This window comes from Pleurodeles waltl, chromosome 6, assembly GCF_031143425.1.
Source record: "Pleurodeles waltl isolate 20211129_DDA chromosome 6, aPleWal1.hap1.20221129, whole genome shotgun sequence".
In the NCBI taxonomy this organism is placed as follows: domain Eukaryota; kingdom Metazoa; phylum Chordata; class Amphibia; order Caudata; family Salamandridae; genus Pleurodeles; species Pleurodeles waltl.
This window is the reverse complement of record NC_090445.1, coordinates 128,310,181-128,382,269: the sequence shown is the minus strand read 5'-3', so window position 1 is coordinate 128,382,269 and position 72,089 is coordinate 128,310,181.

The following is a 72,089-nucleotide window of genomic DNA, read 5'->3' as shown; positions in this document are numbered from 1 at the left end:
AAGGAAGAGGTGGAATGACCTACAGGGGAAGGTACATTCAACAGCAGCAAGGCACCAGCTTACTATCCAGTGGACTGGCAGTGGACCCACACCGCCTTCCTCACAGCTGACAGCATGGAAAGAGCAAGTCTTGGCAATCCTGCATCCTGAGGGACTCACTGGAGTTGCCAGAGGACTGGACACTGGTGAGTCAACATTTACTACCTATCACCCCCCCATACCTGCATGCCATCTCGACCCCCACACTGACTTCCATCACTCCACTCAATCCCACACAGTGCACCACTACAATCAACAAACCTAAATGCCATGCCCTGCATGCCATACCCACTGCATGCACATCCCTTACAGCCCTGCAAGTACACCCACCACCAATGCATGCACAGCATGGAGGACTAAGAATCCCACAATTCATCACCATACATAAACAAGGTGGCAGGGCAACAGCAATAATATAGGGGAAGCTAGGGATGCAGAATATGTCACAGACATGTAGCATAATACACCACTTACACCCCACAGGTGTCCCAGCCAATCCCAGCGGCGAGTGGGGGCCACGGCTACCCAGTCCCCCACCAGAAGATGCCCCCAGTGATGACAGCAGCTCTGGAGTTCTGGATCTGGATGAACTCCCTGGCCCATAAGGGATCACTGGTAAGTCGGCTACCCCAGCCCACACCCAGTCCACTACAGAGCCTCCCCCCTCAGTATCCAGCACCACAGCAGCCACCCAACTTTCCCAGACCTCTGAAACCCAGGACATTTCATTCAGCAGTGTGCCCACCTGTACAGGGACCCCGGTCCACACCTCACAGGCAAGACAATGAGGGTCCAGGGGTCAGTAGGCACACCGTTCAGGGAAACAGGCACAGGAGGCCAGGGACTGTTGTAGGACAGCTGTGCGCCAGGGGGAGGACAGGTACAGGGAACCGAGTGCCCAGGAGGCACTCACTAATGTCCTGGGTGCATATCAACAATCCCAGGACAAGATGGGTCAGGTGATAAACATCATGCAGGAGAACAAGCTGCTGCAGGGGGAACACCACCAGGAGATCAAGTAAGAATTGCAGGCCCTGAACCCACCATGATCTCTATTGCAGGGGTGCTGGGTGACATGGCCATCATCATGAGGGACTACACAGCACACCAGCGGGCCCCTTCCACTAGCCAGTGTACTGACCAGCCCTCCACATCTGCTGCAGCCTGTTGACAGGAGGCCTTCCCACAGGACCCACAGGCCACCAGCACCCCTCCCTCTGCAGAAGGTGAACCACCCCACAAACGGTCCCTGCGATCTAGACAGACACCAGAGACACTTGCCATGACAAAGACCACCACCAGTAAATGAGGCCCTCCTGAATGTCCCCCTTGTGTTCCACCGTGTCATCTTGTCCACTTTGAACTGCCACTGCTCCCCTTCCTATGGCCCCTTGGATACTGGACCTGTGTGACAAACAGACTGGCCCACTACACTGGACTATTCCCAACCATCACCCCACTCTATTACACTTCCCATTGTATACCAATTTTCAATAAACACCCTTGGACACAACTTGAATAATAGTGCTTTATCTACAGGTAATGTACAATGTATAGAACTGTAATGAACTGCATGATCCTGTGTAAATGTCCAGTAACGCGTTGACCCATCCTACAAATGTGTCTCAGCAGTCTGTACACATCACAGCTGTACACTGTTGGAACAACACCAACATCTGCAATAAGGGAAGGCATAGGTGACAGTCAGGTGGGATGCAAAGGTAATGACTTGCATTATGCTACAGTCACACAGCACTAAAATGTAGAAATGTTTAGTTCAACAGTCTTACCTGAGTGTCATTGGAAGTACTGCAGGATCATATGTGATCTGTTGTCCACATCTTCCTCCTCCTCACTGTCCTCAGTGCCTACTGCTACCACAGTTGCATTGTCATCCCCCTCTTACTGCAGATAGGACACATGCCACCTGAGGGTCAAATTGTGCAACATGCAGCACACAACAACAATTCTGCAGACCTTCTCACGGGAGTAGCACAGGGATCCACCTGTCAGATGGAGGCGCCTGAACCTAGCCTTCAGGAGCCCGAAGATCCTTTCAACAATCCTTCTGGTACGCCCATGAGCATCATTGTACCTATTCTCAGCCCCTGTTCTCAGATTCCTAACATGGGTCAGAAGCCAGGACAGGTTTGGGTAGCCGTAATCACCTGCAAGAAGTAAGGGACACACATTAGCCCTGCACAATGGCATGGGCAATAACTCCTGAAGGCACACACTGACATACATTGGATGGGGACTCAGGCTCACCTATTAGCCACACTCTGTACCTCTGTAGTTGTGCCATCAGCTGTGGGACACTGCTATTCCTCAGGACAAAGGCATCATGCACCAACCCAGGATACTTGGCAGTGACATGGGAAACGTACTGGTCAGCAAGGCACACCATCTGGATACTGAGTGAGTGGAAACTCTTCCAATTCCTGTACACTTCTTCATTGGCCCTGGGGGAGACTAAGGCAATATGGGTCCCGTCAATGGCCCCAATTACATGTGGTATATGTCCCATTTCAAAGAATCCAGCCTTCACAGCAGGTAAATCATCTACCTGGGGGAATGCGATGTAGCTGCACTTGTTTGCGCAAGGCAGACAAAACCCTTGAATGCACAATAGAGAACATTGGGTGTGACATTCCTGCAGCCAAGCCCACTGTCACCAGGAAAGAGCCAGTTGCCAGGAAATGGAGCACAGAGAGTACCTGCATAAGAGGGGGTATTGCTGTGGTGCAACAGATAGCAGGTAGCAGATCAGGCTCCAATTGTGCGCACAGCTCTGTGACTGTGGCCCCGTCCAGACGATGGGTGAGTATGATGTGCCTGTCCTCCAGTGTAGCAAAGTCCACAAGGGGTCTGTACACGGATGCTTGCCTCCTCCTTCTATTCCTCTGCAGTGGTTGGTACCTAAGGGACCCAAAAGTAAGAATGGAGTGACTACAGGAACCATGAACACACTACAGCAGTGTACACAGAGCATGTTTGTATGTTGGACACTGGAACTGTATAGGTGAGAACATTCTACTAAAATGGCGCTCTTATCAATCTGTACATGTGTACCAGCATTAGAAAATGGCACCCCTCTGTCCTATATCCATGGTCAGGTGGAAGTGACCTAACTCCGCTGGCATTCGCATCATAGCGGGAGGCAGCCTGCAATGCCATGCAATTCCTTATTGGCTAACATAGCTCTCTATGGAGCATGGGAACCAATGATGATCAACACTGACGGTGACGGTGTTCACCGCCGCAGACGAGACCGCCATTTTATTTCTATCACTTCACTTGATTCCTGACTTTCCACAGGACGACATCTCCACTGCGTGTGCTGCTGTGACATGTGTCTGGAACCTGCCATGGCTTGTGCAACAGGGGAAAGGCCCCCAGCCTTCACGTCGGAGGAGTTGGAGAGGCTCGTGGATGTGGTCCTACCCCTGTATGAGGAGTTGGATGGGCCTCCAGACCGACATGTGAGTACACCATAGGTATGTGCATGCGACATGGCTGCATGGAGATGTGTGTGTGTGTGCTGGCAGTGGGTTATGGCTGGTGGCAGCACTAATGCAGGGATACAGGTCATGTGTGTGCCTGATGAGGGGATAATGCATTTTGTAGGCCATGTGTGTGACAGGATGGATTGTCTGGTTAATGTTGTCCCACTATTTGTGTTACCTCTGTAGGTCAGCGCCCATCAGAAGTAGGGGTTGTGATGTGTCATCACCAAGGACGTGCAGTCCCTGGTGGTCTATAGCAGGCGGAGCACCCACCGCAGGAAACAGTGGGAGGACCTGAGACACTGGGCCTGAAACACCGTGGAGGCCTAGCAGGGGGCAGCCTCCCAACGAGGGAGGCGTGCCTGTCGGAACTTGACCCTCCTCATGGCCCGCAATCTGGTGGTGGCCTACTTAGAGCTGGATGGGCACTTGAGGGCATCACAGCAGCCACAAGGGGGTAAGTACAGTGTGTTTGGCAATCATTCCTGTTGCCTGGTATGGGATTTAGGGGCAGGTTACTAGTCAGTGGATGCCCTAATATGCCAGTTTAGATATTGCTGCGTGGTAAAGCTTAGGTAAATAATGCATGTTTTTGGTAGCTAGGTAGCTAGCTTCCCATGTCAGACAGGGCTTAGCTGGTCCCAGTTGGTGCGTAGCTGGGAGTGTTTGACTCTTACCTGCTGTGGTACTTAGCCAATGGTATGCCAGTGTGGTCCATACTGCACATTCTCAGTATCAGTGTGTGACAGTGTTGTGTATGCCATTCGTGCTCTTGGTGCTGTGATTGACCCTGTGCTCCCTTTCTTTCTCCCCCCTCTCCTTTTGTCATCCTGTCCATGTGTGCTTTAGCATCATCTGGCGAAGGAGCAAAGGCACCAGTGAATGAGGGAGCTGCAGCCCACGGGACCCAGCAGGCAGAGTCCACCGACGCCAAGGGGACCAGTGGGATGGAGGGCGGGGAGAGCACCATGGTGGAGACAGGAGGTGATACCACTGACTCTGATTCCTCCTGCGATGGGAGCTCCCTGGTGGTGGCGTACCCCACGGGGACCACCCCAGCTACAGGTTCTACTGCTACCCCCGTACCAGCACTGCCCTCCTAATAGCACCCAACCGAGTTGCCTGTGCCCACTCACCCAGGAAGGTGGGCCTCTCATTCGCCTCAGGCACCTCAGGCCCTGCCCCAGTCAGCCCTGCTGCCCTCAGTGAGGAGGCTATTGACCTCCTGAGATCCATCTGTGTAGGGCAGTCAACAACAGTGAATGCATCCCAGATGCAGCAATGCAATGCCTTCCTGGAGAGAATTCACAGTGGATTGGCGGCCCAGCAGAGATCGTTTCAGGCTCTGGCCTCTTCACTGACGGCAGTCAGTGTCCCTGTTTCATCTGTCGCCCCTCCAACTACCAGTTACCAGACCCAGTCCCAGTCTCCTCACCCCAGCCCATCCCACACACAGATTCTAACAAGCAAACAACACACAAGACTCGCACAGACAAACACAGGCAGCACACTTCAGTCCACAGGCACTCACACAGCCAACACACAGATGCACACACAACATCATCCACAGACTTCACTGTCTTGCCCTCCTCCCTCACAGTCACATCCTCATTCACACCTGCATGGACTGTATCAACAGTCCCTGAACCTGCCACCTGCACAGTCTATCCCCACAGTCACCACAACAGCAGACCTGCAGACATGCACCCCACACACCACATGCGCAGTCACCACCACCACCACCATCACCACCTCATGCAGCACACCCACTTCACTTGCAGACACCACCACAACATAGATCCACACGTCATGTTTATCCTCCCCCACCCAGTATGAATCCCCCTCCACAGACACACAAACACTCACACTCAGTCCCCCAACAGCCATCCACCTTACAACCACACACACACCGTTCATTCACCTGCACCTAAGTCCAGCACACCTCCTCCTCCTACAACCACTCCCTCTACCTCCACTCCCATCCCTCTTCCCACATCCCACCCCACTGGCCCTTAGAAGCTTTTCCTTGCCCGTCTTGACCTCTTCCCTCCCTCCCTCCTGCCCGTAAGAGGAAGGTCCCATCCCAGTACCTCGAGCACCCTGTCTGACACTGCTCCCCCCTCAAAGTCCCCAGCTGCCACTAAGGGGCACATGAGTGCGACGCTGGCCCCCCACACCAAGGACACTCCTTCCCCCCAAAACGGAGTGCTAAAGTGTTGCCCCCTCCCAAACAGACTACCAAGGCCATGGAGCCACCTCCAAAACCTAGGGTCAAGGAGGCCCCACTCAGATCCAAAGTCAAGGAGGCCCCACCCAAATCCAAGGCCAAGGAGGCCCAACCCAGACCCAAGGCCAAGGAGACCCCACCCAGATCCAAAGCCAAGGAGCCCCACCCCCAAATCCAAGGCCAAGGCCAAGGAGGCCACACCCAAAACCAAGAACAAGGAGGCCCCAGCCAAAACTGAGACCAAAGAAGTCCCAGCCAAAACTGAACCCAAGGAGGCCCCACCCAAAACCCAGGACAAGGAGGCCCCAGCCAAAACTGAGCCCAAGGAGGTCCAACCCGAACCAGAGGCCAAGGAGCCCCCTCAGTAACCAGTGGGCAAGGAGCCCCCCCAGAACCAGTGGACAAGGAGCCCCCTCAGTGACCAGTGGGCAAGGAGACCCCTCCAGAACCAGTGGGTAAGGAGCCCCCCTCAGTAACTGGTGGACAAGGAGCCCCCTCCAGAACCAGTAGGCAAGGGGTACCCTCCAGAACCAGTGAGCAAGGAGCCCCCTGAGGTGCCTGCCCATTTCCAACATGATGCCCCTGAACGGTGGAGTCCTGATGTTGTCAGGAGTCAAGTTGGGGCTTGGGCTTTGCCCTGTGGGCATTTGTGAGTTTGGACTGGCCTTTGGTCCTGCATGTATGTATGTATGCAGTTGTGTATGTTTCTGCATTTTGAATATTCATCCAACAGGAATACAGTGGTTGGAACAGTGTATGTGTCCTGGCTTCCTTTGCTCCTGGGTTCTGTTACTGTTATTTTACTCTGCAGCTGGTTCTGGGTGTGTGGTGTGTGTGTATGCTATGTGTTGTGCATGTGTGTGTCACCCTCCCCACCCTCTCTCCCTCCCTCCCATGTGTGCTAGGCGTCTATACTCACTGTCGTCGTCTTCGTCAGCGTTGGTGTTCCAGGATGGCCATGGCGTGGTACAGCATCAGGAAGACTTGCAGTTTGGGTTCCATGGTGGCCGCCGACTCATGTGTGTCCCTGGAAGTGAGTGTCTCCTTTTATATGATACATTTCCGCCAGGCTTTTGGTGTTGTTGCTACCGCCCCAGAAATCCGGGTGGTTTGCTGTCATAATATGGTGGGCGGATCCTTGTCTTCTGCCTGCCTGTAGGTGGCTACCGCTGTGTTCAGTGTTTGTATTGCGCTGGCGGTTGGTGTGGTACATTATTTGGTGGACATTACTGCCAGCCTGTTGGTGGTGATACCGCCACGTTAACCCTGGCGGTAACCTGACCGCCAAGGTCAAAATGACATCCCTTTTACAACATAGGCAAAGTCAGCTGCGTTCCATCACGCAGCTGGGTTGGACATTACAGATTCTGAAAAATGGCCGCGTCCCATGGAAATACATCAACAGTAGTGACTTGTTTGCTGCTTTCAGTTTGTCCAGGTAGCAATAGATAATGGCTAAAAAGGAAGCAAGTTACACCACGCTCAACATAGAAAAGCTGCCTTTCACCGTAGCAGAGACACCATCAACAGTAAGGCTCGTACATGGCGTTATAAATCTGCTTATTTCCACCTTTTGTTTTACACAATGTTCGAAACATTTTGCTGTGGGCAGATACGAGCAGCTAGGAGGTAGCTATTTATGCCTTTACGCCACTTCCCCTGATCACGGAAGTCCTGATCAAACTGTCCAGCTCCAGAACCAGGATGATCCCCATCACTCCGGAATGGCCGTGGCAGTGGTTTCCAGACCTTCTTCACCAGTCACTCTGTCCATATCTCAGGCTGCCATGCAGGCCAGACCTTCTGACGAAATTCGGAGGTCAGATGAGACATCCCAACCTCTTGCCTTTGAATTGGCAGCATGGCTCCTGAGCTAGTGCAGTATGGTCAACTTAACCTATCACAAGACTGCATGGGTGTTCTAAGAGAAGCAAAGCAGATATTTTCATTAAGGTCTGTCCACACATTCACTAAGCACTACTTTTTTGATTCTGATGCTAGGACAGATGCTCAAGTAGGACAGGCTTCTCTAAGAAATCTCTTTGCATAAATAAATATCACACAATTGTTCTGTCTACCCCACCGCTCTCAGGAGGATGGGCTTGCTACTCTATTAGGTGCTTATGACTATACATGGAAATCCCCTATGAGAAAAGAAATAGTTTCTTACCTGTAACTCCAGTTATCTCGTAGGGGTATTTCCATGATAGTCATAAGCGACCCTCCCTCCTCCCCGGGGGAATACACAAGAAAATTATTTGAAGGTATTGTTATCTGAGCTAGTAAAGTCTACAAAAAGAACTGAGGTAACTGCCTCTTGTTAAGCATGATGGGATATGGGAGGACCAACTGCTCTTAAAGGCACAGTCTCATTTTCTTTCTGTATAATAGCAGCCTATGGACTACACTGCCCTGCATTCCTTCATATTTATGTAACATTACAAAAGGGTTTGTTAAAGATTTTTTCTGTGAAATCTTTAAAGTATTCATGCATTTGAATGCATATCTACCTTACTTTGCAGGCCTTCCTGAAGAAAGGCGAACATCAACACTTAAGAAGGCAGTTTGAGAAAAGTGCTCTAGGGTCCCCGCAGGTGGCGGAACTATTCAGCGCTTATGACTATCATGGAAATCCCTTACAAGAGTATTGCCTAAGCAATTTCCGTGTCTCAAATTGTAACTTGTTGTGGACATTTTCTATTCCCCCCCACATCAGAGATAAGAATAGCAGAAACGTGGCCTTACATTGATACTACTAATGTAAATTATGACAAGCTGAGCAAACTAAAGGCTCTACTGTTCTAAAAACAAGTGGGGTTGACATCAGCCAGAGAGACGTATGCTCTCTAGATAGCGAGATCCTCAGGCGAGATACAATCCCTATTAAATACCAACTTCCCCAAGCACTTTGGAGATCTGGTTTTCAGAATTTTCAACCCCTCAAGCACTGCAGCGATTGTACACTTCTTTAAGGCTGTTAGGCCTTGATTTGTTTCCATCTTCCAGACTGTCTTCGGAGTCATTCCATTGCCTATCCATTCACTCTTTTCTAGGGTGTATGGTGGCTTTCCTGTGACTTTGGCACTTATTGGCGGGATACTGCTGCTGCTATTCCTAATACGCAGTGGTTGAGCCTTCTCAGCTAAGCGGAGTGATGGAACTACTACCACCAGCCCAGCTGTGTTGTGATCGCAAGGTACAGTTCTTTGGTTCTCCGTTGCTGGAAGAATTGGATCATGATTGGTCATTGTCATTCTGACAAGTCCTGTGGTGTGTGCAACCTGTCTTTCATTGCACCTGGTGCCTCTTTGAATGTCTACCTTCAGTGTGTCTTGCTGTTCACCCACTGCCTCCTGTGGACAAGGAACTGCTGAATTTCCCGATGAGGGTTCATTCATGGTCATGCCCCATGAGACTGAGGTTGATTCACGAGGCCACGTATGAGCCACCGCTTGTGAACTATTTGGCTTCATCAGGCACTATGGATGGTGCTGCCTCCGCGGGTGGTCCTGCGCTTAAGGCTTCTACACACTTCTGCTCCGTGGATCCGTCTGACAATCCTGTCATCGATCTTACATCTGACAATGTGGAGTCCTTCCTGGACACACTCCCATTTGATGACTTTGGATACATTCTTCAAGATCACGATTACTGCTAAATTATTTGACCATTGACCTTATTTAAATGTTTAAAAGTTTAAAGCCAAATTGCCTAATTCATTTGATTTGCATTTAGCCTGTTGTGCATGTCACGGTCAAGATTTTAATTCTATGTATGTTTTTAGCCTGGTTTTTAATTACATTTTTGCCTGTTTTTAGCTCAGAGCATTTTAGCTCGGACTCATGCACCCTCAATAATGTGTTAGCATCCTTGTTCCAGCAATGAGGAGGGTGTGTTGAATCCAATTTAGTTTTTATTGGGACTCAGGAGTTTAGCTTAGCCCTTTGGTTTGTAGGCCTGTGCCCCGTCACCTAGTGACTTTTAACCTACTTAGTTTGCTCTGTTTTAGTCCATTTATTTTCTTACTTCTTTTAAGATAGCTGCCATTGTTTATAGTTATAGAAATGTTTTGATTTGTATTATCAGTGCCACTCTGTGAAGGTGTCATTATTAGAGTCATGATCAGTGATGCACGTAAGTATTAACATCATCTCCCTTTCTCACTTACATGTGATAGGAACATAATGTACACTTGTTGGGGATTGTTTATATAATTGCTGGCACAAGTCTGTCTCCTTATCTGTTGTTTGGGAACATACCTGCATCAGGGGTCCTACATGATCTGTATAAATACATCTCACACGGACAAGGTAATTTGAGAGATTCCTTCCAGATGCCATCTACACTTCACGTCTCCTTGCTGCAGAACTCAGTCTTCGTGTCACCACGGAGGCTGACCTAGAGACCTCATTACAAGGTAACGAGAGTCGGGGGTGTGTGTCTCATGGACATGGTAGTGACACATTGGTTTATCACACCTAGCTCTCGTTAGATTAGAGATTAGGGGCCAGATGTAGCAAAGGGTTTTACCCATTCTGTGTCTATGGGAAAATGTGTTTGTACATATGGCCCTAGGTTTTCTATGCTAGGGATTCTGCATCTCATGCTTATTGCAAGATGGTGGAGGGTTTCGTGTTTACAACTATCATCTTCAGAATTCTGCTTCTTTTACTGTTCATTATCGTAATCGTTGCAGCTCATGCATTTTATCGTAGATTTCAGTCTTTTCAATAAACCTATTGAAACTCTCCTGCATCTCCTTTATTGTCTATGTGTGACTGAGACTTATTAGTAATGTGAGAAAAGGATAACTTCCGTTCCACCACGTCTTTCCTGAGAGTTCTTATCTACAGTCCATGCGTAGGCTGTGAGAAATCACCTTTTACTGTTTGAGTTTTTGGTGAGGTACTACTTGTGAGCCGGGAGGGTTGGGCTGATAGTTGCTACTTGTTGTAGGAATGGCTTAGTCACCTACAAACAAAAGTGCTATCATCCCTAAACCAGCAGCCTCTCCTAGGAGCGAGAGGCCAACTATTACACCAGGAACAATGGAAGTTTTCACAGTTCGCCAAACCACAGTTAACTCCACATTACTACAGTGGAGTTGCAGAGAAGGCCATAAGGGAGGAGAATGGGATAAGACAGACAGAAAAACTTTGTATTGTCACACGCTTGTTTTATGCCGAATTTGCATTACAAGACTGTTAATATCTAAAAAGGAGCGCTTTAGTAGAGCTTGAGTTTAAATATTGAGGTTTTAACTTTAAGTATTGCCTGTTCTATGCCTGCTAGCTCTCTCTCTGTTTCCACTTTATTATAATTTGAAACTCTGTCTTCTGAGATGAAATATTATAATTTGAAACTCTTTCTTCTGAGCTGAACTACAATTAAGTTTCAATATAGCAACTGAATAACAGTCAGAAATAACAATAATTTTGTTTACAAGAGCTACTTGCAATATACGGAAATAACATACTGTGCTTTGTTTTCTTTCAAGGTGACAAGTGAGTAGCTGGAAGAAAAAAAAATTCATTAATATTGCATGTGTAGTTTCTACTCATGTCAATTATGTATTCACTATTTTTAGTTTCAAAGTACCATACAAGCGCTGTCCATTTCATACTCTTTTTCTAAACCAACTGTCCCTATACTGAAACAGACCTCCATCAAGGAGGTATCCACATTAACTAATACTATGGAATGAATCTTTTGTACTGTGTTTGAAAACATTAAGGGGGATAGATTATTAGTTGTATTTTCAATTTCAGGTTGACCCTGTCAAGTTAGGAAGTCTACCTTCCCAGTATTTGGACCAGGTGTAAAACTGATTTCTAAATAATAATCAGAAAAGGACAATCCTCACTACAGAAAAGAACAATGTTCCCCTTTGCTGTCTAGGATTTTACGTCCTAGCTGATATTTAGAAAGTGCAAATTTCTATTTTCTCTATATACATGAACTTTTAGCTGCTAATAATTAATGTCTTCGCACCTCTTCCAATATCTTTTTTATCAACATTTTTAATCTGTGATGGTATAATTAGTTCTGCTAGAGAAACCATCTGAGAAAACAGAGCTATGCAGTGCCTCTCTACTGTTAAATGATTTCTCTGTGATAAAGCTCATCTCATTGCATGATATGAAGAGTCCATTTCTACAATAAATGGGAGTTTCACATTTGGCTGATGTAAAATAGTGACACTGGAAAACGTTTCTTTAAAAAAGGCTAATCAGATTTATTTGGGCATACACTTTAAGTTCCTATGCAAAGTCTAGTAACAGACCTAAACGATCTTCAATCAATCAATCAATCAATCAGGGTTTTGTAAAGCATGGCTACTCACCCGTGAGGGTCTCAAGTCACTGGGGGGGAGGTGGGCGGGGGGTGCTGAGGATCAGTCGAAGAGCCAGGTCTCAAGATCCTTCCTGAACTGTGACAGGGTGGGGATTGCCAAAGGTGGATGGGGAGGGTATTCCGGGTCTTGGCAGCGATGTGGGAGAAGGATCTTCCTTCGGCTGTGGTTTTCTGTATGCGGGGGATCTTGGCGAGGGCCTGTTTGGCGGAGCAGAGTTGTTTGGCGGGAGTGTAGAAGGAGAGTCTGTGGTTGAGGTAGGCTGGTCCGGCGCCATGTAGGGCCTTGTAGGCGTGGTTCAGGAGCTTGAAGGTGATTCTCTTGTCGATAGGCAGCCAATGTAGGTCTCTCAGAAGGGCGGAGGTGTGGCTGTGTCATGGGGCGTTCTTGATGAGACGGGCAGAGGTGTTCTGGATGCTTGTAGTCTTTTCCGGGTCTTAGCGGTGGTTCCGGCGTGGAGTGCATTGTCGTAGTCGAGGCGGCTGCCGACGAGGGCCTGGGTGACTGTCCTTCTAGCTTCAGTGGGGATCCACTTATAGATTTTTCAAAGCATGCACAGGGTGTGGAAGCAATCCGATGAGACGGTGCTCACCTGTCGGTCCATTGAGAGTGATGAGTCTAAGATGACGCCGAGGTTGTGGGCGTGGTAGGTGGGGGTGGAGGCATTTCCGAGGGCGGTGGGCCACAAGGAATCGTTCCAGGCAGAGGGTGTGGAGCCGAGGATGAGGACTTCAAATGCAATGGATGAAGGGGGAGGACTTAGATTGTAATGAACAAACTTTCTAAAAAAAAGAAAAGCATAGGAATCTTTGCACATCCATAACAGATGTAGGAGTAGAGTAGATGACACAAGTGTAGCTGACACTGTTTTCAAATCCATTTGGGCTGACCACATAACCCAAAACGTCTACCAAAGGAGTGTAAAATACACACATCCATTTTGGCAAAAAGGTGATGTTTCTTAACCTTTGCAGGACTTTCTTTCTTTATTATTTTATTTCTGCTAATGGCTATAAAATTCATTCAATTAAAATTTATAAAAGGAAACACAATACAATGTCAGATGTAAAATATACAGATACCATGCATATAATATTCTTAGAAGCATCTACTCTTGGCAAAAACCTAATATAGTACGTTATGCCTAAAAGTATAGCTTGTACATGTCATGCTGTAATAAATGTATTTGTGAAAACTTCAGACCAGAATGATGACGATTAAAAAAGCAGATACTCTAATGAGAACCATTACTAGGTGTGTGCATATTACATTTAACACGTAGAACTTGGATTTAGTCCATTGTGAACAGAGATAGAGTGGATACAGGGATATAGCTGGGGTTACATGCCCTATCCTGTCTTGCAGGACTGCCTAACTAAAGTGCAAGTGCTCCGGCTTACAATAAAATTAAAAACACGAGTTCGAAAATCATTAAACCGTGATACACAATGGGGGTGGGGATTTGCTTGAGGCAGAGGGCTAAATAAGGGTAGGAGAGCCAATTCTTTGCAGAATTGGCCATATGCTCTCCAAATATTTAGCATTTATAGAAAACAATATCAGGAGACGTGTCCGCTCTGCATAATCTTATTGCTTCCCTGTATTGGGCTACACATAAAAGGCAGCACAAAGGAACAATCCAACACCTGCGCTACTTATAGTACCTTGGGCAATACAATACGAGGTGGTCATCAGTTTCTTCAGCACTTCTACAATCAGGGCATATTTTACTACTTCTTTGTTGACAATTCCATTTAGGAGGGAAGGTAGCAAGGGGTAATACCTAACCTGATCCTTATATAAAAAGCTTTTGTGAATGGGGGATCAATATCATTCATATAAATTTAAAGAAACAATATAGGCTTGAACCCTATGAGACAATCAGTAAGTTGGCCCAATCCTACCTGTTTGGGCACTTAAGTTTCCTCAAGCTCCCATTAGATGGCCTTCAGTTTCTTATTTGCGGAAGATGGAATGGTTTCAGGGGATAACCAATGCTCATGGAGAATTATGGTGTAGAAGGCCTATTTTACATAGTCCAACCAGGGTAGGAAAACTCCTCTCTGTGATTTATCTAAACATCTCTTAGACCCACCCTATATTCAGCCAGCGCGGGCGTACACCAAAATCGTAGCCAGTACATGATGGGTTTCAGATGCACTAGAGGTGCAACAGACTGAAAACCTATATCATGTTTAAAAATCAATGGCATGCTTTGGGGCAATTTAAGGGCTACTCTTAGAAATGTATTCCCAGCCACCTCCAGGGCTTTTAGATTAACATATCCCCAGAGTTCTGCTCCGTATTTTGCAGCAGCTACAGCTCTGGCCCTCCACATCTCAAGAAGGGGGGAAATTGGGTGGAACAAGGTCTTGTGTGCAAATTGTAGGATGGCTGCTTCCCTGTGCTTTAACATAAGGGTACTTTTGGCAACCTGGGTACCCCAAGAGTTTGCAGTAGAGAGAGACGAATGCCAAGATATTCAAATCTAACACTTTCTCCAATTCCTCCCCTTCCAACACTAATGATCCCCTGAAACCTCTATGAGGATGGATGGCCATAAATGTTGTCTTCCCCACCTTAACTGCCAGTCCTTGCTCTAGGCAGAAATGTTAAACTTACTCAAAAGGGTGTCTAGCCCCCTGAGAGTTTTTGTACAAATAAAGTATTGTCTGCAAATAATGGGACAAGTATTTTGGTTCCCTCTAGAACCTGGCAGTCATTATCACAACCCAAAAGGTACTCAATACAGCCATTTATCAACAGCAAGAGCAATGTGGGGGCGAGAATGCATCCTTGCCTGACTCTTTTTGCAACCTTAAAGGATCTGGATTTTCCCCATGTGTACCCCATCTATCTTGTGCAAAACTGTCCTGGTGGAGTTTAACGAATAGATCGAGGAGTAGGCGGGGAAGCCCTAAGTCAGCTAGTGTGCACCATAATTTATCCTATGGACCATGCTGAACGCCGCATTAAGGTCAACAACAGTGACATAGAGGCTACCCCTTTTATGTCTACTTCTTTCCACCTTATTAATTGAAACCTAACGACTTAGTAGACTGTGCTAATTTTCGGATGGAATCCAGCCTGAAACTGTGTCAAAATTTTATTTTCATTATCCCAGGTAAGGAGCTAATCTAATAAAAGTTTACAAAAGCTTTTTTGGCTTGAATCATTAAGACTAATTGAGGGATAGTTGGCTATGTCAAACTTTGGGCCTTTCTTATGTATAGGAGTAAGCTCTACCCCTTTCCATGAGGTCGGAATCTCGCCTCCTGCTAAGATGTCATTGAGAAAATGCGTGTCGGGTGGGGTGCCCAGAGTACCAGTTCAGACTTAGAGGTCCACTGGTATTTTATCTAGCCCGGGCGCCTTTCCTTCTGAGATCTAATGGCCCCAGCACTGTGAATGCACATCCATCTTTAACAGTGTCTGGTTCTGAAAAAAATCTTGCAGGATGCAGGGGTTTGCATGAAAACAGGGAAATCAGGGTTTGCAGGTGTCGGAGGGGAGCTACTAGATAAAGATTCAAAATGGTTCACCCAGTCTTGAGGAAGAATGTGTGATTCTGGCTTCACCCTATGTGTTTTGGCGTCAGGTGCTATTATTTGCCAGAAGGCTACCTGGTCCTATGAGCGCATTGCAGACAAAATGTCACTCCAAACTGCTGTGTCCCATGTAGATTTTGCTCATTGTACAGCTAGTCTGTAGTCTGCTCTAGCTGACTTTATAGCCTGTGGGAACACTCTTTTAAGGGCACTAAGAAGACTGCTCTTGGCTGCCTTACAAGCCCTATCCACCATGTAGAGTCTGCCTTCTGGGGGAGGTTATTATGGGGGGAGGATTAGTTAAAAAAAAAGTTCTTTTCAGATTTCAAACCATTTGAAGTGGGCATCCATAATCATGTTGGGAGCTACCTCAAAGTTAGCCATGTACAACAAAATGGGAGCTAGCTCTTGATATTTTAAGGCATCCTTGGATTCACTGTCTATAATGCTCTCCCACTTAATTCTCCTCCAGTTATTACTGACCGAAAGGACACCTCGAGCCAGTTGAGGAGTCCTCCCCCTTCTCCACTTCCACAAAGGGAGAGGTGAAGGGTGAAGTGGTCCCTCTTTTATCTAGACAGGACTTCCATATCAATAAGATTTCAATAGAATTGGACATCTGGTGAAAAGTAATCAATACTGCTCTGTAGTTATTTCTTTTATAGGTGGGACGCCTCTCCAAATCAGTTCTACCGTTCTAAGCCCTCATGCGGCAACTCAAACAAAGATCCAGTATTTGCAAGAAATTCCACAGGAGTGAGGATAACAATAGTCTCGAAATTTATGGAATATCCCAGTATTGACCTTTCTCTCCTGGTACTTCGATACAGAATGCCGATGGTTGGAAGCATACATTGAAATCCCCAGCCACAATCACAACTGCTTCTTTCTGTGATAAAATGGAAATATAATCAATCAAAAAATGGATGACAATGGAATCAGCAGATTTGGGAACACTCCTACTATATACATTAAAAAGAATAATTTGTTGTTTTATCAGAGGTGGAGATCTCAATGCCGAACAAATCTAAACAACTAATAGATAGCTAGTTAGCACGATACACCAGCAAAATCTTAATCCAGATTAGAACCCACCAGAGGGAGGGTCTACCTGGTTTGGACTGGCAACCTGCGACATGGAATGTTTTAAAACCCTGCTTAAATAAAGGGGAGATCTCTCAAGTTTCTTCAAACATAATTATGTCAGCTATTTCTATGAATTCCCCCAGTCCAACTGAACAAGCTTGGTACCCAGCCATGCAATGTTACACGAGATCATTGTCAAGATATTCGTAGGTGTAGAGGGGCATTTCTGCAGGTATCCTGTGTATTAGACTTAGCCTACAGCTATCTCCCCTGAGTATAATGATGTTTTAAAAGAACAAGCAGGTATTTCACTGGGGCAGGAATACTAAGATCGATACCCCATTCTTCGAAGACAGTCCTTTCAGCCCAAACAATGTTCCTTTAGCCCGTTCTTTTCCAAACTGTCTTTGTCACATCCCCAGTTGAGTTTAACAGAGGCGGATCAAATTTGGCCCAATACAGGTCATCAGTGGTTCTATTCTTAAGAGCAGGAATATGAGCAAACAACTATAGCAAATTGCCTCTGTTGCAGGTGTCCATAAAACCATTGGGAGTGTATTGAGAAATGAAGAGAAGTATTTAATGAGAACTCTCCTCTCAGTCACACTTACTTAGAGTCTGACAGTTCCAGTCTTTCATTCAGACTCAGTGCCTTGTACCACCCTTTCACTTTGCGTGCCATGCATCCCATCTGCTCCTGTCAGTCTGCCTCCCCTATAGAGGGTGCGGGCCCCTTGTCCTGACATTCTGCACTCCAGCGGTTCCATGTCTCTGGCTGTCTTTTGCACGGAGTGGCCATTTGTCTCCGAATCTCCCTGATCCCATTTTGGCTCTTCAGTTTCAAATAATACAGGAATGCCCGAAGGGACTATGGTTGATGTGAAGACTGGGAGCAGGACCTTAGGGCTTGTCGGTTCCAGGATCGATAAACCTGTGCAGTCGTCAAAGTTATATTCATATTTGAAGTTGTGAATACACTTGGGGTTACACTAGCGGACACTGAGGAGTTACCTATATTACCTATGTTAGGGGAAGGGCTGAGGCTAAAAGCAGGCATTGACTCTTGCTTTTGTTCCTGCCCTCCTGTAAAAGGATCTTCAATCTCAAATAGGGGAAGAGCATCGTCTGGAGGAGCCTCAGTTGTCAAACCAATGATTGACTCACACCATCATAAACTGGGGCATTATTGTGTTCTATGCTTAGTAAGGAGCCGTACGCAGGGAACTTCTTTGCTTGGCCTTTTTGTAGTAACCTGAGGTGTACTGGGCAGACTGCTGACGGAACATCCTGAATAATTCAGGTGAGTACCTATGAAAGCCATGTCTGGAATATCTTTTTGATCCTTTGGAACTGTTTCTATTGCCTATAAAAGTATTGTTTGATTGAGTTCTTTGTAGGGGAGTGCACCTGTGATGAAGACGGGGCACGATCCTTGCGCCAGTCGGTAGAAGAAAGTTGGTCTGGGAGTAGGAGTTGTGGCGACCGGTCACCTGTTATTTCGCCTCCCAGAACCTTTTTGCACTATGGCTGCTTCCCTCTCACCATTTCCACAAAGATAACGCTCTGGGCCGATACTTAAGGGGTTTCATAGCTTCTTGAGGTCAGGATTGTTAAGACTGAGTAACCCTTTCTGCACCGCTTCACCTGCTGGGCTAGTACAACTATGGAGGGGCACGAGCTTGCAGCTAGCGGTCCTTCTGGATGAATGGATAGATGACTGCTATGCCTGTGGGGTGGTATATCACAGTGTGCCACCAAGAGACTGCTTGCATGCTCAATGTTTGCTTTTTGCCCGGTAGTACCAGGTGCTGTTGTTTTCAATGTTTTACATTTTACAGGTGTGGCACAGTACTTTTTACAGTTGTGCCATGGAGCTTGTTAATGGTACTGGTAATGGTGGCAATGAGAAGAGTGAGAGCGATTCAAGCTGCAGAGGACTGCAGTATGGCAGCTGCAAGCAGGGTGGGCACACGTCTCCACAAGCCACACCGTGACCTAGCCAGGCCGCCTCCACAGGGACAGACCTCTCCCACTAAGCCCCAGAGTCTAACATCAGGGTCTTGTGTAGCCCTATCACCAGAATTGCAAGTCCAGAGCATGCACCACCAACCACTCCGAGCCTGCTTCCCCCACGCTCCGCCACAGCTCTTGCCTCTTGCGGATGCTCTCCAGCTCCTCCTGTTAGAGTGCTAACAAGACACCAGTTGTAGGCAGGACCCACTCTTGGGCACCTCGGCCGTTTGAGACAGCACGTTACCCTTAGAAGGTTCCTCTGGGTAGCTTAATGTTTGGGAGGAATGCAGGTTGAGATCGGAGGTCAGCGGTAGCAAGTGGAGTGGGCAGGGCCGGCTTCTACTGTCTCAGCCAGAAAGCACCAAACGGTGCGACCCTACACCCCCCTGAAGCGGTGTATCAAACACTCGGAACACTGCTTGCTAGCCAGAGCTCGGCGGCCGAGTGGGGAAAGCCTTGGGTTTTGATTTTATCCCCAGAATTCATGGCCCCCTTGTATCCTGTGTTCCGTATAGGGTGCACTCCAGCATACTCCTCCTCCTGACATTCATCCAAACACAATGATTCAGATTTGCAGGACTTCCTTAACACAGAGTGCAAGTGCTTCTAAGGAATAAGAGTAAATCAAATTGTCATATAAGTATACTATAAAAACATTTAAAAACCTCGCAAAATCTTGTCAATAAAATGTTGACAAGGAGCTAGGGAGTTAGAAAGTGCAAAGGGCATGAGTGGTACTCAAGTAAGTCAAACTTGATGTGGCAGGCAGTCCTTCACTCATCACCCTGACATTCTGATCAAATTATAGGCTCCTCTTATAGATCCAGCTTAGTAAAAACATTGAGCTATTTGATCTGAGCTACAAGGGTGGATATTAATGGTAACATATATCTATTTTTTAAAGTAATTCTACTGATGGCTTTGCAATCAATGCATTCTCATTTCACCACCTTTTATGGCACAACAAAAGAGATGATGAAGTAGAGGACTGTGATGGCCTGATATATCCATGGGTAGGCTTTTATCAGTATACTTACCAAGATGTTCTGTCCCAGACTCTGTAAGTGCGTACACTTGACTACAGGGTATTGTTGTTTCAGGTTCTAAATCAATTCTGCAATCATCATCCCTATTATGAGATGAAATGCTTGTTTTCTTTTTCTTAAACAGATAATGTAAACATTTGAACCAGTCAGGTAAACAGGCTATACAACTAATTACATGAGATTTTATAATGCCTTATAGTGCTTTAAAGAGTCAACTACAAGATGATTCTTTATTAGCTAAACAATGGTTGTTACATTAATTAGAAGTCAGTTACAAAGTCCTAGCTGCACAATCATTATGAAGATGATGCAGTGTCAACCACACCACATCCACTCTCACTTTAAATTGAGATGCATCCAAGGAGTCATGTGGATGAAAACGAGCAGACTCTGAAGAAAACAAATTATTCAGCAACCCTTTTCGTAATCATCAGTAGTTTTAAGAGTTGAGCAAGGTTAATGGTCATGTTATTTCCTAGAGCTACTGAGTCTAGGGACAGGTGTACTAAATGTTTTTGTAGTTGCAAACACTCTAATTCGACCTTTATGACTGCAGAAAAGTTATTTATTCCCATGCACAATATCTATTTTATGAGTTGGGAAGGTTTTACTGACCACTAAAACGGTATTATGACTAGATATGAGTAGATATGAAACACAATTTGAATGAGTTGTGTTGTGGGCATCCCTTCCAAGTTACAATTCAGTACCAGATGTAACAATGGTTTGTGAATGGAATTGTGGTCACAATCATTCAGAAAGTTGAAGACTCCCAAGATGGGGTGGTAACTAAGGGAAGGGTTGCATTTGGACATTTTCCCCTTTCTGATCTGGAGTGTTACATTAAACTAAACTATTTGTAAAATGAAAACTTTTTTTTTTTTTAAAACAGCACTGTTTCCGTTAAGGAAATCGGGTTGCTATTTTTTTTTAAGTATTCATTTTTCAAAAGCAATCACAAGGATGGCCTGCTGACCCTTGTGGAGCTCCATTGCTGTGATTGTGGCACATTGGAGTGCACCCCAATTTGTCACCTGCCTAATGAATATTTATTATGTAGGTCAGACTGCGCCCAACTTTGAACTGCCATTTTGTGAACCAACCTACCATAGATTGGTTCACAAAATTAGATACTGGTCGCGAAAAGACTGGTTGCACATAGTAGCTACTTTTTGTGACTAGTATCTTAATACATTTGGCCCTTAGTGTACTAAACTAATATTTTCTTGACCAACAGGCAAAGTCCTTTTCATAGGAACTATCATATGAGCAACTGAAAACTGTAATAGTATTCAGTAAGGTGGCTGGACTTTCCTTAATCTCTCCACTCAACAAGCTAGTCAAGGAACCCAGTTTTCCAACCGGTGCATCATTCCTAATTGTGAACTATTTCTGCAAGCATATTTTTAATTCACTAGGTAACCCTTGGTAAAATTGAGAAGACCTCTTCTTCAGGCCATGAAACTTCAAGGAACAGATGATTAAAGGTAGTGATGGGATTTACTAAATCTTGGTAACCTTGTTTCATAGTCAACAGCTAATTGTCAAGGAAAGAACATGTGGTTTCCTATCAAACAGCCTCTGCATTGGTTAGCAGAAGACAAAGACATTTTATAGCAAGGGTTCATTATTTTCTATTAATGGAATACTCCAATTGGCAGCAATATCACTTATGTAAGACAAAGCAAATGCTACCTTGGATTGGTCATGTGAAAACGTCATACGTTTCCACAAAAGTGTAATCAGCACTGAGTGAGCAATGATATAAAGTTTTTAAGCTCTCAATGAAATCTCTAAAGTACTGCCAAGAGTATGATAGGTAGCAATTCAGCATATGGCGGCAAGCTAGCTTTACAGTCTTTTATAGAAGGAAGTAAAACCCAAGGAGCAGTAACTCTGGGTTTGGAAGGCAGTGGGATCTAACTAGCATTACCTTAATCAGCTCTCAACAGACAGCTGTTTTCTTGTTTAATCTGCCTTAAAAAATAATGTTGTAAAACTATATTCTCAGATTCAGCTTGATCGCTTGTTGTAGTTTAGTTCCTAAAACTGAAATTTGAAATAATGTGGTATCAGAATCCATAGCTTAGGTCAGAAAAATAACATAGGCTAGGTCATTTGTCATGATACAGCATTCTGGAAATATGGATCCAACAGGAGCAATGTTAATTTCCACACTGTGCCATACCCGCAGCCTTCGCTACACAACTACTGTGGGGTTACACCGTAGGCCTAGGGTAAGAGAAATGGGCTAAGAGAGAGAAACAGCGACACTGGATATTGTCAGACACCTGTTTGACGGCTGGGTTTAATCTGCACTTCTGAAGTGTTGATATCTAAAATGTAAATGATAGCTTTCCTACAGTTTAAACATAATGGTTTTAACTCAAAGTATTACCTGTAATATAATGCTAACAATTTCTGTACTTCCACTATTATAATTTGAAACTCGGTCTTACTTCTGATCTGAATTACAATTACATTCCAATATGATAACTGAATAACAATCAGGATTACAATAAGCTCATTTATGTACCAGAGCTACATTCAGTATTAGGAAACACCTATTTGTGCTTTACTTGCGTTCAAGGTAACAATGTGCATATGTATTTTTTACTCCCAGACCTATATTTGACTATGTTTGATGTCAGCATACTACACAACAATACTTCTATGTTAATCTGCTTTTAATGAAGTTTGCAATAGTTCATAACGTGCATGGATGATTCCATGCTCAGTAAAGAACACAGAGGGTCAGATCAGACTACCCCCGTTCATGTAAGAACCTAAAGACTCTTGCTGCGGGGTGCCCCAAGGATCTTCACTCAGCCCGACGCCTTTCAACATCTACATGGCCCCGCTTGCCAAGATCACCAAACAACACAAGCTAAAAATAGTCTCCTATGCCGATGACACCCAACTGATCCTCTCCCTTTCTGAGGACTCTGCTCAAGCCAAGAGGAATTTCCACAACGGAATGAGAGCCTTCGCCACCTGGTTGGAGGCCAGCTGCCTCAAGCTCAGCTTGGACAAGACAGAGGGGGTCATTCTAACCCTGGCGGTCCAAGACCGCCAGGGCTAAAATGACGGGGGCACCGCCAACAGGCTGGCGGTGCCCCGCTGGGCATTCTGACCGTGGCGGTTCGGCCGCGGTCAGAAGTGTAAAACCGGCGGTCTCCCGCCGGTTTTCCGCTGCCCAAATGAATCCTCCATGGCGGCGCAGCTTGGAGGATTCTGACACCCCATACCGCCATCCTGTTCCTGGCGGTTCTCCCGCCAGGAACAGGATGGCGGTATGGGGTGTCGCGGGGCCCCTGGGGGCCCCTGCAGTGCCCATGCCAATGGCATGGGCACTGCAGGGGCCCCCGTAAGAGGGCCCCAAAAAGAATTTCAGTGTCTGCTTTGCAGACACTGAAATTCGCGACGGGTGCAACTGCACCCGTCGCACCTTCCCACTCCGCCGGCTCAATTCTGAGCCGGCGTCCTCGTGGGAAGGTAGTTTTACACTGGGCTGGCGGGCGGCCTTTTGGCGGTCGCCCGCCAGCCCAGTGTAAAACACAGAATAGCCGCAGCGGTCTTCCGACCGCGGTGCGGTATTCTGGAGGGGGGAAGTCTGGCGGGCGGCCTCTGCCGCCCGCCAGACTTAAATCACCCCCAGAGATCCTTGTGATCTGCTCCACCCCTTCTGCCTTGAATGATTCCTGGTGGCCCAATAGCTCTGGGTAACACCCCTGCCCCCACTGACCATGCGTGCTACCTGGGCATCATCCTGGACTCCTCTCTATCGATGACCGGCCAAGTCAACGTTGTCTCTTCGTTATACTTCCACACCCACCGACTCCCCCGAAAGATTTTCAAATCGATTCCCCCGGACATGAGGAAGACAGTCACCCACGCACTCATCACTAGTAAACGGGACTACGGCAACGCACTCTATGCCGGCATCACTAAGAAACTTCAATCAAGACTACAAAGAGTCCAGAATGCAGCAGCCAGACTCATCCTGGACATCCCCGACAGAGCTGCATCTCCTCCCACCTCAGAGAACTACACTGGCTCCAAGTCAGCAAGCGCATCACATACAAACGCCTGATCCACACCTACAAGGCACTGCACAACAATGGACCGGCATACCTCAACCACCGCCTCACCTTCTACGTACCCAACAGATGAAAATGAGTTACTTACATGTAACTGTAGTTCTCCAGTATTGGAATCTTTCATAGATTCACATGCTTTAATCATTCCTCGTCGTCGAGATGGGAGCCCGACGACGGGGAATGATTCAAGTATGTGAATCTATGAAAGTTCCAATACTGGAGTAAGAAAGTTAGTTACTTAGCTCCTAGCTCGCCCTTGCAGCCATCCCCAAGATCTGGAAAAGTACAGCAGGAGGAAGATCCTTCTCCTACCTAGCAGTCTGGAAATGGAGCACACTATTTCTCAAGCTCAGGCAGACCGCATCACTGAAACAGTTCAGGAAGGACCTCAAGAGTTCATAATCATAATGCATGAATGTAAGAAATTGGGTTATTAGTTGAGGGGAGTGCGTACGGTACCAATTCAAGTAATAATTACAATCCTTTTCAGGGTGATCCCTCAAAGTCACCAAATTAACCTGAGCTCAATCCTCTAGTAACTATGACATAAGCAGACATGCTTAACTTAGAGGCAAAACGTAAAGTATTTAAACTGTACTAATACAGTAATAAAGCCAAAATACAAATCAATAAAAATCCCAGAATGAATTAGAAAATTAGAGTAAACTTTAATAAACAAAATGACACAAAATCCAGTGAAGGACGCCGGACATATGAATTTGTCAAATTTTATGCAGAAATAGTGCCAATGATAGTCAATGATTCCGGTAGAATAGGACTTAAGGGGCAATGTGATGCTGACTATGATGGAGCACGGGTTGGATACACTAACCAAGTTCATCCTGGTCAAAGATTTTACCTTCTGACTTTAGTCCCAATCCACCACATGAGTGCACATCTAAATTCCTCTAGGACCTCAGGGAAGACACGTAGATACTTGCTGGGTAGCAGTCAGAGGCCAACAAGAGAGTCCATCCTAGGCCCAGTTCCGGTGTGTGGAATTTAATCAAATATATACTTGTTCATGGGTCATGTAGCTTCATAAATCCACTTGACCCTTTAATACCATGTAGTGCAATGACAAAGAAAGGCAGCAATCTCATTATATAAACGCTCTGGTAATAGCCTCTCTGATTATGCTAGACAAACTATAGAATAATTTGAATACTAGCAATTCCCTTATTTTGCCACCTTTCTGCAGATCTACATACTGGGGCTGGAGGTAGGGGTAAGCAATAGTTCCAGTGCTCGAATGCCCTTCTGAGTCTGTGCAAAACTACTAACTTGCATGTTTTAGGGGTTTTCACCAGCTCTTATCTATTTTTTTTTTCTTTTCCCATAGTGTGAAAGTTTGGACATTTACTCCTAGCAACAGCAGAAGTAAAATTTCTTCCAGGACTGGAAAAAATGCTGTAGGAGCAAAAGTGAGCTTGTAAACGCTCAGCAGATTTTCGCAGGAGCAAGTCTACACATTCATATTTGCTCATGCTAAAATGGAGTTCACAAATATTTTCTAGGAGTATGATCTCTTGGCCTGCATAAGGAAATTCTTGTGAATTTATGAAAGCCATAAATCTGCACTAATGCAACGACATATATCATGCATGCACTTTTGTGATTTTTTTAAAGAATTGGGCCCCTAACTAGCTCGGGTGTTAACCAAGCCCTTTGGTTTTTTAAAAATTCTATCTCTTTCTTTTGGCTGGTTTCACTGTGAGGGACTGCACTCCGCTCTTTACAAGGAGCATATCAGCACACAAAGTAGTTTTGTTTTGGGCCAGGAACTATGGTGACAATGTCTGCGTTTTGAGACAAAAAAATGTCCAATGTTTGAAATGGTTCGGGCTCAGCAGCTCCCACAATGATAAAGTTTTACAAAAACCCTGTCAAAATAAGACATGCATTGACAATACCAAAGGGCTGAACACCAATATCTGACCTGTTGGCTTTGCCAATGATTGTTTATTTTCATGTTCTTCATAGTCTTGTTGAAACTGGTTACACTGATTTTCCATTATGAATATGTTTTGGAAATACCAGCATGCATCGACACATTTTTAATAAATAATGCTTCACGGAAACGGAAATGGCACCTTAAATCTCACAGTAGTTTAGCAGAACATTTTTACCCAAGTTGCATGTTTGCAGGAACAAAATAAACATAAAAACCTGTTGCCCTTGACCCCAAACAATACATCCAGTGAGTCTGGCTGTACAAATTCCACACCCCTGCTGTAGTGTAGGGGGAAGTCCAGGAAGAAACATGAAGAAGGTGGCTTGCCGAACAAATCTTAAAAGAGCCAAGGGGCCTGATGGAAAAAAATACAAGTAATAAATAACCTGTGTGCTTTTTAAAAAATAACCATCATCTCAGCTGGAGATTGATCTAGAAAATATGAGGGTTATGTTGATGGTATGGATGCAGAGATAGGGTGCACTGACCTTACACAGCAATTCGTGATTATTTTTACTTTGTGCTTTGCAGATATGCACTGGCCTCATTTTGTCAAAGAAAATATCTCACGGGTCTGGAGGCAAAAAAAATTGAAGGAAGAGAGGTTATGGAAAAGGACAAAGAAATAAGGGAAAAGTAAAGAAAGAATGCTGTGCCTGGGAAGAAACAAATGGAGAAATCGGAAGAATGGACATTTTAGGGCATTTAAAACACAGACAAATGTAAAGGTAGATGGGTGAAAAAGATCTTACAGTAAACACAACACACACCTTTTCCCTGAGTTTTATAGGAGGTGGTTTCACCAATACCTAACCTCTAAAAGCTGACAGGTGGCCGAGGGGTTACATCATGACATAGTTATGCCCTCTGAGGTCACAGTTTGAAGTGCAAGAGTTGTTGAACGAGGAATCATTAATGGCTTGTGAAAAGAGCACAGGTAGAGCTATGGTTTAGAGTGACATCTTCACAGGAGTTGCATTGTTGGGGGCTGGAAACTGAAAAGGATGTAAGATAGGCATAGATGAATTGTGGGAATGTTACATTGGAAGTTAGAGTTGGGATAGCAGTGACGTTCAACTTAAAGCAAGAGAAGGGAAGGTTGGCAGAGTTGGCTAGAGATGGTTGAGGGCTTAGACTGAGAGCAAGAGAAGTAGGAGGACTTAGATTGTGAAAGAGTTATGGTGTGGAATTTAGACTAGGTACAAGACAGGGTACTAGGCCAATGACAAAAGGCTTAGAAGAGAGCTAAAGAAACCGGAGACCTGAGATGGGGTATAGAGGTATAGCAGAGGGCCTAGACAGAGCAAAAGAATTGTAATGAATTAGACAGAAAATTGGAACAATTGTTAGGGTGCTGAGACAGCAAGCAAAAGAAGAGAAGGGTTTTAGACGTGGCTTAAGATAGTTGGTGTGTTAAGCAGGAGAGTTTCTACAGTGAGTACTTTTGTGATTTCTGCTGTAAAGAACACAGCATTAGTACAGTTTCACATTGTTTTACGGCCTCTCATGAGAGGTTTGCACTGTTGGCTGCTCCTGAGTTTAGTAGCTTCCAGCGGGACCATCTCCATGTGTTCACTAGCTCTCCATGTAATTTCTTTCCAGTAGAAGAAAAACTGTCTTTCTGACCGCCTACCGGTAAATGCCTCAGCTCTGTTTTGTGACTTAAGTTCATCCCATTTACAAAGTGGAGCTGTTATAGAGAACCCGAGGCTCCAGAAAGAAAACAAATCTCAGAAATCTGTGACCGTCATTGGCCTCGGGAAGCATTTGCAGCCTGAAAGCAAAACATCTTACTGATCTACACGTTCCAAAGAGCAGGAGGATGATTTCTTTGGACCAATTTACGCTACGTTCTCAACCTTGTTTGGTTTCAAGTCCATTGGTAAGGTGCATATTCCTATACTTCAGAGAGAGAGAGAGAGACAGAGAGAGAGTGACAAAGAGAGAGAGACTCTCTATACCAGCTCACCTAACTAGTCACCTCTGCCAGTACAGTTTATGTAACCATTCCATATTTTGGCCTTGTGTCGGCTCACAATTCACCTGGCTCTTGAGGAAATGTGGCTTAAATATAATCTACCAAATGTGGGCACTGAACTTCCAACCTTCACTCACTTTCAGTTGACAAAATTGTGTGATCCTGGGCAAGTGTTTTAATTTCCTGGCCTCCGTTTCTTAATCTACTAAAATGGCTAGTACTTAGATAAAGGTTAACCCTTAACTAAATGCTACCTAAAACATCTGTATATTGCTAAACAGTACAAGAGCACTGGGTTTAACCAGAACTTTAATAGTGTTTGCAGGGGTGATGAAGAGTTTTCAAAGCGTACTTATCACTTCTGCAAATTAGATTAAAGGTGCAGCAAATTGAGACACTTTTGGGTGTTTTGTTTGAGTCTGACCACATGTCCTTATTCAATGAGAACCGAGCAGACCCTGCTGTAGCCCCTGTTAGGGCCTGAGCCCACCTATCCTGTTGCAGGTGTAGTAGTTTGTCCTGGCAGTTGAAGATACCACCCTCCGTTTAGCACCCAACTGTTTCCTTAAAGCACAGATCAGCATATACATTTCCTCAGTTCAAAGACAAGGTTATGGTGACATCAGGTAATGGAAATTTAAGAATTACGCCGGATTAGAAGAGGGTGGACTGACTTTACCCCATTAATCAGAGGGAACGCCACCCTGCTTTGCCCAAGGAAGAAGGAAGCTCAGATGTGTTCCTTGTACAACTATATGAAAACCCATGCAGTTGTCATGCATTTTAATTATTGTACCCAATGGCAAAGGCACGTCTTTGTGTTTGCTTGTGATGTGGCTTACAGACATTTTTTTTTGTCACCGGACAGTATCTTCCTTCTCCTCCATAACAATGTTGGGACTGTTGTGTTTTTCCGTTTTATGGTGTTATAAATCACAGCAGGATCGAAACATAAAACACCAAACAGTTGGCTCTTTACAAAATATACACCAAACACCTTTTATGTACTCACTGAAAACTGCAGTTTTGGACTATAACTAAGAAGGGAATTTAAAAATGATCTTATTTTGCATAACCCTTTATGTTCGGGAAACAAATGATTTGCAATAAGTAAAACAAGTATAAAATATAGTTTAGCGTTTCACTGGATAATTATATTTGTTGTTTTTCTAAAGCACTTATGTAATCAGGGGACCATTATGGAAGGCTGATAAAGCATAACATTACAACCATTCTTTTTGCAAAATGCTAAATTTTTAATGCATCTTACAGGATTGTGACATTGCTTCCTGTGATGTCTCTGTGCATTGCCTATACTAATTAGCCCACTCTCGATTTTCTCTGGGACTTGTGCCTGAGACTGATGTGCCCCTTTGGTTTTCTTTTTTCCCTCCTCTCGTTCCTGGGGCCGCTGAAAGGACAAATGCAGAGCACCTGGCTGGCTAGGAAGAACGCACTGGCAAACAGCAGCAATAAGACCCAAGTAGACAAAGGAGCACAGTGCAGGTAAAGGGAGTAGCCAGAAAATTAAAATACACCCCACTTTGAACCAAAGCTCTTATGCCACCAAGCAAAGGAAGTCATCACAACCCTCCCCAGAGGAGCTCTTGCCTCTTCCATCAAAGCATCTATCCAGTCATCCTTTCATTCTTCCATTCACCTACAGATATCCACCATTTCACCTTTAAATTCTTTCATCCATTCATTTGGTCATCCATCATTCAGTTTTTTTCTCTTTCTGTACATCCATCCATACGACCAACCATCCATATCCTAACAAAGTGGTTCCCAACCTGTGGTCCGGGGACCCCTGGGGGTCCGCAAAGCCTCCTCAGGGGGTCTGGACTGCTTGAAAAATGAAATTATATTAACAGATTAGGTCTTCAGCTAACAGTAATGACTCAGTGGGGGGTACCCGGATTCAAAAAATGATTCAGCGGGGGTCCCAGAGTTCCAGTAATGATAAAGTGGGGGTCCACAGAAGTTAAAAGGTTGGGAACCACTGTCCTAACATATTCATCCATCTCCAAACATATGTCTCTATCCATCTATCTTTCCAGTCATCCATCCCTCCATCCACCCGTCCATTCTTTCACTCATCCATCCACCCTTTCACCCACTTATCCATCCATCCGTTTACCCTTTCACTCATCCATGTTTTTGCTCACTCATTCATCCATCCATCAATTCACCATTTCCTTCGTCAGTCCACCCACCATGCCTTTCACTCATCCAAACTTGCACCCATCCTTTCACTCATTCATCCATCCATCTAGCCATCCACACATCACTCACTCATCCATCCATCCTTTATCACACATCCATCCTTTAACTCACTCACCCACCTTTTCACATAAGAGCTCTATAACAGTTATAGCTGCTAAAGAGGGGGTGGATGGGTGGTAGACCACTCCCTGTCCAAACCTATCCTTCCATCTCCAAACCTATTAATCAAACCCATCCATCCTTTCACTCATCCATCCCTCCATCCATCCTTTCACTTCTTCTATCCATCCTTGTTTTCACTCATTCATCCATCCACCTTTTCACTCATTCTTCCATCCACGTTTTCAGTCAACCAACCACCCATCCATCTATCCATCCACATTCCCACCCATCCATCCATCAACTCTTCCACCCATGCATCCATCAACCCCTCCATCAACCATTCCTCCCATCCACTCACCCAATCATCCATCCACCACAATCCAATCTGTCCATCCACCCACTCATCCACCTACCTTTTCAGTCAGCCGTCAATCCACATTGATTCACCAATCCATCCTTTCACTCATTTACCCACCTTTCAGCCATCCATCCATTCATTCATCAGTCCATCCACACATCCATCCATCCTTGCACTCATACACCAACCACCCTTTCACTCATCCATCCATTTATCCATCCATCCTTCTTTCCTTTTACTCAGCCATCCATCCTCATTCATACATCCATCGTTTCACTCATTCATCCATGCATCAATCCACTCACTCACTCACACACCAATCCTTTCATGTTATTTATGAGCTTTGGTCTGCTGAGCTACAGACAGGTCCACCATGATCTCCACAGCCGCTGTAGCTCCTAACGCATAGTCTTCCAGGATCAAACTGAGTCATGAGAGGTGCAGTGAAAGACAGAAATGGGGGTGGGCCTGAAGCCTGCTTGAAAGCCCCATGGGGGAGGCTTTTTACTCTAAGCCCTGGATGGGATAATATATGAGAGGCCAAGGGCAGCGGGTCAGGACTGTCTGAGAATGCTGCAACTTTGAGCTCTGCTCCATCATGTTGGTCCTCTGCTCAGGGAAATGAAAAGCACAGGCCCCAATTTTTGCACTAACCCTTTCACTGCCAAGCCAGGCCCTGAACGGAGTCACCAATAGGGCCTGCTCAGGTCTCCCTCATCCAAATCCAGTTGCGACTGCACTAAAAGCCATTTGCCCAATCACAAGCCACTACATTTCAGCACTTGGTGGCATGTACTTCATTTTTACTGAGTGGCGCCATAAGTCTTTGTCAATTTGTCCTTCGGACAAAATAAACATTAAAACCTTTTGGCCTTGTAAGAAATCTAGGTGTCTGGGGCGTCGGGAGATACAAATTCCCCTCCCCTGCCAGTGCCCAATAATCAGTCATGCAGTTGCAGGAAATAGACTCTTGTATCTTGTTGTGTCTGTGTAACTTTAACAGGAGAGCAGAACTATGACCCTTGGAGTCCACATCTTTGTCCTGGGTACAAGAGGGAGAGCAGGTCCAGTTTTCAAGGCTCTTATTAGGGTGTAAGGCAGCAGGATCAGTCCTCTTTTGATTTTCCACAGGTCCAGGAGTGTTCTGAAGTGGGTGGCTCGAGATGTCACATTTATGTCTGGTGTGTGCTACTGGGTAGGAGTGACCCCTGGGGGTGCTTTAACCAAGGGGTTCCCGGGGCTAACCCTACCCACTTTGGGCATTTTCAAGATGGTCAAAATCTTCGGCCATTCTAAACTTGGACTCTGAGGGCTGGGGATGTGCGATAGGAGTGTATCATAATAATCCTATTTTATCTCTACATCTAGCTCTAACATCCAGTTTTAGGCAGTTCCTGTACCCCCAGACTCAGAGACAGAAATATGGTGAAACAAAGCTAATTTCACTGATAACCAGACAGTGGGTACACAATAAATGTGCTGGCCTATTGTTTCCCTCCTTTGAAATACACACCAAATGTCATATGAAAAAAAACCAACAGACCTGTAAAATAGGTCTAGACAATCCAGCAGGATTTGACACTCTGATGTCAGCAAGAGGCTCCCTGTGAAGGAGGCCAGTCTGTCTGGGGGAACAAAAGGAGGATGCAGGCCTGAGTGTTGAATACATCTGCTTGTAACAGGATTGGCCTCTTAGAAGTTAATCAAGTCCTTGGGGTCAGGCCACAGGCCATCTTGTCAAGTGCACAGCACCACTTCCCTACATTGAAGGCCTTCTTCCCCTGCCCTGGGAGTATTTTCACACCTCATTCAGGCCAACTGAAATGCTAATTGCTGGCTGGATCCAGGGAAAGCAAAATGCAGATATAGATCCCAGGGACTTCAAGCAGGGCAAAGACGACTTTCTACAAGTCATCTTTCAAAAATATTTATTACATATCCAACTTCACAAGTGAATTGAGCTTGTAATACACACTTTTACATTATGCACCTAGCCTTATGGGTAATATGGCCTACTCAGGGGTGGGTAATTGGGTGACTAACTAATATTTAAAAGGAAGGTTTAGGTCTGTCAAAAGGTGATATTTTAACAGGATGGATATGCAGTTTTAAAGCTTCACAACCAGGCTACAATGGTAGGCCTAGAGACATTCTTTATAGTGCAACTGCAGTAGATAGCACAATAGGGGCTGCAGCCCATCTGTGACATTTAACATACACGGCCTGGGTACACTTGGCGCCATATACTAGGGAAGTATAGGTAACCTAAATGTGCCAATCATGTGTATATATCAATTTCATTATCTTTAAAGGGGGCATAAGAATGTTGCCTCTAGTTAACAGGAATAAAGTGAGTTCTGTGGCCAACAACAGTAGTCAAGGTAAAGATTTGGAGAAATGCCATGCAAAAGATGATTATTTACAACAATACCTTTTGTGAAACAAACGAGTTCTACAGAGTACATAATCTCTATTGACAACTCTTTGCAGATCAAAGTGCTATAGAGTTAGTAATTCTATGGATGACACATTGCGGAAACTAAAAGTGCAAGTCTATCCTTTGCAGAATATTTCTCAGGTTCCAAGATGTCTTTTGGCAACTTCACAGAAGAACAGGATTGCAACAAGCCACATCTGCATCAACTATGTATCACAATTACCTAGCAAGTACGCACTAGACCATAAGAAAATTACACACTATGATTCAAGATGGCCTTCACCTTCAGCAAGTATGTTAGTCCAGTGGGCTCTTGATACATGTAGTCCTTCTTGCCTTGATTCAGGTTTTTAACAAAATGATTCCTTCTGAGATGTAAGACTTCTGTTCAGACAGTAGCCACACCCTGTGCCACCTTCCATCATCCTCTGCTTCTGGATACAAGCAAGTTCATGAGCATAGGAGTAGTGCAAAACACGGACCCAGAGTGCAATGCTGAGTGAGTCCTACACTGCATTACAACATGCTCCCTGTATACTGTCACACATTTTAACTTATTAATAGCTTATTCATTGATCAAACTTTAGCTTAATTGCTTAGGATCTGATTTATAGACATTATATCCGCCACTCTAACAGACTACTGTCTATCAAATTTAGAGATGACTGTTGTACCAGCAGTCAATTCCGTGCATCAAAAGGAACCACTGTCATGGTGTTTTCTTTTAATGTACAAAAGGTTTGGTGGCTGGCCACCACTGATTTTGATGACCATCATCAAACTTTTCCAAACTTTTTGATCCTAAGAAACAAGCTCCTAAAGCTGGAGTTTGTTTCTGAGAAACAAAAAACGAATGACCCACCACCATCCTAACAGATTTCTCCCAGGTTGTCAGGTCATTTTTGTATCTACCCCTCACAACTAGGTTTTTCCTGGTGGTGATGGACTGGAAAAAAAGACACTACACCACCCATCCTAAATAGGGCAGACAGTTTTTTTGTCTTCCCTCAGTTGGCCCCTAGTCTGTCGGGCTGTTGGAGGTAGTTTTCTGTCAATAGAGCTAACAGGGGCTCCCTCAACAGAAAAATTAAGGTCTGCCTTTCTGTGAATGAGAAGGGTAGATTGAAGATTTGGCAGATAGGGTGTACAGGTGTCTGTAGAGAAAGTACCCTGTAAGCCAAACTCTAAATTGAGACCTTAGTTGGTTAAATTCTACCTCAACGGACATAGGTAATCAGTCTTTCTGACTCTCACACCCACAGTCATTTTGTCTCATAAATACTACTACGTTAAAACTACATTATCCAATTTCTCCTTTCACATTCTTAATTGAACCTTTCCTTATGTTTTTTCACTGACTTTATATGTCTATAGTCCAGATTTCACATACCATGTTACCCAAACAGATTATAAATGTAATCCCTCCAAAGAACACAATTGACATCATAATTAGGCAAACAACATAATTTATTGTCAAGGAGGTTTTATGATGAAAAATCACTTTATCTGGCTGCGAAAGAAGCTTAGGAATGTGCATAAGGCTTTCTTCAACAGGCCTTATGTCTTTTCCCCAGACCACTGCAAATTGCCCATTGTCTTTCCGCGTTATTCTATATTACCTGGTCCTCAGCTCCACCCATGATTAATCAGAGAAAGCTGCCTACTGTCCCCATTTCATGAGTGACACTTTGAAACAGCCCTTCCTTTTTAGGAAACAACTCCACCTTGCATGCTGGGATTTTGAGGCTCAAGTAGAATGTTAAAATAAAAACTAAAAACCTCAAACTTCATCAAGAAATTGGCTGAGAAAAACAGCGCTAGCATGTCATGTAAAACACTCAGCTATCATTTGGCAATCATTCACTTGGCAGATACAGTAATACTGCTGATCAATGAATTGCCTGGTCCATGCCTTTGTATAGATAGCCAGGCGCTGCGGAATACTTTGGAGTAAGGGGACAGTGCACGATCCATTTGCCCACACTTCGGGCCATATTTATACTTTTTGACGCAAAACTGCGCTAACGCAGTTTTGCGGCCAAAAAATGAGCTCCGGCTAACGCCATTCTGAAGCGCCATGCGGGCGCCGTATTTATTGAATGCCGTTAGCCGGCGTTAGCCGACCGGCGCTGCCTGGTGTGCGTGAAAAAAAAACACGTACACCAGGCAGCGCCGGCGTAGGGCAAAATGGCGTTTGGGCGTCCAAAAATGGGGCAAGTCAGGCTGAGGCAAAAAAATCGTCTTAACCCGATTTGCGCCATTTTTTTTTGGCGCCCAGACGCCATTAACATGACAAAGACAGGAGTCATGCCCCCTTGCCCAATGGCCATGCCCAGGGGACTTCTGTCCCCTGGGCATGGTCATTGGGCATAGTGGCATGTAGGGGGGCACAAATCAGGCCCCCCTATGCCACAAAAAAAAATAAAAAATATACTTACCACAACTTACCTTTTCTTCCCTGGGATGGGTCCCTCCATCCTTGGGTGTCCTCCTGGGGTGGGCAAGGGTGGCAGGGGGTGTCCCTGGGGGCTTGGGAAGGCACCTCTGGGCTCATTCTGAGCCCACAGGTCCCTTAACGCCTGCCCTGACCCAGGCGCTAAAATCCAGCGCAAATGCGGGTTTTTTAGACCCGCCCACTCCCGGGCATCATTTTTGCCCGGGAGTATAAATACGACGCATATGCATCGCAGTAATTTTTTAAGACGGGAACGCCTACCTTGCATATCATTAACGCAAGGAAGGTGTTCACGCCAAAAAATGACGCTAACTCCATTAACTTTGGCGCTAGACGCATCTAACGCCAAAGTATAAATATGGAGTTAGTTTTGCGTCGAGTTTGCGTCGAAAAAAACGGCGCAAACGGAGTATAAATATGCCCCTTCATGCCTGGGCTGTGATATTGAGAACGTCGTTACTCATTCTTTTTTTCAATTGATTATTGCAGGGAAAGAGAGATGAAGAAAATTACATGGGGGTGCTTACAGTGAGCACGAGCGCAGTAAATCCCGGAGTTTGCAATAATCACAAGTAATAAATGAAGAATGCTATGCAGGCATTCAGATTTAATGGGCTGCTCAGTCCATATCTGGAAATGGCAGTAGTCTGACCAGCCTTCATTCCTTATCTTTTCAGAAATATAAGGCACGCAGCCTTTGCCAGGAAAGACCAAGAGGTTATCACTGAGTAAATACCTGAACCACCCTGGCATGTTTGACAAAAAGCAGATAACATTTTTTGCATATTTACAGCTGTCAATTCTGGCAGCCTGCACACTACTTACACCTGAGCTTTCACTGGAACATACCTGACTGGAAACCTCAGCAAATAAAGTAATCACCGAATTAGAGGTGTGCAGCCGGCATTTCACTCGTTTTTGTGTTTACTTTTTGATTGGGAGCTTCCACAAGAGGGAAATTGTATAAAAGAATTGAGTAAGGAGACAAAGTAACACCTTTTTCTGTTGGTTTTGGGTTTCAGGTGCGCTCATCCGCTTACCCAAAAAGTCATTCAATCATTCTTAGAACGAAGAAAGACTTCTACGTTAACTTTCCACACACTCTTTAAAAATTCAGACTACTTCACAAATGAAAGTGCATCCTTCGGGATAAAAGTCGAGGATGCCTTAGTCTATTTTAACTGATTTATCTCTGCTCTGAGAACAAACAGGACCTAACTAACATAGACCAGTGTTACCCAAACTGTCGTAGGGTCCCACGGGTGGGCTGCGAGCTGATAATTGGTGGGTCGCAAAAGCCTTGGTCTATGTGTAAGTAATAGTTAAAACAATCAGCCCTGTTTGTGCACAGCACAAAGGTGCTGAACAGTGTCCCTAAGTTTAGTTTTAAGGCAAACCGTTGAAAGCACTCTTAAGACTCCGGTTGAACTTTCCATTTTTTTGGCTGCTTTTTTTTTTGTTTTTTTACTTCTCAAAGCCATTTCAACAGAGCAGAGAATGTTCTCACTATATGTGATGATACACAGCCATACCACTTAAAGTGAGAAATTTGGATGTGGCCTAAAAGACAGAGGCCCTCATTCTGACCCTGGCGGTCGGTGATAAAGCGGCGGCCAAGCCGCCAACAGGCCGGCGGTCTAAAATATGCAATTCTGACCCTGGCGGGAACCGCCAACACAGCCCGCCAACTTAACACTCCGACCGCCACAGCGGTACAAACAAACATCGCGGCGGTTCCCGCCAACAGCCCGGCGGCAGACAAAGTACCGCCCACCCTATTACGACCCACCAATCTGCCACCTTTTCCGGGGCGGGAGCACCGCCGATAAGAACACGGCGGAAACAGACTATGAACGGGAAAACGCTCACCTCTACGCACTCCACGCGAGATTCCGGCAGTATGGAGCCAGAGTTACAGGTCATCCCCGCACTCCTATTCCTCCTCATATACCAGGAGCACGCCCGGCGGCGCGGAAGACATCGGTGAGTACTGCACCTACGACACAGGGGAGGGAAAAGATTACCGGCACACACCCACCCACCCACACCCACTACAACACACACATCAATGCATTCCCACAGATCACTGTCACAACCCACAAACCACCCCCCTCCGAAATAATGCAAAGACCAAAAGAAGAGATCATAAACGGGCAGATATATTGAAATATGTACGCCATTAATCCCAATAAATAAATAAACTATGTACAAAATATATACAGCTACTAAATGTAGTCCAACCACTGTCCGTGGATCACAGGGGTCCTGTGCAAAGGGGCAAGGCCCAGTCCCACGACAAGAACTCCACGGAGAGAACACTGCAGGGGCATCAGAAAGAAAATAGGACAGGCACCTCAGGGGGAAGGGAAGGGGGGGCACCTCAGCCACTTGAGTACACGACGCCAGATCCACGAGGGGACTCCATGACCACTGGGCCATCCTGGGGAGAGCAAAGCCACAGTCCATACAGTCCATACAGTGGGTGGCCTGCCCACTGGGCCATCCTGGGGAGAGCAAAGCCACAGTCCATACAGTCCATACAGTGGGTGGCCTGCCCACTGGGCCATCCTGGGGAGAGCAAAGCCACAGTCCATACAGTCCATACAGTGGGTGGCCTGCCCACTGGGCCATCCTGGGGAGAGCAAAGCCACAGTCCAAACAGTCCATACAGTGGGTGGCCTGCCCACTGGGCCATCCTGGGGAGAGCAAAGCCACAGTCCATACAGTCCATACAGTGGGTGGCCTGCCCACTGGGCCATCCTGGGGAGAGCAAAGCCACAGTCCATACAGTCCATACAGTGGGTGGCCTGCCCACTGGGCCATCCTGGGGAGAGCAAAGCCACAGTCCATACAGTCCATACAGTGGGTGGCCTGCCCACTGGGCCATCCTGGGGAGAGCAAAGCCACAGTCCAAACAGTCCATACAGTGGGTGGCCTGCCCACTGGGCCATCCTGGGGAGAGCAAAGCCACAGTCCATACAGTCCATAACAGACCCCACTGCCACTGGAGGAGGCAAGTTGGCCAGAGGACATCCTGCAGCCCTGCCCGAGATAGATCCTGCCCTGCCACGTCTGCCAAAGGGCCAGCGGTTCTTGCCCTGAAGGGCCCAGTTCAGCGGTTCTTGAGACGGCGGGGCCCAGTTCAGCGGTGCTTGAGACGGCGGGGCCCAGTTCAGCGGTGCTTGAGACGGCGGGGCCCAGTTCAGCGCTCCTTGCCTTGAAGGGCCCAGTTCAGCGGTTCTTGAGACGGCGGGGCCCAGCGGAGCGGTTCTTGAGACGGCGGGGCCCAGCGGAGCGGTGCTTGAGACGGCGGGGCCCAGTTCAGCGGTGCTTGAGACGGCGGGGCCCAGTTCAGCGGTGCTTGAGACGGCGGGGCCCAGTTCAGCGGTGCTTGAGACGGCGGGGCCCAGTTCAGCGCTCCTTGCCTTGAAGGGCCCAGTTCAGCGGTTCTTGAGACGGCGGGGCCCAGCGGAGCGGTTCTTGAGACGGCGGGGCCCAGTTCAGCGGTGCTTGAGACGGCGGGGCCCAGTTCAGCGGTGCTTGAGACGGCGGGGCCCAGTTCAGCGGTGCTTGAGACGGCGGGGCCCAGTTCAGCGCTCCTTGCCTTGAAGGGCCCAGTTCAGCGGTTCTTGAGACGGCGGGGCCCAGCGGAGCGGTTCTTGAGACGGCGGGGCCCAGTTCAGCGGTTCTTGAGACGGCGGGGCCCAGTTCAGCGGTTCTTGCCTTGAAGGGCCCAGTTCAGCGGTTCTTGCCTTGACGGGCCCAGTTCAGCGGTTCTTGAGACGGCGGGGCCCAGTTCAGCGGTTCTTGCCTTGAAGGGCCCAGTTCAGCGGTTCTTGCCTTGAAGGGCCCAGTTCAGCGGTTCTTGAGACGGCGGGGCCCAGTTCAGCGGTTCTTGCCTTGAAGGGCCCAGTTCAGCGGTTCTTGCCTTGAAGGGCCCAGTTCAGCGGTTCTTGAGACGGCGGACGGTCTATGGCCAACTGCTAAATGCCTGGTGGTGCCCTCCTGGGCAGCGGGGATGGTGCTCCTTCACTGCCCACCTGGGCTGTGGGTGGTGGGGCCCTCCTGGCCAGCTGGGCTGGGTCCTCCCTGGGCAGCGGCTATGGGGCTGGTGGGCTCTCCCGGGGCAGCTGTGCCGGTTCCTCCCGGGGCAGCGGCTATGGGGGTTGTGGGCTCCTCCTGGGCAGCAGGCCTGCTGCCTGACCTCTCCAACTTGCTGCCCTTGCCCTCCTTAGTCGTCGGCCTGTGGCCCTTTCCTCCCTTTGGAGCTGTGGCTGGTGACTGTCTCTGGGTGGTGTCCGGGGGGGGATGTAGAAGGCGGGCTCCTGCGGCGCCCCTTCCGCCTTCTGCTCCTCTTCCCAGGGGGTGGGCTGGCTGTCCCCTTGCTGCTGGGCGAAGATCCAGACATGCGGGCTGGCGGGCTCCAATACCCCTGCACCCTTGTCAAGGGGGCTGCAGGGCTGGTGGTGGCTGAGGTGCTCTTCTTACCCCGACGAGAAGGAGGGGGGGGCTCAGGGTCAGGAAAGAAGTTAGTAGTGGCGAGGAAGAGCTTCTTGGGACAATGGAGAGTGGTAGGTACAGTGGGAATGGGAGTGGAGGGAGAGGATGTGGTTGTAGGTGAGTCACGTTTGCTGTCTTTGGGTGCAGGTGCAGGAGGGATAGGCTGTCGTGAGGTGGATGGCTGTTGGGTGGGTGGGTGGCTGCGTTTGTGTGGTGTGGAAGAGGGGGTGACAGACACAGTGGGAGAGGACACAGGGGACGTGTAAATGGCAGTGGGGGTGGTGACTGCACGTGTGCGGACTGGAGTGGAGGGTGTGCTGGTGATGGAAACACTGGCTGATGGTGAGGTGAATGGAGGTGTGAGTGTAGACGTCACAGGGAGGGAGGAGGGAGACGAGGAGGTGGGGGTCACAGAGGTGGTAGTGACTGTTGGCATGTCTGCATCGGAATGTTGCGTGTGTGAATGTCTGCGTGATCTGTGGTGCTTATGTTTGGATGAGCTTCTCTTGGGTGTTGAGGTGTGTGCAGGCTGGTCTGATGGTGTGGGTGGGACAGGCAGAGGAACAGGAGACTGGGAGGAGGGAGTTAGTAGAGGCAGGCAGGAGACAGGGACAATGGCTGCCGTCAGTGCTGAGGCCAGAGCCTGGAACGATCGCTGATGGGCAGCCTGACCCGAATGAATGCCCTCCAGGTACGCATTGCTGCGATGAACCTCCCTCTCCACCCCCTGGATGGCATTCAAAAGGGTAGTCTGCCCAACAATGAGCGTTCGGAGGAGGTCAATGACCTCCTCACTGAGGGCAGCGGGGGTAACAGGGGCAGGGCCTGAGGTGCCTGGGGCGAAGGAGATGCCCGGCTTCCTGGCAGAGCGGGCACGGGGCGACCGCTGAGGGGCTGCTGGGAGGGCGGAGATGGTGCGCTGGGTGGCGGCTGTACCTGTAATGGCGGGGGGCACGGATGGTGCCACCCCCGCAAGGGAGCCCCCTTCCGAGGACGTGTCCGTGTCGCTGCAGGGTCCAGTCGTCCCCGTCGTGGAGCTCCCCTCGCCCTCCGTCTCACTGGTCCAGTCTGACTCTGTGGCATGGCCCTCCTGGGCCATGTGAGATGCAGCTCCCTCCTGCCCCGATGCCACTTCTCCTCCGCCTGATGATGCTGATGCACACAAGCACAGAAAGACAAACAAAAAGGGGGGGGGAGAGAGAAATAAAGGGATATTGAGTACATGGATCTCCGGTACAGTTAGCGGACATGACAGACACAGATGCCCCCTGCACTAAGTTGCGCACTTGGGGTACGCTACGCATTCCGTGGAACATGCCCTACACGCCTAGAGTTGACAACTGCACCCATGGATGACACGGCCCAGGGATGGCTGTACTGACAAACTACTGAGGGTGGTGGCTGGGGACACAGGGGCTTACGGGGGTGCCCAGCCTACAGATATCGCCCTGGCCTAGGGGGACCCCCAGCCCTCCTCCCCCACCCAGACAACTCCACTGCGCGACAACAGAGTAGATAATGCTTGGACTCACCCCCTTGTGTCTGCTGTGCTGCCCTCACGCGCCCATCCAAATCAGGGTAGGCCACCGCCAGGATCCGGAACATCAGGGGGCTCAGTTGACGGCAGGCACCCCGCCTACGTTGGGAGAACATCCCCAGCAGAGACTCGGCGGTCTTCTTGGTCCCGCGGCGGATGTCCTCCCACCTCTTGCGGCAGTGGGTGCCCCGTCGATGGTGGACCCCCAGGGCCCGGACTTCCTTGGCGATGGCACGCCAAATCCCGATCTTCTCATGGGCGCGGACCTATGTGACACGTACAGGGAGGGAGAAATACCACGTTCAAGTTACTCAGCATTTTCCTTTCCAGTGGCCCAACGCCCCCCATCCACGCCAGGCCCCCCGCCAGGCCCCCCGCCATGCCCAACATGCCCCCCATCCCCGCCAGGCCCCCCGCCATGCCCAACATGCCACCCATCCCCGCCAGGCCCCCCGCCAGGCACCCCGCCATGCCCAACATGCCCCCCATCCCCGCCAGGCCCAACATGCCCCCCATCCCCGCCAGGCCCCCCGCCAGGCCCAACATGCCCCCCATCCCCGCCAGGCCCCCCGCCAGGCCCCCCGCCATGCCCAACATGCCCCCCATCCCCGCCAGGCCCCCGCCATGCCCAACATGCCACCCATCCCCGCCAGGCCCCCCGCCAGGCCCCCCGCCATGCCCAACATGCCCCCCATCCCCGCCAGGCCCAACATGCCCCCCATCCCCGCCAGGCCCCCCGCCAGGCCCAACATGCCCCCCATCCCCGCCAGGCCCCCCGCCAGGCCCCCCGCCATGCCCAACATGCCCCCCATCCCTGCCAGGCCCCCCGCCAGGCCCAACATGCCCCCCATCCCCGCCAGGCCCCCCGCCAGGCCCCCCGCCAGCCCCAACATGCCCCCCATCCCCGCCAGGCCCCCAAGCCAGCCAGTGGCCCCAAATCCAGATTGAATTAAACTCATTTGTTGGTCTGGAGGACCGTAGAGTAGCGCATACTGGGGGAGGACCCCATCCACAAGTTTCTCCAACTCCTCTCCAGTGAAGGCAGGGGCCCTTTCCCCAGTCGCAGCAGCCATTGTCCCTTCCAGACCGAGGTCACAGCAACACTTGCAGTATAGGTCCTCTCCTGTGAAAGTTCAAGTCGCAAGTGGATAAGTAGATAGAAAATGGCGGTCACGTCCGCGGCGGTGCGTACCGCGGCGGTGCGTCCCGCCACCGCCGGCGCCCTTCGCCATTGGCTCCTGAAACCCATAGGCTTCAATGTTAACCAATGCGGCTTCGCGCCGCGGTCTTCGCCCGCCGCCTGCCGCGGTGTGCCACGCCAGCGCATTGACCTCACATCCCATTGTCACACTTCACAGGTCAGGCAGCCGCCATTTCCAGGGCCCACATGGCTCAATTTCAACTGCGTCACACAGGCCTAGGCCTTGCATAGCCACTCAGACACGCCATTCACTGCATAGAGAATCGTATACTGTGCTAGCTGTGAGTACGTACCTGTGGGTTGCCTGACTGTGTGCTCCATGTTGTCCTTCCTAGGCACCGTCCGCTGGGTTGGGCGAGGAGACGGATGAATCCTCCCGTGTACCGACCGCTGGTGGACCTGTCGACAATGGAAGAACGCCACATTATCCTGACCTACCGTCTTAACCGTGCCACTATCCATGAACTGTGTGCCCAGCTGGAGCCCGACCTGATGTCCCCCATCCGCCAACCCACAGGGATTCCCCCTCTGGTGCAGGTCATGTCAGTACTACATTTCTTGGCAAGTGGGTCATTTCAGACAACCGTGGGAATTGCTTCCGGGATGTCTCAGCCCATGTTTTCAAAGGTGTTATCCAGAGTGTTGTCTGCCCTGATGAAATCCGTGAGGAACTACATCATTTTCCCTGAGGTGGGCGAATTGGCTACAGTGAAGGGTGATTTCTACGCCCTTGGACATATTCCCAACGTAATTGGTGCCATTGATGGGACCCATGTGGCTTTGGTTCCCCCAAGAGACAGGGAGCAGGTGTACAGGAACAGAAAAAGTTACCATTCAATGAACATCCAGGTGGTGTGTTTGGCTGACCAGTACATCTCGCATGTAAATGCCAAATTCCCAGGGTCAGTGCATGACGCCTACATCCTCAGGAATAGCAGCATCCCTTACGTGATGGAACAGCTACAGAGACACCGTGTATGGCTAGTGGGGGACTCTGGGTACCCCAACCTGTCGTGGCTACTGACCCCAGTAAGGAATCCCCGGACCAGGGCAGAGGAACGGTACAATGAGGCCCATGGGCGTACTAGGAGGGTGATCGAACGCACCTTTGGCCTCCTAAAGGCCAGGTTTCGCTGCCTGCATATGACCGGTGGATCCCTAATGTACTCACCTAAGAAGGTGTGTCACATCATCGTGGCCTGCTGCATGCTTCACAACCTGGCTTTGCGCCGCCAGGTGCCTTTCCTGCAGGAGGATGGTCGAGACGGTGGTGTTGTGGCAGCGGTGGAACCTGAGGAGAGTGACGAGGAGGAAGACGACGGGGCTGAAACAGACAACAGGGACAGAATCATTGAACAGTACTTCCAATAGGACACAGGTAACATTTCAAAGATAATTTAGTAAATGTTAACTACTCTGCAGCATCTCTGCTGCATGTCTATTTGCCCCAGTGTATGATGACTGAGTTTTGGCTTTTCCCTCCCTATTTCAGATCTGGGGTCCCCACTACGAGTCCTGTGCTTCGTTTCCCCATGGACTACAGCTTTGTGGCAGCTGTTTGTTGACTTCACCATGTACAAGGACATATTTGCACTGTCATGTCAATTACAATCTATTGAAATCACAGCCAGACTCCTGATATTTTGGTGCAAAATAGGTGTTTATTGAAGTGCTCAAAATGGGATGGGTGGTTTCAAGTGGGTGGGGGCTATGGTGAAGGAATGTCCATGGCAGAGTCCAGAGTAACAGTCACACAGGTGCATTGTCCAGAGGCCTGTGGAGAGATGGAGCATGGGCAGTTCGAGGATGGACAGGGTGACAATGTGGGACAGTGGGATGACATCAGGTGGTATCCATTGCTGGCGGGGGTCTTGACATCCTACTCTGTCTTGCGAGATCTCAGGGCCCTCTTGCGGGGTGGTTCTTCTCCTGCAGGAGGTGGGGGTCTGGTGGGCTGCTGCTGTGCGGGGGCCTCCTGTCCACTAGCACCGGCGGAGGTGGATGGCTGTTCTTGGTCCAGGCTAGTGGCAGGGGCCCTTGGGTGTTGTTCAGTGTCCGCCCTGCTGTTTACGAGGTCCTGCAGCAGCCCTACCATGGTAACCAGGGTGGTGTTGATGGCTCTGATGTCCTCCCTGTACCCCCGATAGTGTTCCTCCTGCAGCACCTGGATCTCCTGGAACCGGGCCAGTACCGTCGCCATCGTCTCCTGGGAGCGGTTGTATGCTCCCATGATGGTGGTGAGGACCTCGTGGAGAGTGGGTTCCCTGGGCCTCTCCTCCCCCCCCTGTCGCACAGCTGCCCGCCGAGTTGCCCTGTTTCCCTGGGCCTCTGCCCCCTGGCCGGTGTGCCCACTACCACTGCCCCCAGGTCCCTGTTGTTGTTGGGGTGGTGGGTTATCCTGGGTGCCCTGTAGTGGTAGACACACCGCAGATTGACGCGCCCTGGAGACAGAGGCATGGGCCCGCTGGGTGGGAGCTGTGCTGGTGTTCCCAGAGGGGTTAGGGTCTATGGTGGCCTGTGCCTGTGTGAGGGGAACCGACTGTCCAGAGGTCCCCGATGGTCCGGGCTGGTCATCGGTGTCCAGATCGACAGAGCTGCTGTCATCGCTGACGGCCTCTTGGGTGGGGGGTGTGGATAATTCTGGCCCCTCCGCCGCGGTGTGTTGACGGTCGGGTCCTGCAGGGGTATAGAGGTATGGTTATAGTTTCAATGTGTGGCATATGGGTGTATCTGTGGGTTCCCGTGTCCCCAAGTGCTGGCATTCGTGTGTGGGGGCTTTGGTGAGGGTGGCTTGTGGGGGGGATGTGTATATGCATTGGGCATGCTTTGGTGATGGGTGTCCATGCTTAGTGGACGCATGCAGGCCTAGGTTTTGGGATGTGTGGGTTGTGATGGTGAGACATTGGCGGGGAATAGGTGTGCTGGGGGTGGGGGTGAGGATGGTGGTGGGGGTGAGGATGGTGGTGGGGGTGAGGGTGGGGGTGAGGATGGGGGTGGGGGTGAGGGTGGGGTTCGAGGATGGGGGTGAGGGTTGGGGTCTGATTTGGCATGCAGGTGGGGGGAAGCAGTATTGAAGCTTCAACTTACCAGTATCCATTCCTCCGCCGACTCCTGCGAGGCCGTCAGGATGCAGGATGTTCAAGACTTCCTCCTCCCATGATGTGAATTGTGGGGGTTGAGGTGGGGGTCCTCCGCCAGTCTTCTGCACGGCGATGTTGTGCCTGGATACCATGGAACGCACCTTCCCCCGTAGGTCATTCCATCGCTTCCTGATGTCTTCCCGATTTCTGGGGTGCTGTCCCACTGCGTTCACCCTGTCGACAATCCTCTGCCATAGCTCCGTCCTCCGGGCAATGCTGGTGTATTGTATCTGTGTGCCGAACAGCTGGGGCTCTACACGAACGATTTCCTCCACCATAACCCTGAGTTCTTCGTCTGTGAAGCGGGGTTGTCTTTGGGGTGCCATGGGGTGGTGTGTATGATGTGTGGGGTGGAGTATGTGTATTTAAGTGAGTTGAGTGTGGTGGTGTGTGTTGTTTTGTGTGTGGATAGTGTGTGGGTGATGGTGTTGAGTGGCTGTGGCTGTTATGTTTTGGATGCTGGTGTCTCGCTCTTGTCTTCTTTACGAATTTTTAAGCGTAGGGGTTTGTGGGTGATGTGGGTGGGTGTTTTATATTGTATTGTGTGTGTGGGAGTGGTGTGTGTATGTGTATCAGGTGTGTGGGATTCAAATCGTCCAATGTGGGTGAGTTTTGTTCGTTTGTGTGTATTCTGACCGCGCCGGTGTGTCCCGCCAATGGAATACCGCGTTTGAATGACCGCCGCGTGGATTCGTGGGTCGTAATGGCATGGGCGTATTTCTGTTGGCGTGGCGGTGGAGGTTTGGTCACCTCCACCTTTCCGCCGACCGCTGGTCTGGCGGTCTGTTGTGGCGGTCGGATTTTCGGAGGTTTGCCTTCTGCGGGTCAGAATGACCGTGGCGGGTTTCCGCGACCGCAGCGGGATTATGGAGGATTTCTGACCGGCGGTAGGCGCCTTTTACCGCCGAGGTCAGAATGACCACCAGAGTGACTGAGTTTGGATCTGGGAATCCAGGATGGAGTTCTGATGTTGGTTCAGCATTCTTTGATACTGGAAAAATCACATATTCTCTCCTCCTTATAATAAAAAGAATGAATCTGCCCTGGAGTAATGTGTGCTCATGTAAAGTGCCCTAATGTGGCAGTCGCCACTGGGTAGTTATAGCTTTTCTACAGACATGCTGTTTTTTGGTTTGCTAATAACTTTAATGAAGTTTGACAAATCTTCATAAACAGCCAATTTAGTCCAGCCCCTCCCTGGACAGTTTTTGGGTGATTTGTCAAACGAGCGCAGAGACAAGAGGGAAGGAGGGGGTCCCAAAAAATGTAAAATCCCATAGACTTCTTTAGGCAGTGCTACCACAAAACCTCCGAAATGGAATTACACCAAATTTGACAGGAAGCTAGATCTTGGAGTGCAGATTGTGCTTTTTGTGATTTGGGGTAAATCTGTTCTGTATTTTTTTTTTTAATGTACTAAATTATAGTACAAAACTATTACGGTTGATGGTTGGGTTAGAGGGACACCCGCAAGAGTCTTGCAGGGGTGTCAATTTAAAAACAGAGTGCTTCGATTGGCACAGACATCTTTTATTGCCGTTGAGCAATTCACTCCCGTAGGAGTCTCTCGTGGATGCAAGCACTCTGATTGGCGGGCAGAAAAATGATGCTGGCAGCCATTATCATTACAGGACTCAGGGGTTAGAGAGACTCCCATATGGGGCCCACATTTTTTTAAAAAGTGTTTTTGCCGCAATCCTGAGTGACGTCTGTGAAAACAATCAAAAAAAGGTAGATACCATTTTATATATATATATATATATATATATATATATATATATATATATTGATATATTGTATCAACGTGCTCATCTCACTGATATAGAAACAGGCAACAACACGCTCGGGTTCACCATCCTGTGAAGTTTATTATCGGACCATGAAAAATTAAATGATTGATGTGTTTCGAACGTTAATTGGTCTTTCTCCCCCCAAAAAAAAAAATATATATTTTTTTTATATATATATATATATATATATTTCGTACACAAGTCCCGGAATGCAGGTGCACAACACAGCGGTCCCGGGTGGGCTCCGAGAGGCCCTAATATAACGCTCAACACTCCCTTCAATACCAGGAGAACCAGGACACCTCCATTGTGAAAATTCAGTTTATTTCAGCACAAAAATCCAACGCGTTTCGGCAACAGCCTTACTCATGGATACAACATTACTAAAGTGCTCCACATAAATAACCCAAGTAAATCATAGACATAAACAACAGACAAGGCCTAATTCATTCAACAAAGGCACATATTGTAGCGGCCATCTTTAAAGTGCACATTCAATTACAATACATAGTAATTAGCAACTTGTTGGTCCCAAAGTTCGTTAAAAATCTCACGTAAAATACTTTATATCACAATTTAGTGAAAAGGATTAATCTTGATGTTACTGTCCACCAGATAAAAGCTTATTACAAAATTCTAAAGTTGTAAAATTATTAAATTATAAATTATTCATTGTGACATTGGGATAAAATATCTGTATATATTATCAAGTTAAAATCCAATATACTTAATATAAACATTAATAATTATACCCACGTCAAAATTACTACCATTAGGTGTTATAACACCCGAACGGCAAACATACTCGTAAATGGCTTCTCTGGAGGAAATCCTATCATGTTAAAGGTATCATTTCAAAATGTATTGACAACTCGCTATATCCTACTTGTTTACTGAGACTTCTTTACCCAAGTGGGTAGACGTACCAACTCCGTTGTTATAAACAAACTACTACTGAAAGCCCACCCCTAATACCTTCGCAAATGAATATCCCAGTAAATCCAATGCTAAACCATGTTTGTTGTACTAAACAATCGCCACATTCCAAAGTATTTTAAAATATGTCAGTTACCCTAGATGGATACTTAACTCTTCACTCGAGTTCAGCCCTAATGGTTCCAATGACTCAAACTCTATTATATATTTGGATTCCAAGATGCGCAGCAACCTCTCTCTGTTGCCACCCCTTTTGTTGATCCTAACTTGGTCAATCACTACAAACTTCAACAAATTTTCATTGCCAAAATGTTGAGTAAAGAAATGTCTAGCTACCGGGTAGTTTTTATCATAATTCTTAATAGCTCGTCTATGTTCCAGAACTCTTTTCTTCGCACTGTGTATCGTGCTCCCAACGTATAGTTTGTCACATGGGCAAATCAGACAGTAAACACAATAAGTTGTGTTACAATCGTAATTACCTCTAATTACAAAACTATCTATTCTTCCTGGAACATTCAGGGGGTTATTCTAACTTTGGAGGAGGTGTTAATCCGTCCCAAAAGTGACGGAAAAGTGACGGATTTACCACCAGCCGTATTACGAGTCCATTATATCCTATGGAACTCGTAATATGGCTGGTGGTATATCCGTCACTTTACCGTCACTTTTGGGACGGATTAACACTCCTCCAAAGTTAGAATAACCCCCTCAATGTCTTACAATTATTGCTAGTTCTACAGGCTTTGCATTTCATGCAGCAGGCAAAACCCCCTACTCTGGTACTCATGACTTGTCCCTTCAATGTTACATCATTGTGACATAGATTATCCTTGAGAGATCTATTCCTCCTAAAAGTTATTTGGGGATTGTCACCAATCCACTTATTCAGAATAGGGTCGGTCTGTAAAATATGCCAACTCTTGCTGAGAATGGAACGTATTTTGTAAGACTGATTGCTGAACGTTATTGATCAAGCCAAACGGAAAGTTGAGACTTTGAAAAGAGATGATGTCCTATATGGGACGAATAAGAGTCAAAGGGAGGACAATGACTCGATCAGATTCATTACAACGTTCAGCAAAGGTCTGAGGTTTTGGAGGGATAGTCTGGGATTAAGAAGGGATCAGTGACAGGGCAACTATAAGGTCCTCTTTGGGGAAAAAGTAGGTTGAATGTGAGGGATTTGGGGCTGGGAGAGAGGGAGTGTCCGTGGCTGTTGTGCATGTTTCTGTTGATGATGTGGGAGTCTGAGAATCTGGTGTATGTGGTATATGTTGTGCTTTGTGTTTTTTACTGGGTACCTGTTGTGCGGGTGAGTGTGGGTGTTTGTGTTCAGTAGGAGGGTGTGTGGATGTGTGTGTTGGTGTGTGTGGTTGTGGTGTCTGTGGGTGTTTGTGTAGTGATTGAGCATGGTGACTGCAGGTGTGCCGGTGGTTCCTGGGGGTGTTTGTGTAGTGGTGGGTGTGGTGTCTGCAGGGCAGGTGGTGGTGGGACATGTGGTGTCTGCATGTGTGTCTGTTTCTTGTGTTGGTGTGAGGATGTGCTGCTTGTGTGTTTTGGAGTGGGTGCATGTGAAGTTGTGTGTACTCTGGTAGGGCTGGGAAGAGAGATGTGGGATGAGGAAAGGGTGGGAGTTGGGACACGAGGTTGGAGAGGTTGGAAAGGGTGGGAGGCTGCGGTCAATGAGGAGGCCAGACCCTGGAATGACTGTTGTAGTCCAGACAGGGCACTGTGAATGCCATCCAGGTAAGTCAGTACCAGGGTAGTCTGATCGGCAAGCCCCTGGATGGTATTCAGTAGTGTGGTATAGCCTACAGCGATAGTGCTCAAAAGATCAACAGCCTCCTGACTGAGTGCAGCCTGGGAGACCAGGCGGGGGGCAGGTGTCTGCAGCGAAGGTGATGCCACCCCTTTTAGGGTAGCAGCTATGGTCAACTTGGAGGGGAGGGGGTGGCAGGAGGGAAGGTGGTGATTTGAACGTGGGTGGCAGATGACAATGCAGATGGAGTAGTCGGGGGCCTCAGAAGATGATGAGTCACTTGTGGCCTCCGCACCAGTCCCCTCACCCTCCTTGGCACTGGGACCCTTGATTTTGGTGGTGTCTGAACCAGGGCCACACTGCCCAGCTCCTTCCCCGCCAACGTGGCTGCTGTCACCTTCGCCTTGCCCAGCCGATGCTGTAAAAACAGATACAACAGTTTGAGGGTATGTATCTAAATACTGTTTAACATGAACATTGCTCAGAAAACATGTTCCAAGTCTACAGATTACATCAGCTTCAATGCACTCAAACGTGACTTCTTTATCATCAGTATCTCATGCACGTGGAAAGAATTTCACAAACAATGCATCAGCTCACAGTCTAGAATTTCCCCATGCTAGATCCCATTCCATGTATGTCTTTTGTCCCTTATCCACTTTTATTTCTCTGCATGACAAATGGCTTTGACAGCATTAGAAAATACAAAGGCCTGGATACGTTCTTAAATCATTACAGGACAGAGCAAAAACTTTTCAACATCCAAAAAAGTCATGTTTTGGGCTGAATATTAACTCATCAAGATGAGAAACTCCAACATTTATGTGATGGAACCTTCCAACTGCAATTGTCATTTCAATTATCACTTTGTTAACCATCATTGTTTTCCCATCTGGCCTTTACTAAGGGCACTGTACACATTCCTGTCTGTTTCAATCAATACATTCTGGCATGAAAAGTCATGTTGGTTGACACAGACTAGCTCACCTGAACATTTGGGGAGGACTGAGGCTTCAGGGCAACCTTCTATTGTCTACATGAAATGAACTGATTTTTGCTATTGCAACAATTATTAAACATATTTCAGATAAGGAATAATTCCATTGTGCACACATTTCCAGCCTTTTGGTGCAGATGCTCATAATCATATTTTCAATCTACCAACTTACTAATGTAAAGTCTGAACCTGCAACTGTATCACAAGTGCTTACTATGCCATGTCACCATTAATAAGGCCTACATTACCTACTCTCATCTGTGATGGAGCATCACACCTGACCCAATCCTCAAATGTGGTTTGTTAAGGTACAAATGTCCCTCATAACATGGAGGAAATGCAGATACCTCTTTTTTTGCATGCTGCTATTTCTCTGCTCTAAACAGTACTTGGCTTGTGATGAGGAAGCTTATGACACACCTCCAGAAATTCTTGCCTGTGTTGGACGTGTGTCAACCATCGTGTTGATGCCAAACTACACTGCTGTAAATTATAAGGTTAAACAACAAGCTACATACAATAACTCACCGCCGTGATGCTGCTGCTGGGTCCACAACTGACCATCAAGCTAAAGGTAGGCCACCTCAAAGATGCAGGCCATTAGGTGGGGGGTCAGGCACATGCGCTTGTCTCGTTTGGAGGCCTGGCTGAGCTACGATTGTGCGGACTTCCTAGTCCAGCGTCAGAGGTCTCTTCCTGCAATGAAGGCTGCACCACTTGAAGACCCCTAGGGTCTGCACCTTCTTCGCGATGACCTTCCACAAATCACACTTCTGATGGGCTTTGTCCTGTATGGATAAGAACAAATGACAACAAAAGGGGTTTTGCGTGATTTTGGTTGTCTGTAGTGCAGTCACACAATTTAGTAGCAGCTCTCAAAGTCATTCCCAGAACAGACAGTGCAGATTAACTACAAACATTGCAAAGTTCCTTAGAAACACTAATTAGCAGTGATCTGTGGAGTAGCCTCACCATTTTTTACATCATGTTACCAATACAGGACACAAACACCATCTAAGCCAGGGATAGGGAACTTGTCATGTAGTGAGACTCACTTCAGATTATTCCAACTCATGCACATAATCACATGCACAGCTACACTAGCTTGATGCCTAACCTTCTAAGAGTCGGATACTATGGTTTGCACCATATACAGAGACTAAGGGCATTATGGGAGGGCTGCCATGTGTCAATGAAAATATGGGTTTTGGTGAAGTATGAACCAGTTTGTGTAGTAATGGGACATACTTGAATAGCTGATTGTAAGCCTGTGCCATTTAGACTGGCAGCACAGGCAATATCATTCCCCATATGTGGCACCATGACATGTTTAATATAAAAGTTACTCCAATTCCCAATTATGGCCTGTACATTCACCCAACCAAACAGCCTCAGACAACTCCATACCTCTGAAAATTCTACTTGAAATTTAGGATTTCTACCATTTCGACCTGGGCTGTATGTTTTCCACTTAAACTAGTGGTAAAGTGCTGACTACCCACTGGAAGTAAGGGTCCTGCATCTTGTCTCATTAAACCTGGAATTGCGAGCAACATGCACTGAAAATGTAGCTACTTCTCACAGGTGAAGTCTCGTTTCAACACACACCTGTTTCTAACAACCTCAAACAACACCCTGTTCCCAACTATATCATTCAGTTCACTACCCTCCAATCACAAAACATCAGTCATGAACAAAAAGGGACCAAATAGCTTGTGGACAAAGAGTGAAGAGGCAAACATTTCCCACTCAAACATGTAACTGTTCCTCTGCGGTCACATACAGCTGGCTGTACAGGGGCAGGACCTCCCTGTTGAGGATCTCCAGCTCCTCAGGGGAGAAGGCAGGGCCCCTGTCACCTGTTTTGTCCGGCATCCTGCCTCCCAGAGGTCGGTCAAAGCAGCAAAAGAAAGAGGTCCTGTTGGCTGCAGTGTTAGGAGGCAAGTGAGCTTTTTCAATACGCTACGTACAAGTACACAGGGGTTGTGATTCATATAGAGATGGACATAGCCATTGGCTTTTATTGTGTAGCCATCACACACATAAGCAGGGTCCCTCGCAGACTGTTCCACCTACTATGCTGCCAACTTCTACTGACAGTCGTTTGGTAGCCAATGTCCTGAAGGCAACATCAGGCAGCCACCATTTCAGTGTATGAAGCTGTGTAAATTTATGTTGCTAGTGCGTCCCCAGCACTCAAAATGGAGGCTAGTCTCTATACAAATGGCAGATATGAACGACATTGTTTTTGGCAAGATATCACACATTAAAAAGTGAACTGTGACTGTGTTTGACATTGATAGTGCCAAGGGGGAAGTATTATCTTGTTTCTGGATGGAAAGCTACCGGATGAGGATGTTGAAATGCCCAAAGAAGATGATAGTGGTAAAGAAGAAGGAATTGACCTACGTCAAAATGTTATTGACCACTTTTTCACCTAAGTATAAGTTTACCACTACATTAACTTCGAATGTCGGAACAACTTGTGACACAGGAAACATACCAGTCTGCAATGGTAATTTGGTTGGAATGGTCAGTTAAGGACAGTCTAAGACAAAGATGTTTGCGGATCAGAGCTTCCCTACATTGACTACTGTGGCTATTGACAAAAATTAACTTTACTTATGCTAAGTATATGTGTTCTCCTAGCTTATCATTTGAGTCACATTGTATACCTGAAATCATTAATTATCCATTTTTATTCTGTTTCAGGGTCCTTCATCATGTCATCTTCATTTGGGCATTTCAAAGTTGGGACATTTGCAGTGACATGTTACTGTTGGAAAGTACAAAGTGAACATGTGTTGATCCTGGGACAGACACCTACTTGGGATTAACAGATCTTGTACAGAGACAACTTGCACTGTGATTGAATGGAAGTTCTTGAGATTGTTTTAGACCTGTTTTCTGTGGGATGTTGCTATCAAGGCAATATGTGCCACTTAACTTGCTCAAACCACATGTCAAGACTTAGCATACTGTTCTTCCTTCATACTGGCTACATCTTCAATTTGTGTTCATTGCAGGTAGCGGTTGGCGTGTACCATCATGGTTGATAGAACATTTTTTTGCACACCACTGAATGGTGGTTGTGACATTGTACCAGATACTGCCACAGTGTCCTGTAAAGGTCATGTGGCCTCAAAATGTTACTGCCATAATGTAGACTATTGGTGCTATTAATGTAGGATTCTTATTGTGAGGGCGGCATGTATGGCTCCAGCTGAGGTCATGCATCAATGATAGTTTGCCTATTTAATATGAGCCCATGTGATATTCCCTTCCTTCTATGGTGTCAAGGTTGTGGAGTGTCCACTTCTGAATGGCACAGACGATTGGGGTAATGCATGGTTTGTGAAACTCAGCACTGATTTCGTCTGAGACTTGTTATCTACATATATGACACAAATACATTTGGATTTTGTTTTGTTTAAATGAAATGGGTAACACATCACCTCTTTGTCATATCTAATTTTACTTTGCAACTAATTGTTCAATAGATTTGAGAAAATTATGGTGGAAGACAATCAAGAAACAAACTGCCATAATAATTTCAACAATAGTCTTGGAGTTTGTGTCCTTATTGTTTAGTTCCATGACTCAAAGGAACTGCAAAGTGTTTCAAACAATAAAACAATGGTAAAAAAAGAGTCTATCATGGTGGATGAAAGTTTAGGCGTAGAGGCAAAATTGTTAAAGTCCAAGGTACAAAATGCAGCTGTCTTCAAACAACGTAAATGTGTCCCTGAAATAGTCCACAGAGTGAATGGTAGACACGCACTGGAGGAAATTAGCAACCGTGTCTCTTGGAGGTGGTGGTGGAGGTCTTGCCATCCTCTCCTGGTGGTCCGAATGACCGTTCCCTCTGGAAGGGTGGGAGGAGGGGGGGTCACATGTGCAGGGACTAGGGTGGTTGAATCAAGCTCCTCAAGTGGCAGTCATTGTTGTACTTGGTCCAGATCTAGATGGGCCACAAACAGGGACAGATTGTATGGGAAAAGCCCTGAACATGTAATGATAGATATTAAAAGGTACCCCAGCCAGGGAGCTCATTTTGTTATTATGGAGGCATATTTCCAAAATGAGCTCCCTCTCACCTTCTTGATCTCCAAGAGCACAGTTACTACCTGGCCCATCACGTCTTGGGACTCTTGTACTGCTCCCAAGACTTGGTCAATTGTGGTCTGGGTGACAATGATGCCAGTGGCCTCACTTTGCTGGCCCGCAGATTCCTCCCACAACCCCTACCTCAACTACCCTGTGCCCTGGAGGCAGTGTGCCCCATCCCACTGGATCCTGGCACAGTTGGAGATGGTGTTGGTGTTCTCAACCACAGTCAGGATTGGGGGGCACAAGATTGATGTAAAGGTCCACTGTACACAGGAAGCGGAGGTATCCAAAGGCTAAGATGTGGTTGCAGGTGGTGTGGGAGGTGTAGGTTTGGGCTGATTGTGTCTCATTGACGCTATCTGTTCAGATACACCAGATGATCCACGCTGTTCCCTATCATCCGGACTTGCCGGAGTGGAGTCTTCACTGACTGCTAGATCCTGGTCTTGAGTGCAGGTGTCTTCAGTATCAGACAATGGTCCATTGGCCCCGGTTGTTGGACCTGAAAAGAATGCAGACAATACAATATTAAAATCCGGTTTGTACCTCATATGTCTCTTTAGCTACAAATGGGGCAACCTAAAAATGTAAAATCAGAATGACAGAATGATTAGGTCTTTGTGTCACTTTCATTGTTTTACACATGCAGGCTGATTTTCACAGATGCAAACTCCAGTGATAATGTTGTAGAGATGTCCTGAAATGCAAAATATTATTTCTGAAGTGTACATTACATGTAATCAGGTATTCAACCCAGGACAGTGGTGAGCAGATCAGAGTACTAGACCACTCCAATGCTTAGCAGCATAAAAAACATTAGACAAACTGTAGTTCAACTTAGTAGCATAACTGCCATTGGTCATCATATGAACACTGCAAAGTATATTGGGTATCAATACTACTTATATTCTGCATGCCACAGAACATGATTGGAACACATTGATTAAATAGTCTATGAAATATGTAGGCAATTACATCAAGTCAGAATGACATTTTGATACATAGCATGAAATGGCGAATGACAAATGCATAAAACTTTCACATATGTGCATATATGGAAGAAAAGAGAGGTTGAGGAAGATTGCATTGCACTATTGTTGTCCAGAGACAAAGAGCATCATGGTAGTTGTAGTCATTTCTAAACACCACTGACAACACTTGTTGAAAAGTGAGCTAAATATATCCAGTGAAAATAAACACACATTTACAATTTTCACACACATATGTCAATGATGTAAATAGGTGAAAAAAAAGAACTCAGAAGCACAATTCTTTCATGTGCAAATAGGTGGCGTTTGTAACCTGTTTTTAAAGCACAACAATATACGTTGAAATAAAGCAAGAAACTAGGCAAATGGGAGGGATGATCCTTGGATAACAACACACATTCTGAGAAAACATTTTAAGCATAGTTAAAAACAAAGATACAACAATGATGCTAGTAATATGGGTAGAAGGTTGTGCAACATTCTGAACAGCTAACTTAAGGGAACAAAATCTATGTGATTAGTGAGACATTTCCAAATTCGACTTATCACTCTCCACTCCACTGGGGATTACAGTCAAGTCTTCAGGATGTAGGATTTGCAAGACCTTTTCCTCTCAGGAAAAGAGGTGTAATGGGGGGCTGGGAGAACCACCATCTATCCTCTGGGCCACCAAGTAATGCTTGAAGGACAGTGAGCGCACTCTTGCCCACAGGTCGTTCCACCTCTTCCTAATTTTCATCTAGTGTATGCAGATTCTATGTCAGGACCGGAGGCGAGGATTATGCCTTGCTTTCTTCACTTTAATGAATGAGCAGCCAAGTAATTGAAAACAACTACAAATCCCATGAACCATTGGGAAAATGAGTACAGATATAACCAATGAACTGTAGGAATTTTGTCCAATCAGCAGAGAATAGTCCATAATGTAGTCCTTTGTCTGTGTTCAGTCTTCCTCTTTCTTCGCTGCTCGCAGCCGAGATAAGTCGTTTTTTCACTTGCTCTCTTAGTTTTTTGCATATTTAATACTTGTTTATTGTTAACTTGTTGAATTTCATTGTTGAAATTGTTTGACTCGCGGGAGCGTTTTTTTCGCTCCTTTCGCGAGCGTTTCCCTTTCTGGTGCACATACCTTCCCGGCAACCGTTAGAGGGCGCTTGCCGGGAAGGTAACCATAACGACACAACAACGAACGACGACGCGCGCTGTCAAACGCCCGCCTTCTCCTCAGAGCGCGTCGGAGGCTATTTCATCGACGCGCTCGCTTGCAAGTTCGTTGTTTTGTGCCATTTAAAAGCATTATTCCTGCCTGGAGAGTGACGCCCTGTGCTGGGTCTGTATTTCCCATAAAAAAAAAAAAAAAAAGAAAGGCTTGGACGCCCCGTTTTTTCTCAGGGGTCTGTAGAGTTTGGTGATTTCTTTTAACTCTTTCATTATTACATTTGCCTTTCTGGGACTTTTCTCCCAGGCAAGCAACAAAGGTTGCTTTGAAACCCCTTTATTACTCAAAGTGCACTGGGGTGAGTTTGTCCCTGGCGTTAGCCATTTCCAAGTGAGTGTTTACACTCTTTTCTATTTTCAACTGACGCCCAGTTGTATATAATATATATATCTCTATATATACATTAAAAAAAAAAAAAAAAAAAAGGGAAGTAAGAAGAAACTTCTAACGATATTCTTTAACATGGATATGGATCCTAATGAGGAGGAGGAATTTTTTGATGCGGTGGACGCGTCCATTTATAGGGCCGTCTCGGAAGCAATAGGTCCCCTTGAGGACAGACTCTCGCAACAAATAGCGCGCGAATGCGCAAAATTCTCATCCCCTCCTGTGATTCCTTCCACCTCCACGGCATCCAATGATATTTTGGTGGACGCACCTCCAGTTAAACGTCCTCGTGAATCAGGTTTTGATGTAGACCTTTTTGATAGGGTCAAGAACTCTATGAGTACTCCTTCGGGTTCTTCTATTCCTCTAATCTCCTCAAGGCCCCGGTCACCAATCCTCTCTCACAGTGATTCGTCGGGGGATCAAGAAGCGGATGCTAGTCCATCCAGATCTTGGCTTCCTTCTGGATCGCAATCTGCTCCCCAGATTTCAGATATGTTAGATCCCGATGATATTATCCATCCTAGGTCATCTGAATGGGCGCCATCTGACAAAGTGGCAGCTTATGTGGCAGCACGTATAAGAAAGCCACTGGAGAAGGATTCTCGTAATTGCCTCCGGGCTGAGTGTCCGCGGCCATCCTTGGCGGATAAGGTAGCCGTCACTCCAGATCTGGATCCCAAAATGTCTACTTTTCTGCAGAAATTTGTAAAGGATCCCAAAAAAGGGATTGATCGTTCTTGGAGAGCATGTCAGGACAAGCTTTTGGACGTCCTGGGACCCTTAACAAAGATTTTGGACATAGCGGAAGATGCAAAATCTTCAGAAGCTGTAATTTCTCCTGAGGTTCTTTCAGGATGGGCACAACGCGCTATCATTTTTTGGGGAAATGCTAACTGCGCCCTTTCCACCGAACGTAGACGTTCTTTGTTAATTAAAGTGGACCCGAAACTGGGGGATCTGGCTGATTCTGAGGCAGGCCCAGTAGCGCAAGGAGGTTTGTTCGGGGAGCCTTTTATAAAAGAATTAGGAAAGTTTGTAAACACTTTCACGTCCTTGGACAGGGCACATTCCTCAATGAAAAAGGTTTTTCCCACCCGTTTTTTCCATGGGGCCGGTCGAGGAAGGGGCCGCTCGTCCGGCCGCCCACAATCAACCAACTCCTTCAGGGGGCAAGGCTCCAGGCAGAATCAGTTTCAAGATCAGAACCGATTTGCCAACTTCTACCCGACAAGAGCCAGACGTTTCAGGCATCGTGGTGGCAGAGGATCTTCAACAACCTCTTATGGTAAGTGTTCTCCCTTCTTCCCTTCTAAAAGTAGGGGGTCGTTTGGCGAGTTTTATCCACGTATGGAATCAAATTACACAAGATGCGTGGGTCCTTCAAACAATTCAAGGTTTTCATATAGAGTTCGTGGGAACTCCCATGCAAGGTTCACTTCCAAAACCCCTAGTGTTCTCTTCGGAGGATTCCCTTTTAGTAGACACCGAAATTTCAGCTCTACTACAAAAACATGCCATTTGTCCAACATCCCTACATCCGAGGGGCTTCATAAGCAACATCTTTTTAGTGGACAAAACAGATGGCGGTCGACGACCAGTCATCAACCTAAAAGAGTTCAACGAGTGGTTAGTCTACCGCCACTTCAAAATGGAGGGAATTCATCTTCTTCTAGATGTTTTGCGGCCCCTAGACTGGATGGCTCGTCTCGACTTAAAAGACGCATACCTTACTATTCCTGTCTATCCACCCCACAGGCGTTTCCTTCAGTTTTTTTGGGGCGATCAAACTTTCGAATTCACTACCCTTCCATTCGGTCTTTCCTCAGCCCCGTGGTGTTTCACCAAGGTTCTCAAACCAGTGGTGGAACACCTCAGGGCTCAGGGAATTCGGTTAATTGTTTATCTAGACGACATTTTACTTCTGGCTCAGTGTCCCAAACAACTTTCAATGCACCTTCAGACTACCGTCAATTTGTTGCAGTCCCTAGGGTTCATTATAAACGAGGCCAAGTCTCTTTTAATTCCTTCTCAAAAACTGGTTTTTCTGGGTTTCACCATCGATTCGGTATCCGCGACCTTAAGCCTCCCATCCCGCAAGATGACGAAAATACGTCACGAACTTCGTCGTACCTTGGTCAAACACAAGGTCTCTCTACGTCAGATTGCCCGCCTCATAGGGCTTCTCTCTTCCTCTATTCAGGCAATTTTTCCGGGCCCTCTGCATTACCGAGCTCTTCAAAGGCTCAAGGCAACTCACCTTCGGAAACGACTATCGTATTCTCAAAAGGTGATTCTTTCACAAGAAGCGGTGGAAGAAATTCGTTGGTGGCTTTCGCATATGGAGGCCTGGAACGGCAGAGCTATTTTCGGTTCGGCTCCAGATTTGGTTATAGAATCGGACGCCAGCAGAGTAGGTTGGGGTGCTCGGTGTGGCAATTTTTCTACCGGAGGCACGTGGTCACTACAAGAGCAGAACTTACATATAAACTGTCTCGAATTACTAGCCGGTTCATTTGCAGTCAAATGCTGGACAAAAGATTCTATCAAATCGAACGTCCTCTTGAAGATGGACAATGTTTCCGCGGTCCGATATATCAATCATCTAGGTGGCTCGCGTTCCGAAACACTTTCCAATCTGGCGTCCAGTTTTTGGCAGTATTGCCTGGATCATCAGGTTTCTGTGACAGCACAGTATCTCCCGGGAAGCCAGAATCAGATTGCGGACTTTTATTCTCGGCATCTCAGGGATTCCAGTCTATGGAAACTTCATCCACAAGTTTTTTCCTTTCTGTCCCAACTTTGGGGACCGTTCTCGATCGATCTTTTTGCTTCCAGACTCGATCACCAGGTTCCCAGATACTTCAGCTGGAGACCAGATCCTTTGGCAACAGCTACGGACGCATTTCTGCAAGATTGGAGTCTGGAGACAGCTTACGCTTTTCCTCCTTTTGCGATGATTACCCGAACATCCGCACAGGTACGGCGCCAATCGGCGTCCATTGCGATCATAACTCCAATTTGGAGGTCTCAAGTGTGGTTTCCGGTTCTTCTGGAACTTTCTTGGGATTTTCCAATCCGACTCCCCCTGTTTCCCTCGCTTCTTCTCAGTCCGAATGGTACCCCTCACCAGATGGTCCTCGAGGGCTCTCTAGCCTTGATGGCGTGGCGGATTTCCGGGGACGCTGGTCGGTGTCGGGACTTTTGCGACAGGCTGAAGAGTTATTATCCAAAGCATGGGCCCCCAGCACTTGTAAACGCTATAGATCTGCGTGGGGAAGATGGTCCCGTTGGTGTTTGCGAAGGGGTTTTAATCCCATGGAGACAGACATAGTTCATATACTCAATCAATCAATCAAAGGCATTTGTATAGCGCACTGCTCACCCGGAGGGTCTCAAGGCGCTGGGGGGGGGGAACGCTACTGCTCGAACAGCCAGGTCTTGAGTTGCTTCCTGAAGGCGAGATGGTCTTGCGTTGTCCGGAGGTGGATGGGGAGGGAGTTCCATGTCTTGGCTGCCAGGTAGGAGATACTGAACTTCCTTGCTGACCTGGCTTCCAAAGGTCTGGCTTATCGTTCTGTTAATACTTATCGTTCTGCGATTTCAGCTGGACACGTAACTGTTGATGGTCTCCCTGTGGGCGAACATAAATTGGTCTGTCGACTTCTTCGAGGTATAAGACTATCTTTACCTCCAGAACCCCGATACTCTTTCCTTTGGGACGTTAATCAAGTTCTGAACCTCTTCTTATCTTGGCAACATAATCACTACCTTTCCAGGAAGGAGCTGTCAGCTAAACTAGCCATGTTACTTTGTCTCATTTCTTGTAGAAGAGTCTCTGATGTTCGTGCTCTCGACATCTCCCACAGATCCTTTACTCCTTCAGGAGTCTCGTTTACATTAGGTAGACGCACAAAAACTAATACTAGAATTATATCTTATCCGATTTTTCCTGACGCTCCAAAACTATGTGTAGTTCAGTGCCTTAAAGCATACGAGGACATGTCCTCCGAACTCCGTCCTTCTGGTGAACATCAACTCCTTATCTCATTACGTAAACCTCATAGAGCTGTTTCTTCCCCTACTATTGCTCGTTGGGTTCGTTGGGTCATGCATGAAGCAGGCATTGACCTTTCCCTTTTTGGTGCGCATTCTGCTCGTGGAGCCATGGCTTCTAAGGCCTTCCACTTAGGTGCTCGTCTTGAAGACATCATTAATTCAGCAGACTGGTCGTCAGAGTCCACCTTCAAAAGGTTTTATTTTAAACCAGTTCTGAACATGGCACAGCTGGTTATCGATGAGCTTTAAACTAGCATAATCCTCGCCTCCGGTCCTGACATAGAATGAAAAATTTCCTAGCTATCGTAACGGAAAGTTTCAATTCTATTAAGGACTCGGAGGCGAGGATTATCCCACCCTTCATCACCTTTATAAGACTACAAAGTTTAAATGAACCCACCCCGTATGTAGTAAGTAGCTTATGTTTCTTTTTCTATAGAGATTTCATGTTTCTATTTAGACTGCATTTAAAAAAAAAAAAAAAAAAGTGTATCCTTTTATTTTATACGATATTTACCTAGTTTCAGAATGAATGTTTGTCCTCAAACCTATTTTATTGTTCATAGGATCGGATTCTACAAAACAAGAAGCTTCATGATGGTTCCTTGACTGCTCGCGCTTCGAAAGAGGAAGACTGAACACAGACAAAGGACTACATTATGGACTATTCTCTGCTGATTGGACAAAATTCCTACAGTTCATTGGTTATATCTGTACTCATTTTCCCAATGGTTCATGGGATTTGTAGTTGTTTTCAATTACTTGGCTGCTCATTCATTAAAGTGAAGAAAGCAAGGCATAATCCTCGCCTCCGAGTCCTTAATAGAATTGAAACTTTCCGTTACGATAGCTAGGAAATTTTTCATTGTTAGCTATAGCATTCACTCTATCCACTATTCTGGACCACGTTTGCCTTTTCTGAGTTATGGTTGTATTTTGTACTTGTGCTCCAAACAATTGTGGCTGTACTCTAATGATTCATCCACCATGATAGAAAACTCTCCCTCTGTGAAACGTGGAATTCTCCTCACTGCCATTATGATTAATTGTGAAAAAGCTAGAGGCCCAAAAGATGAAGGATAATAAAAAATGTACTATTAACAAAAAACACTGAGAAAGAGAATCACAGGCAAAAGCCTGGCTCCTGTGTGGTAATTTCATCTGGAAAAGGTGTTCACAAATGTCACTAATACAACAGGTGTGGGCTGCTAGCATCCACCCAATAGCCACAGCCATAGTACTCTACTGAACAGGTCTGCAACAGACTCCCACATAAGGCATGAGGGTGCTCCTGTACCAAGTAGTACAGTAAAGAGGTGGGAGGCACAGCGCATTCCTGAATGAAGTAAGGGAACAAGATAATTCAAGAAAGTGCCCTAGGAACAAAACTGACAGCGGCTACAAGAGTGAAGGAATGTAACTAATAGGTTAAAAATGAAAGCAGTGGACAGATAACAGAAGGGCCACCAAGGAAGTGGAATTGAAATTAACTATATTAAGATCAAACGAGTGAGAACACAGTCCAAAAGATAAAGGGCCAGATGTAGCAATTCCCGAATCGCAAATTCGGATGCAGAACGGTGTCTCAGACACCGTCTGCGAATCGCTATGGGGTCGCAAAGATGAGGTGGGTCGCATTTTGAGACCCCATAGCGATTCCCTGCACTCACAGGGATGGTGGCCTGCTGGAGACAGCAGACCTCCATGTCTGTGACTGCTTTTTAAATAAAGCAGTTTTTTTTTGTATTGCAGCCCGTTTTCCTTAAAGGAAAACGAGTTGCAATACAAAAAAAATAACAAAACCATTTGGTTTCGTTTTTTCAGAGTAGGCAGTGGTCCATTGGACCACTGCCTGCTCTGAAAAAACATTTTTGGCAACATTCACAAAGGGGAAGGGGTCCCGTGGGGACCCCTTCCCTTTTGCAAATGGGTTACCACCAGTGTGACACTGGTGGTAACTGCGAATTGCTTTGCGACCGCGTTCGCGGTCACAAAACAATTTAGCATCACGGTGCGAGTCGCAAATAGGAAGGGGACTCCCTTCCTATTTGCGAGTCGCATTCACATTTTGCGAGTCGGTACCGACTCGCAAAATGTGAATGAGCATCGCGATGAGCTTTTTGCATGGCGCAAACTGCGATTTTCGCAGTTTGCACCATGCAAAATGCTACCTACATCTGGCCCAAAGTTTCTTCATTGGAGGAACCTAAAGCAAAACTCAGAAGAATGGAAGTGTCTGTGGAAAAGAACATGTTTTAAATCATTGTTGAAATTGACAAAATACTTTAAAATAAATTCTTTAAAAATTTTGTTTTCTTTAACCCCTTAATGACTGAATATTGACAGGTCACAGGTAGGTATCCCCTTTTCAAATATGCCTTTCCAACCACACTTGACCTAGGATGCACTAATACTGATTATTTTGTTCTTTGATCTGGTACTGAGCTATGTTTAACAACCAAATGAAGAGTGTGAACCAGAGGTTTTTCTACTTTCTTGATGTATTTGGCCAAAGACTGATTAACCCTCATATGCATATATGTATCCAGCATTTGTATAGCAGAACACTAGCCGAATGGCAGCAGAGCCCTAAACCTAAAGCTCAACTTATTTTGTTGTTGGTAATAAGACAGAAACACTTCCCTGTGGTACTTTCAAAACCAAATTCTGGCGTGACAAGGTCATTCTTAGCCACAGGCTTTCAAGTTTTAGTGCTCGTAACCTTCATTTATTGGAGGCTTTCCTGAAGAGAAGCTAACTGTAAGAAAATGCCTCCTTGGCATGGTTACCCCCAGACGTTTTGCCTTTGCTGATGCCAAGTTATGATTTGAAAGTGTGCTGAGTCCTGCTAACCAGGCCCCAGCACCAGTGTTCTTTCCCTAACCTGTACCTTTGTTTCCACAATTGGCACACTCTGGCATCCAGGTAAGTCCCTTGTAACTGGTACCCCTGGTACCAAGGGCCCTGATGCCAGGGAAGGTCTCTAAGGGCTGCAGCATGTCTTATGCCACCCTGGGGACCCGTCACTCAGCACAGAAACACTGCTTGCCAGCTTGTGTGTGCTGGTGGGGAGAAAATGACTAAGTCGACATGGCACTCCCCTCAGGGTGCCATGCCAACCTCACACTGCCTATGGCATAGATAAGTCACCCCTCTAGCAGGCCTTACAGCCCTAAGGCAGGGTGCATCATACCATAGGTGAGGGCATAGGTGCATGAGCACTATGCCCCTACAGTGTCTAAGCAAAACCTTAGACATTGTAAGTGCAGGGTAGCCATAAGAGTATATGGTCTGGGAGTCTGTCATACACAAACTCCACAGCACCATAATGGCTAAACTGAAAATTGAGAAGTTTGGTATCAAACTTCTCAGCACAATAAATGCACACTGATGCCAGTGTACATTTTATTGTGAAATACACCCCAGAGGGCATCTTAGAGATGCCCCCTGAAAACATACCCGACATCCAGTGTGGGCTGACTAGTTTTGCCAGCCTGCCACACACCAGACATGTTGCTGGCCACATGGGGAGAGTGCCTTTGTCACTCTGTGGCTAGTAACAAAGCCTGTACTGAGTGGAGGTGCTTCTCACCTCCCCCTGCAGGAACTGTAACACCTGGCGGTGAGCCTCAAAGGCTCACCCCCTTTGTTACAGCGCCCCAGGGCACTCCAGCTAGTGAAGATGCCCGCCCCCTCCGGCCACGGCCCCACTTTTGGCGGCAAGGCCAGAGGAGATAATGAGAAAAACAAGGAGGAGTCACTGGCCAGTCAGGACAGCCCCTAAGGTGTCCTGAGCTGAGGTGACACTGACTTTTAGAAATCCTCCATCTTGCAGATGGAGGTTTCCCCAATAGGATTAGGGATGTGCCCCCCTCCCCTCAGGGAGGAGGCACAAAGAGGGTGTAGCCACCCACAGGGCTAATAGCCATTGGCTACTAACCCCCCAGACCTAAACACAACCCTAAATTGAGTATTTAGGGGCCCCCAGAACCTAGCAAGATAGATTCCTGCAACCTGAAGACGAAGAAGGACTGCTGACCTGAAAGCCCTGCAGAGAAGACGGAGACACCAACTGCTTTGGCCCCAGCCCTACCGGCCTGTCTCCCCACTTCAAGAAAAACTGCAACAGCGACGTGTTCCACGGGGTCCAGCGACCTCTGAAGCCTCAGAGGACTACCCTGCATCTAAAAGGACCAAGAACTCCCTGAGACAGCGGCTCTGCTCCAAAGAAGAAACATCTTTGCAACAAAGAAGCAACTTTTAAAGACAACACGTTTCCCGCCGGAAGCGTGAGACTTTGCACTCTGCACCCGACGCCCCCGGCTCGACCTGCAGAGAAACTAAACTACAGGGAGGACTCCCCGGCGACTGAGACCCTGTGAGTAGCCAGAGTTGACCACACTGGGCCCTCCCAGCGACGCCTGCAGAGGGAATCCAGAGGTTCCCCCTGACCGCGACTGCCTGCTTCTAAGAACCCGACGCCTGGTAAAGACCCTGCACCCGCAGCCCCCAGGACCTGAAGGATCCGACCTCCAGTGCAGAAGCGACCCCCAGGTGGCCCTCTCCCTTGCCCAGGTGGTGGCTACCCCGAGGAGCCCCCCCTTGCCTGCCTGCTTCGCTGAAGAGACCCCTGGGTCTCCCATTGAACTCCATTGAACTCCACCCGACGCCTGTTTGCACACTGCACCCGGCCGCCCCCGTGTCGCTGAGGGTGTACTTTTTGTGCTGACTTGTGTCTCCCCCGGTGCCCTACAAAACCCCCCTGGTCTGCCCTCAGAAGACGCGGGTACTTACCTGCTGGCAGACTGGAACCGGGCCCCCTCTTCTCCATTGAAGCCTATGTGTTTTGGGCACCACTTTGACCTCTGCACCTGGTGTGGTAACTTTGGGGTTGTCCTGAACCCCCAACGGTGGGCTACCTTGGACCCAACTTTGAACCCTGTAAGTGGTTTACTTACCTGTAAAACTAACAAACAATTACCTCCCCTAGGAACTGTTGAAAATTGCAGTGTCTAGTTTTAAAATAGCTTATTGCCATTTTTGTGAAAACTGTACATACTATTTTGCTGAGTCAAAGTTCCTAAGTTACTTAAGTGAAATACCTTTCCTTTGAAGTAGTACTTGTAAATCTGGAACTTGTGGTTCTTAAAATAAACTAAGAAAATATATTTTTCTACACAAAAACCTATTGGCCTGGAATTGTCTTTGAGTGTGTGTTCCTCATTTATTGCCTGTGTGTGTACAACAAATGCTTAACACTACCCTCTGATAAGACTACTGCTCGACCACACTACCACAAAATAGAGCATTAGAATTATCTCTTTTTGCCACTATCTTACCTCTAAGGGGAACCCTTGGACTCTGTGCATGCTATTTCTTACTTTGAAATAGTACATACAGAGCCAACTTCCTACATTGGTGGATCAGCGGTGGGGTACAAGACTTTGCATTTGCTGGACTACTCAGCCAATACCTGTTCACACAACTAAATTCCCAAAATTGTCATTAGAAACTGATTTTTGAAATGTTAGCTATTTTTCAAAATTTTTAAAAGTCCTGCTAGGGCCTTGTGTTAGTCCCTGTTAGCATTTCTTTTACAGTTTAAAAGTTTTATAAAAGTTTGAATTAAGTTCTAGAGATAGTTTTAGATTCTTAAAAAGTATTCCAACTTTTAGAAACAAAATGTCTACTACAGAAGAGATTGTGATGGAACTCAACCTCACCCCTTACCTGCATCTTAGGATGTCAGCGTTAAGGTCTCTCTGTAAAATCAAAAAGATAAAACCTGGTTCAAACCCTACCAAAGTACAGCTCCAGGAGCTTTTGGCAGAGTTTGCTAAAAACAACCCCTCTGATGATGGCCTCACAGAGGGGGACACTAGTGAGTTGGAGGAACTCCCACCTCCAACCCTAGATAGGGAGACCAGGGTTTCTCCAACCCTGACTCCAAATGTGATAGTCAGAGATGCTGCTTCTCTCACAGGAGAGTCCAGCAACTCTGGAAGCATAGAGGACAGCCTCAATGAAGATGACCTCCTGCTAGCCAAGTTGGCCAAAAGATTGGCTTTGGAAAGACAGATCCTAGCCATAGAAAGGGAAAGACAAGAGATGGGCTTAGGTCCCATCAATGGTGGCAGCAACATAAATAGGGTCAGAGGTTCTCCTGACATGTTGAAAATCCCTAAAGGGATTGTACCTAAATATGAAGATGGTGATGACATTACCAAATGGTCCACAGCTTTTGAGAGGGCGTGTGCAACCAGAAAGGTAAACAAATCTCAGTGGGGTGCTCTCCTTTGGGAAATGTTCACTGGAAAGTGTCAGGATAGACTCCTCACACTCTCTGGAAAAGATGCAGAATCCTATGACCTCATTAAGGCTACCCTGATTGAGGGCTTTGGATTCTCAACTGAGGAGTACAGGATTAGGTTCAGTGGGGCTCAAAAATCCTCGAGCCAGACCTGGGTTGATTTTGTTGACTTCTCAGTCAAAACACTGGATGGTTGGATTCATGGCAGTGGTGTAAATGATTATGATGGGCTGTACAATTTATTTGTGAAAGAACACCTGTTAAGTAATTGTTTCAATGATAAACTGCATCAGCATCTGGTAGACCTAGGACCAATTTCTCACCAAGAATCGGGAAAGAAGGCAGACCATTGGGTCAAGACTAGGGTGACCAAGACTTCCACAGGGGGTGACCAAAGAAAGGGGTCACAAAGACTCCCCAGGGGAAGAGTGTTGAGACATCCAAGGGAAAAAGTAAAGAGTCTTCTACAGGGCCCCAAAAACCTGCTCAGGAGGGAGGGTCCAAAGCCTCTTCACAATCCAATTTTGGGTACAAGGGTAAAAACGTTGATCCCAAAAAGGCCTGTGTCGTAGCTGTAATCATCAGGGACACCAAACTGGAGACAAGGCCTGTCCCAAGAAAGGTTCCACTTCAAACTCTACTCCAGCTAACACTGGAATAGCCAGTCTCCAGGTGGGATCAACAGTGTGCCCAGAGCAAATCAGGGTTCACACTGAAGCTACATTAGTCTCTCAGGGTGGGGTGGACTTAGCCACACTGGCTGCCTGGCCCCCTAATATGCAAAAATCCAGGCAGCAACTCTTAATTAATGGACAAGTGTAGAAGGCCTGAGGGATACAGGTGCCAGTGTCACCATGGTGACAGAGAAACTGGTTTCCCCTGGTCAATAACTGGCTGGACAAACTTATCCAGTCACCAACGCTGACAATCAGACTAAAGTACATCCCGTGGCTATGGTAACTTTAGAGTGGGGAGGGGTCAATGGCCTGAAACAGGTGGTGGTCTCCTCAAATATCCCTGTAGACTGTTTGCTTGGAAATGATCTGGAGTCCTCAGCATGGGCTGAGGTAGAACTCAAAACCCATGCAGCCATGCTGGGTATCCCTGAACTGGTGTGTGTGAAGACAAGGGCACAGTGCAAGGCTCAGGGTGAAAAAGTGGTGTTGGAGCCTGGAAAAAGGCCCCAACCCTCCAAGAGAAAAGGAAAGAAGACTGGGGAACCAGCTTTAACACAACAAGAGAAAGAGATCCTCTCTTCCCAGGAAGAAGTTCTGCCCTCTGAGGGAACTGAGCCCATGGAGTTGGAACCTTATCAGGTTGAACTCCTAGGCCCAGGGGGACCCACAAGGGAACAGTTGTGTAAGGGGCAAGAAACCTGCCCCTCTCTTGAAGGCCTTAGACAGCAAGCTGCTGAAGAGACCAAAGGAAAGATTATTGGAACACATAGGCCCTCATTCTAACCACGGCGGGCGGCGGTAGCCGCCCGCCATGCGGTAACCGCCATATGGCCGCTCCGCGGTCAAAAGACCGCTGGGGCCATTTCAACTTTCCCACTGGGCGGGCGGGCGCTAGCCAAGTTAGCGCCCGCCGGCCCAGCGGGAAAGGGGCCTGCAATACTGAAGCCGGCTCCGAATGGAGTCGGCGGTGTTGCAGGTATGCGACGGGTGCAGTAGCACCCGTCGCGCTTTTCACTGTCTGCTAGGCAGACAGTGAAAAGCAGGCTGGGGCCCTGATAGGGGGCCCCTGCACTGCCCATGCCATTGGCAGTGCAGGGGCCCCCATGGGCCCCAGGACACCCGTTCCCACCATCCTGTTCCTGGCGGTAAAAACCGCCAGAAACAGGGTGGCGGGAAGGGGGTCAGAATCCCCATGGCGGCGCTGCTTGCAGCGCCGCCATGGCGGATTTGGGCAACCGGGGGAAATCCGGCAGGAAACCACCGGACCCGGTTATCTGACCGCGGCTTTACCGCCGCAGTCAGAATGGCCCAGGAAGCACCACCAGTCTGTTGGCAGTGCTTCCGTCATCCGCGACCCTGGCGGTTTTGTACCGCCAGGGTCGGAATGACCCCCATAGAGTCTATTGGGAAGATGGACTCCTCTACACTGAGGCGACAGATCCCAAACCTGGTGCCACTAGGAGAGTGGTAGTGCCTCAGGAGTTTAGGGAGCTCATTCTAACCTTAGCTCATGATATTCCACTTGCTGGGCATTTGGGATAAACCAAGACTTGGGAAAGGTTAGTTAACCATTTCTATTGGCCCAACATGTCCCAGAAAGTAAAGGAGTTTTGTGTCTCCTGTGCCACCTGTCAAGCCAGTGGTAAGACAGGTGGACACCCAAAGGCCCCCCTCATTCCACTTCCAGTGGTGGGGGTCCCCTTTGAAAGAGTGGGTGTGGACATAGTGGGTCCACTTGAACCTCCCACAGCCTCAGGGAACCAGTATATCCTAGTGGTAGTGGATCATGCCACTAGGTACCCTGAAGCAATTCCCCTTAGGTCCACTACTGCCCCTGCAGCAGCCAAAGCACTCATTGGTATCTTTACCAGAGTAGGATTTCCTAAGGAGGTGGTGTCTGACAGGGGTACCAACTTCATGTCAGCATACATGAAGCATATGTGGAATGAGAGTGGGGTGACTTACAAATTCATCACACCATACCATCCACAAACCAATGGTCTTGTAGAAAGATTTAACAAGACATTAAAAGGCATGATCATGGGGCTCCCTGAAAAGCTCAAAAGGAGATGGGATGTCCTCTTGCCATGTCTGCTTTTCCCCTTTAGAGAGGTGCCTCAGAAGGGAGTAGGGTTTTCCCCCTTTGAACTATTGTTTGGCTATCCTGTAAGGGGACCACTGGCTCTTGTAAAAGAAGGCTGGGAGAGACCTCTTCATGAGCCTAAACAAGGGGACCACTGGCTCTTGTAAAAGAAGGCTGGGAGAGACCTCTTCATGAGCCTAAACAAGATATAGTGGACTATGTACTAGGCCTACGTTCCAGGATGGCAGAGTACATGGAAAAGGCAAGCAAAAACCTTGAGGCCAGCCAACAACTCCAGAAGATGTGCTATGACCAAAAGGCTGCTATGGTTGCATTTCAGCCAGGGCAGAAAGTCTGGGTACTGGAACCTGTGGCTCCCGGGGCACTTCAGGACAGATGGAGTGGCCCTTACCCAGTGCTAGAAAGAAAGAGTCAGGTCACCTACCTGGTAGACCTAGGCACTAGCAGGACCCCCAAAAGGGTGATCCATGTGAACCGCCTCAAACTCTTTCATGACAGGGCAGATGTGAATCTGTTGATGGTAACAGATGCGGACCAGGAAGCTGAGAGTGAACCTCTCCCTGATCTCCTCTCCACAGACCCTAAAGATGGCTCAGTAGATGGAGTGATCTATTCAGACACCCTCTCTGGCCAACAGCAATCTGACTGTAGGAAGGTCTTACAACAGTTTGCTGAGCTCTTTTCCCTAACCCCTGGTCAGACACACCTGTGTACCCATGATGTGGACACAGGAGACAACATGCCTGTCAAAAACAAAATTTTCAGACAGTCTGACCAAGTTAAGGAAAGCATCAAAGTGGAAGTCCACAAGATGCTGGAATTGGGAGTCATTGAGCACTCTGACAGCCCCTGGGCTAGCCCAGTGGTCTTAGTCCCCAAACCTCACACAAAAGATGGAAAGAGAGAGATGAGGTTTTGTGTGGACTAGAGAGGACTTAATTCTG